The sequence below is a fragment of the Arachis stenosperma genome, chromosome 5, assembly GCF_014773155.1.
Source record: "Arachis stenosperma cultivar V10309 chromosome 5, arast.V10309.gnm1.PFL2, whole genome shotgun sequence".
Classification (NCBI taxonomy): Eukaryota; Viridiplantae; Streptophyta; class Magnoliopsida; order Fabales; family Fabaceae; genus Arachis; species Arachis stenosperma.
Genome location: NC_080381.1, coordinates 112,111,743 through 112,182,857, shown reverse-complemented (window position 1 = coordinate 112,182,857; position 71,115 = coordinate 112,111,743). Strand labels below are relative to the sequence as shown.

Genomic DNA, 71,115 nt, shown 5'->3' with positions numbered 1-71,115 from the left:
CTTGTTCTTGCTAGCTTTCCATATAAAGTAAAAGGGTATCTGTATCCATTAACAGATCGTCCTATAAACCCCTTGGTTGATCTATGGACAGATCGTTTCCTTGATCCACTTCGTGTTCTTGAGCAAATCCCAGTTGAGCTTGGAAAAAATGATCCATCATCACCCATGGCAATGATGATGACACCTGCAAAGGTAGATTGGAAGGAAACACCAGAAGGGCATGTTATAGCCCTTGATGTTCCAGGGTTGAACAGAGATGAGATCAAGATTGAAGTGGAGGAAGGGAACAGGGTTCTGAGGGTAAGTGGAGAGAGGAAGAAGGAGGAGGAGAAGGAAGGGGAACACTGGCACAGGGTTGAAAGATCCTATGGCAAATTCTGGAGGCAGTTCAAGGTGCCTGAGAATGTGGACTTGGAATCTGTGAAGGCTAAGCTAGAGAATGGTGTGCTTACTCTGACACTGGAAAAATTGTCACCTGATAAGATCAAAGGTCCAAGAATGGTGAGCATTGCAGGGGAGAGTGAGAAACCAGCACAAATCAAGGTCAATGAAACCAAACAGGAGCTATGAAATAACTGCTAATCATGAATGATGATCATGTTTTGGTTCCGAATATATGAGTAAATGAATATATAAAGAATGGTTTTCAGTTTGGTTTTGTGCTGTGAATGAAAGAGTTGTAGTATGAAGATTATGGTTGTTTTCATGTACCGAAGATACTGGTGTTGATATGAGTAAATAAATAATCCATTACTATAAAATCATTGTTTAACCTCTCTTGATTAGCAATGTTCATGGAAGAAAAATGACCTTACCAAGAGATGTGTAAAAATGAGAATGGATATACCAGTCTCTGTTCTTGAATAATAATAATATAATGCAGCTATTTAACAACAAAACCTTTTGCAGTATGGAAGTGAAAACATTCTGTTATGTTCGCATGAGAGACAAACTTATATCACAAAAAATAAGGTGAAATTTTAATTCCTCTCAACAAATTGTATGTGTTACAAGAGTCACAAAAGAATTAGTAACCCAATCATTCACCCACCAAAAGAATTAATTGAACATCTGAGAGACATGAGTACTAGATGAAATACTGTACACTAATGCTACATCAACACCTCTCTAGTGTTTTCCCTTATGCAGAGAGAACAAACCTAATGCAGAGTTCTTTTCTTCTTTTCTCTTGATAAATCTTGAAGATCCTAGACACAGGATAACTGCGCCAAACAATTTTGCATAACCATGTCTGTGTCGTATATACCAGGAATATTCAGTTCAGCATTGGCTTTTCTAAATTAAATGAATGGTATCTATTTTCTGTAGTATATTGCCTATATTCTCTCTCTCTCTCTCTCAAATCTAGCAAGGCAAATTTGAAAAGCTATGAGGTTAAGGATTGCAATTTGGACTTGACTTCATTTCTAACACCAATGAGACTTTCCAGGAAACTCTGTATCTCTTCTGCTCTTGGATTTGATAGATCAAGAGAATAGAACTGATAAACTTGATCATCAACCTCAATCCAGCTACAACCTGGAGTCTTATGAGATTTCTGTTCCTTCAATGTCCTCCTTATGTTTCGGACTTCATCCCATTTTCCTAACTCCCCATATATATTAGCCAACATTATACCATAGCTACCATTATATGGATCAATCTCAACTAATTTTTTAGCTGATAACTCTGCTAAATCCATGCGGCCATAAACCTTACATCCATTAAGTAAAGAACCCCAAACAACCTCATCTGGCTCCATGCTCATACCCCTGATAACCTCCATCGCCTCATCAAGTCGACCTGCCCGGCCAAGAAGGTCTATCAAGCAGCCGTAATGCTTAATCTGTGGCTCTATGCCAAATTCATGAACCATCAACTCAAAGTAGTAATAACCTTTCTCAACTAATCCTCCGTGAGTACAAGCATTTAGCAAACCAACGAAGGTGACATCATCGGGTCTCGCATCACCACCAATCTCAACCATTTGCTCAAAAATGGCAATGGCAGTGTCACTTTGGCCATGAAGTGCCAGAGAATTGATCATCGAATTCCATGAAGTTAAGCCTCTCTTAGAATTCATATCAAAAACCTTCCTTGCCAGCTTGAGGTTGCCACATTTCCCATACATATCCACCAGAGCATTCAACACAAAGGAGTCAATAGCAAAACCACTCTTGTAAACATAACCATGTATCCATTTCCCAAGCTGAAGCATGCCCGTGTTGCCACAAGCCGAGAGCGCGCAAACCACAGTGACCTGATTCGGCCTGTTACTTTCATATTTCTCCTCCATAGCAAGAACAACCATCTCCCTAAACAACCTAATCCCCTCAGAGTAAAAGCCATTTTGAGTGCAACCCGCAATTACCGCACTCCAAGACGGCACATCCCTCTCCTTCATTTCACCAAACAGTTTCAAAGCACTCTCAACATCCCCAACTCTCGCATACCCAGAAACCATAGCTGTAAACGATACTACATTCCTCTCAGACATTTCATCGAACGCCTTCCTCGCATTCCCCAAACCACCCAAACTCCGTGAGTAGGAGTCAACAAGAGCCGTTTCCACAACACACCACTCCTCAAAACCAAATTTCACAATCTGGGCATGCACGGAATCGGTGCCACGTGGCTCCATAACCTCAGGGCAAGATTTGAGAACATGCGGGTATATAAACTGATCGGGCTTTGGCGCGCCTTGAAGGAGCATTTTTCGAAAGAGCGAAATGGCGGAGGCATGGCCGTGAGAGTGGGAGGCGTAGGCGGTGATCATGGCGGTGTAGAGGTAGATGTTGGGGTTGTGTTGGCGATCGAAGATGATGCGAGCGTATGGGAGATTGGAGAGAGTGAGGGCAGAGAAACGGAGAAGCTTGAAGGCATAGAAGTGGGTTTGGGAGTGGCCAAGAACGGTGAGATAGGATTGAAGCTGCTTGAGATGGTTGAGGTTCTTGCACTTCCCCAGAATCCATAGCACATGTTCGTTTAGATTGTTATGCTGCTGCTTCAATTCCATGCCTTCACTTTTCAGTTACAATAACTCACTTAACAAGCACCATCTCAAGAAATCTGTAACACTCACCTTCCTTGAATTACAATTAAGAGTAGAGTGAGAATTAGGCTTTTAAAAATTTTAATTTTAGACTAATTAGTCTTTAAAAGATAAAACAAAAAATTAATTGTTGTGATATGTTCAAAAATGTGGATGACCATTATGGGGGATTGATTTTTCTTATGAAAAAATAAGCTCTCAAGACAAATTGAAATTAAATAAAGTTTGAAAATGTCCATACTTTACGTCTTTACCTCTATAAATAGTGAGGTATGAAAGAATTGACGTAGCAACATAGAAGTAATATAAAAATATTCTCTCTCTTTCTCTTACTATAAACAAATGCAATTTTTTCTCTTTTTACTTTTAATATTTCTTTCTATCTTTATATATATATACACATTACAACATATAATATTATTATATATATACAAATCATTATTGAGCTAATTATATTAATGTTAGAGTCTTTTATCAATACTTTATTTTATATTATATCTTTCTTATTTATTTAGTTGTTTTATAACACGTTATCAGCACAAGACTCTGATCAAATTTTAAGAAGACTCAGGTAACAATTTTTTCATTATGTCGAAACTCTCTCATCTTGAATTCAATGCTCTTGATATATCTGGAAACAATTATTTATCATGGATATTAGATGCTGAAATCCATCTTGATTCAATGGATCTTGGAGATACCATTAAGGCTGAAAATAATGCATCCCAGAAGAATAAAGTTAAAGCCATGATTTTTCTTCGTCGTCATCTTGACGAAGGATTGAAAAATGAGTATCTTACATTAAAAGATCCTGCAGATCATTGGAAAGACCTTGAAGAAAGGTATAATCATCAGAAAACGGTGATACTTCCTCAAGCCCGATATGAATGGACGCATTTGCGTTTACAAGATTTTAAATCTATAAATGAATATAATTCTGCAATGTTTCGAATCACCTCACAAATGAAATTATGTGGGGAAAAAATAACTGATCATGATATGTTGGAAAAAACTTTCTCAACCTTCCATGCCTCGAATGTGCTCCTGCAGCAGCAGTATCGAGAGAAAGGGTTTAAAAAATATTCTGAGTTAATTTTTTGCCTTCTTGTTGCTGAACGCAACAATGAGTTGTTATTGAAAAATCATGAAGCACGCCCAGCTGGCGCTGTCCCATTTCCTGAAGTAAATGTGGCAAATTACCCCAGAAGAGGTAAATGGCAAGATTTTAATAATAAGAAGAATTATGGAAGGAAAAAGAATTATGTTCAAAAGAGAGGATCTCACCAGAAGTGGGATAAAGAAAGGAATATCGGGCAGAATAAATCAACAGAGGATAAGTGTTTCCGTTGTGGTGGAAAGGGCCATTGGTCACGTACCTGTCGTACCCCAAGGCACCTAGTCGATCTTTACCATGCATCTTTGAAAAAGGACGACAAAGGAAAGGAAACAAATTTTGTTTCAAATGATGCTGAGAACTCCACCACTCATTATGATGTATTTGATTTCTTTGAGGATCCTGAAGGAAATATTGGTCATTTGATCAATGATGGAATAGTTTAATATGTGGGATTGTGAAGTATCTATGTAAATAAATAATGTAACGAACTTATTGTTAAGTTTTATTTTCTATGTATTTAAGCTTCAAATGTGATGTACATAAATAATGAAATATTAATGCTTATGAATTTTGAAATTATTAAATGTGTCAAATTTTAAAATAAAATTTTAATATATGACATTATTTTATGTACAGTGTTTCTTAGAAAAATAATTCTGATTAAGTATTCAATTTAACTATGTATACTACTCATTTTATTATTTTTTTTTTTGAAGAGAATGGCAAGGATATGTAATGAAGATGTATGCCTTGCGGATAGTGCAAGTTCGCACACTATTCTCAAAAGTGATATATATTTTACCCATCTTGTGCCAAAAGATGAATATGTTAATACTATTATTGGCTCAGGCAATGTGATAGAAGGCTCCGGAAGAGCTATAATTTTGTTTTCTGGAGGAACAAAATTTATAATAAATAATGCACTATTATCTACCAAGTCTCTAAGGAACTTGTTGAGTTTCAAAGATATTCGCCGAAATGGATATCATGTTGAGACAATGAATGAGGGAAATCATGAGTATTTATGTATCACAACTCATGATTCAAATAAGAAAGTTATATTAGAAAAATTACCATCACTTTCATTTGGGTTGTATTATACCAAGATTAGTGCAATCACATGCCATCGTAAACCAGAAGTTTACTAACTCAAATGAGTTCATAACTTGGCACGACCGATTGGGTCATCCGGGAACAACCATGACGAGGAAAATTATTGAAAACTCTCATGGACATTCACTAAAGAACCAGAAGATTCTTAAAACTAGTGAATTTTGTTGTGCTGCATGTTCTCAGGGAAAGTTAATTTTAAGGCCATCACCAATAAAGGTTGGATTTGAGTCCCCTGAATTCCTAGAAAGGATTCAAGGTGATATATGTGGACCTATTCATCCACTATGTGGATCTTTTAGATATTTTATGGTCCTAATAGACGCATCTTCGAGATGGTCACATGTGTGCTTATTATCTTCTCGCAATCTGGCGTTTGCGAGATTACTGGCTCAAATTATTCGATTAAAAGCACAATTTTCAGAAAATCCAATCAAAGCAATTCGTCTTGATAATGCTGGTGAATTTACTTCCCAAGCCTTTGATGCTTATTGTATGGCTAATGGAATAAGTGTTGAACATCCAGTAGCTCATGTTCACACACAAAATGGGTTAGCAAAATCACTTATTAAACGCCTCCAATTAATTGCTAGACCCCTTACTTATGAGAACAAATCTCCCAACCTCGGTTTGGGGGCATGCTGTTTTACATGCCGCAGCACTTATTCGTTTGAGGCCAACGAGTTACCATCAGTTCTCTCCTATGCAATTAGCTTTTGGCCAGCAGCCAAATATTTTTCATTTAAGAATATTTGGGTGTGCGATATATGTTCCCATTGCACCATCTAATCGCACCAAAATGGGACCCCAAAGAAAATTGGGAATATATGTTGGATATGATTCTCCCTCTATAGTGAGGTATCTTGAGATACAAACTGGAGATGTATTTAAAGCCCGGTTTGCGGATTGTCATTTTGATGAATCAAAATTTCCAACATTAGGGGGAGAGAATAAGCTTCCTGAAAAGGAACTTAAGTGGAATGCATCATCGTTGATGCATTTAGATCCTCGATCAGGACAATGTGAACTAGAAGTTCAAAAGATTATACATTTGCAAAGAATAGCAAATGAATTGTCTGATGCATTTTTTGATACAAAGAGGATAACCAAATCTTATATACCATCGGAAAATGCTCCATTTCGGATTGATGTCCCAGTAGGACAAGTAGCCACTGAAGCAAATTCACGCTAGAAGCGTGGCAGGCCTGTCGGTTCCAAAAATAAAAATCCTCGAAAGAGAAAAGAGGTAAATAATATTCCTGTTGAAAAAGACATAGTAGAGACACCTGCAGTTGTCCAAAATCATGATATAACGCCAGAAGATGTTCAGGTACCTGAAAATAGTGAAAATGACGAGATCTCGATAAATTATGTCTTTATAGGAGAGAAATGGGACCGAAATAAGACAATTGTCAATGAAATATTTGCATATAATGTGGCATTAAATATCATGCATGAAAGTAAGGATCTTGAGCCAAGATCAGTCGAAGAATGTCGACAAAGGAATGATTGGCCAAAATGGAAAGAAGCCATAAAGGCTGAATTAGACTCACTTGCAAAACGTGAAGTCTTCAGACCTGTACTCCGTACACCTGAAGATGTAAAACCTGTTGGATATAAGTGGGTATTTGTGAGAAAACAAAATGAGAAAAATGAAGTTGTGCGTTACAAATCCCGACTTGTGGCACAAGGTTTTTCACAAAGGCTCGGTATAGATTATGAAGAAACGTATTCCCCTGTAGTGGATGCGATAACATTGCGTTATTTGGTCAGTTTATCTGCATATCATAAACTGCATATGCATTTAATGGATGTGGTAACAGCCTATTTATACGGCTCATTAGATCGGAATATCTATATAAAAATCCTTGAAGGACTAAAGATATCTAAACCATCCAATGAATATTCGCAAGGGATATACTCAGTCAAATTGCAAAGATCTTTATATGGTCTAAAGCAATCTGGACGAATGTGGTATAATCGTCTTACTGAGTATCTGGCCAAAAACGGATTCAAGAATGATGATATCTGCCCGTGTGTTTTCATAAAAAAATCTGCATCTGGATTCATTATAATTGCTGTGTACGTTGATGATTTAAATATCATTGGAACTCTTGAAGAGATTCCAACAATTATAAAATCTCTAAAAGAAGAGTTTGAGATGAAAGATCTTGGAAAGACTAAATTTTGTCTCGGCCTGCAGATCGAGCATACAAAAGATGAGATCTTTATTCATCAAACAACATACACAGAAAAGATCTTGAAGAGATTTTATATGGATAAGTCACATCCATTAAGTACTCCAATGATCGTAAGATCTTTGGATGTGAAAAAGGATCAATTTCGTCCTAAAGAAGAGAACAAAGATATCCTTGGTCCTGAAGTACCATATCTTAGTGCCATTGGAGCGCTAATGTATCTTGCTAATAATACGTGACCTGACATATCATTCGCGGTGAATTTACTAGCAAGATATAGTTCCTCTCCAACCAGAAGACATTGGAGTGGAATCAAGTAAATCTTTCGATATCTTCATGGAACGGTTGATATGGGATTGTTTTATCCCTATAGATTCAAGTCACAATTAGTTGGCTAGTCTGATCCACATAAAGGGAGATCTCAAACAGGATACCTGTTCACATATGGTGGTATAGCTATATCATGGAGATCCACAAAACAGACGATAGCAGCAACCTCCTCTAATCATGCTGAAATACTAGCGATTCATGAAACTAGTCGTGAGTGTTTTTGGCTGAGGAGTTTGATTCAATATATTCTGTCGTCATGTGGACTGATTGATCATAAGATAGCTCCAACTATCCTGTTTGAAGATAATACAGCATGCATTGCTCAACTTAAAGGTGGATACATCAAAGGTGATAGAACAAAGTATATTTCTCCCAAATTCTTCTTCACTCATGATCTTCAAAATCAAGGGACAATTGATGTCCAACAGATCCGCTCATGTGACAACCTGGCAGATTTATTTACAAAGTCACTCCCAAAATCCTCCTTTGAAAGATTGGTACATGAGATTGGAATGCGCCGATTTCGAGACATTAAATGATGTCGGTAAGAGGGGGAGACTGTACTCTTTTTGCCTTGGTCAAGTTTTTTTCCATTGGGTTTTTCTTGACAAGGTTTTTAATGAGGCAGTCCCCATCACAAAGGATATTGTACTCTTTTTCCTTCACTAATTTTTTTTCCACTCGGTTTTCTTTAGTAAGGTTTTAATGAGGCATATTCCTAAATGGTCATCCAAAAGGGAGTGTTGTGATATGTTCAAAAATGTGGATGACCATTATGGGCGGCTGATTTTTCCTATGAAGAAATGAAGCCCCCAAGACAAATTGAAATTAAATAAAGTTTGAAAATGTCCATACTTTACCTCTATAAATAGTGAGGTATGAAAGAATTGACGTACAGCAACACAGAAGCAATATAAAAATATTCTCTCCCTTTCTCTTACTATAAACAAATGCAATTTTCTCTCTTTTTACTTTTAATACTTCTTTCTATCTTTATATATATATACACATTACAACATATAATAATAATATTATTATTATTATTATATATATATATATATATATATATATCATTATTGAGCTAATTATATTAATGTTAGAGTCTTCTATCAATACTTCTTTATTTTATATTATATCTTTCTTATTTATGTAGTTGTTTTACAACATTAATTAGATTTTTTATGACAATAACCTAAACTCTTTATGTTCTTTCCTTTATGGATAGCTTAAAATAAAACAAAGTTATTTATGTGTTTTGTACTTTTGTTATCTATAAGGACGACGATGTATGTCGTTATTCTTACAAGAGAATGAAAATGAGGGCAAAAAACCATATTAAGCCAAATGAGTCAAAAAATAACGTAAATACGCCAAAGCAAAAATCGTTTCAGCAATAAGCCAGAAGCTATTTTTATATAATTCGAACCAGCTTGGTTCGAACTACATTTCTACATAATTCGAACCAGCTTGGTTCGAATTATATACAAACACATACACACACATAATTCGAACCAGCTTGGTTCGAATTACACATAATTCGAACCAGCTTGGTTCGAATTACACACAAACACACGCACACACTAATTCGAACCAGCTTGGTTCGAATTACACACAGTAATTCATGGTATAATTCGAATTATGCTGTTAAAAAATTAATAATTTATTAAAAAAATTTATTAAAAAATTTATTAAAAAAATTAATAATTAAAAAATTAAAAAATATATATTTTTATTTCATACGTTAAAAAAAAGTTAACAAAATATTTAATTACGAGACTTCTTTAAAATATTAATGAGCTATCAATTTGAATTCCATACAATACTTTTCTGTCCATTTTTAATAGTTCATGAATATTTTTTAATAAATTTTTTTAAATTATACTACAAAAAATATTTTATCCTATGCAAAACAATTTAAAAAAAATGGCTTAAAAATGTTAGGAGTACTATAAAAATTTGTAATGTTATAATAACTTAGGTAAATACATGCATGTACTCAAATTTTAAATAAAATACTCTACATAGTCAATAATAATTTAAAAATGAAAGAAAATATTTTATTCCATACAAAATAATTAAAAAATATATTTTATTCTATACAAAATAATTTTAAAAAATGGCTTAAAAGATGTTATGAGTACTATAAAAGTTTGTAATATTCTAGTGATTTAGGTAAATACATGATAAAAATATTTTTTTTAATTTCTAAATTATTAGTGACTATGTGGAGTATTTCTTTAATGTCCTAAGTCATTAGGACATTACAAATTTTTATAGTACTTCTAACAGCTTTTAAGCCATTTTTTAAATTATTTTGCATAAAATAAAATTTTTTTTGTGGTATAATTTAAATAAATTTATTAAAAAATATTCATGATAATTTTTTAATAAAATTATTTAAATTATATGGTGAGATATTACATGATTCGAATTACGCATAGGGAAGTTCGAATTACTCTGATTCAAATTATATGGTGACCAATTCGAATTCTATACAATACTCTTCTGCCCATTCTTGATAGTTCATAAATATTTTTTAATAAATTTATTTAAATTATACCACAAAAAAATATTTTTATCATGTATTTACCTAAATCACTAGAATATTACAAACTTTTATAGTACTCATAACATCTTTTAAGCCATTTTTTAAAATTATTTTGTATAGAATAAAATATATTTTTTAATTATTTTGTATGGAATAAAATATTTTCTTTCATTTTTAAATTATTATTGACTATGTAGAGTATTTTATTTAAAATTTGAGTACATGCATGTATTTACCTAAGTTATTATAACATTACAAATTTTTATAGTACTCCTAACATTTTTAAGCCATTTTTTTAAATTGTTTTGCATAGGATAAAATATTTTTTGTAGTATAATTTAAAAAAATTTATTAAAAAATATTCATGAACTATTAAAAATGGACAGAAAAGTATTGTATGGAATTCAAATTGATAGCTCATTAATATTTTAAAGAAGTCTCGTAATTAAATATTTTGTTAACTTTTTTTTAACGTATGAAATAAAAATATATATTTTTTAATTTTTTAATTATTAATTTTTTTAATAAATTTTTTAATAAATTTTTTTAATAAATTATTAATTTTTTAAACAGCATAATTCGAATTATACCATGAATTAATGTGTGTAATTCGAACCAAGCTGGTTCGAATTAGTGTGTGCGTGTGTTTGTGTGTAATTCGAACCAAGCTGGTTCGAATTATGTGTGTGTATGTGTTTGTATATAATTCGAACCAAGCTGGTTCGAATTATGTAGAAATGGAGTTCGAACCAAGCTGGTTCGAATTATATAAAAATAGCTTCTGGCTTATTGCTGAAACGATTTTTGCTTTGGCGTATTTACGTTATTTTTTGACTCATTTGGCTTAATATGGTTTTTTACCCTGAAAATGATTTTATTTTGGAAAGTAAAGTATTTGTTATCTTCTAAGTATCTATATAACTGTCAGTTATCTATTTATAACGAATTTTAATAAAACATGTGAAGTTTGATTTCAAAAAATTGTTGTATTTGTAAAGATTTTTGATAAACAGATATATAACTATAGTTAATGGTACACATAAGTATTATCATTAAATTTTACATAATAAATTAATAAAAAAACATAAGATATTTATTGTTTGTTATCGTAGAAGATGTAATTAATATTTTTTTTTAGAGACTAATTAATTCAATATCAAAATTCTAAACAACCTAATTGTCAATTTACTTATAATTTTTTTTGAAAATTAAACTAAGCCTAACCTATAATCAAGTTGAATTAATATTCTTAGAGATTGCTAAAAGTTTTATGAATTATAAATTTATTTATTCAAGTTGATAAATATTGGTAAAGCATACAAATTTTAAGGAAAAAACAAGTAGTATCTGCTAGTAAGTTGATAGTTAAAGATAATTAAACATTATATGAAACTTATTAAGTATGACTCAATGTTTGAAGTCAAAATTTATAGCTAGAGTTTATCATAATTATGTAAGCATGCTTATCAAGGAGTAAGACAAGTTGACATATTCGTTGTTAAGTAGTAAAACAGGTTAGACTTTTACATGTTTCTTCACCTCCATTACAATTCACTCATAGTTGTTAAGAATTAATAGTTTATGAGAATTCATGCCTATATAAAAAGGTGGTATGTATATTATTCTTCTCTAAGTAAAGTTGATAAGTTAATATAAATTTAGATTGAAAATTTTTACTTTCTCTCTATTAGAAAAATTAATAAAGTAAAGATATGTCTTTATTATTGTAGTGTTACTCTTCTTTTTAGTATATTATTATGTTATTATGGAAATAATAAAATAAAGTTATATTGTGTTATTGTTGAAGTGTCTATATGAGTGAATGATCTTGGACAAATTAATCATAGAGTTTATACTTTCATTTTTTTTTTATTCATATATTTGTCCCTTGTGTATTAATATTTTTTTACTTTATCTTATTTTGTTTAGATAAAATAACAAAAATATCTTTTATAACAATATTAAAAAAATTGCAATCATTTTCATCTCTAAATTTTCTATGTATAAAAATTGAGTGTGTTTTCTGGATGAGTTCTCAATCTAAAGACTCAAACTACGCAAGGAAAATGCCCAATATTAGCCCAGACAAGCTATATTAATGTTACGCAAGTCATTTTTCTATTTAACTAAGTATATATTGCGTAAAATTAATAAATCTATGCAATGAGTGTAATATATTCTAGAATAAAAATAATATTAATCTGAATGATCCAATATTAAGAATATCTAGCCAGTTGGTAATGTACTGTAATTAATCACTAACGGGTCTAAAAACGATTACATGAGTACAGATATTGATGAACATGTCACCATCTGATTTACAAGACAAAAATTAAATAAATTCCTAGAAATTGAAGCCAAAGACTTATGCACAAAATATTGACCTCAGACGAACTTTGTAAGGACACCAGATTCATCACTGCAATAATTTGATTGCTATGACCTGGGGCTGAACCATTTAAATACTTTTAATGGAAAAATTAATACCAATGTTGTTGAGATGCCACCACAATTATTTGAAAAGTACATAGCTAGAAATAATTTGACAAAATTTACCAATATTCAACAGTAATTGTTGAATGGTTTGTTGCTTAAGCCAATCACAGTGCCAAATAATTCTTGATTTAATTTTGTCAAATCAATTGTGGCTATCAATTTGAGTTTCCATGCTACTAGCCCGTGCTGTTATCATGCTTCCACATAAATATTTATACCTATTTGTCTTCCTTCAAAGTTTCCATTTCTTCTGTATCTTCATAATTTCCGTCCCTTTCTTCCCCAACTTTGCTCAGATCAGTGATCATTTCCTCACAGTTATCTTCTTTCATGTTTTCACTTGCTGTTACCTCTATATTGTTCCCCTCATTGTCCACTTTCAAAATTTTCATTTCCGGAATATCTTCATCATTTCCCCTGGGTTTACTCGCTTCGGTGATCATTTTCTCGCGATTCTCTTCTTTCGCATTGTTGCTTGTGGCTTCTGTCATTATACAATCCTCATTATCCACCACATCTTCCTCCTTCACAGTTTGTATTACCTGGAGAAATTCTGATGGAATAGCAGCTGGGTCCAGCACCCTGCAACCCTTTGGGGCATTTGGAGCTTCTTGACCAGTTAGAAAATACGAAGGGACCTGATGTGAGAACTGATACATCTCTTCCCGCCGGATTATCCTGATTTCTTTTGGATCTGAGTGGTGACGAAATACCGCCCTGAACCCAGCCACTTTGAGCAGAGGAATAACAACTACACCGCACTCTTCATTAAAATCCTCGAGTACTTCAACCATGTCAAACTTGTGTATAACCTCGTCGGCTGTCAGCTCATTCCATTCAGGAGACCAACTCCTATAAAGGGCCCAAACATCCCCTTTCCTGGGGTATATACAGATGGCACCATGAATACCTTTTCTCCACCTAACCTTGTGAGAAAAGAAATTGATGTTGTTACAGATTTCATGTCTGCCTCTTCTGAAATCCCCACAAGTTTTTGAAAAGCCTGAAGCAACCCAATTCAGGGGTGGCAGTTCACCATTGGTGTTTGAGTTAAGCCAAGAGATTCGCAACGTGAATGGATTTAGCGAAACCACACTGTGGATCTTCGCATAATACCGCGGCATCCCATCATCATTGTCATACAAAGCCCATACTTGATTTTCACCAAAAGATCCTTCCGTTCGATCCTTGTCAAAATCAAGAAAATCAGGATCTGGGACATCTATTGGCATTGTTTCCAAAATTTTAGCAATGGTAGTACTAGTAGTAGTACCTGCAAATGACTCGAGGACTTGGGCTCCACTCTCTCTGTCTTCTGACTTCGCAATGTTGCTTTCAGTACACAAATCAGGGTTACTTAAAAATTTTTCACCTTGCTCATTTGCTTTCTTGAAGCCATCCTCACACCCTTTAGCTAAACTATCAAAAGTATTTGACCGAATTTCCCTGAGTTTATCGCTAATTTCTTTTCTAGCTTTATCCATAAGAATATCCTGCAGTTCTGCTGGGGAAAAATCTCTTGCATATGCTCCTACTGCTCCATTTCCCACTCCCATTCGATTTACAGGTTCCTTACCATTGACATCCTCCATGCCCCCCCTTTTTCTCTTACCAGAATTGAAGTAACCCTTTTTAGAACCATGCTGCTTCCTTCTTAAGGCCTCTTCCCTTTTGGTAGCTGCTTGTGCCTCCTCACGTTCTCGCTTCACCTTATCATAGGCCTGCTGAACAACACTTGCAGCTTGAGCAACATTAGAAACACCAGATGTTTTTGAGAATGGAGCCCACTGGAAATCAGCATTGCTATGGTTTTTCCCCGCCCCGACGTTTGGGGCTGCCATGTTCTTTCCAGCATGAGATTTGCTTTTATTAGGTCCTTGACGATTCTTCTGATGTGAAAAGTCCCATGAAGCTGCAGGTCTAATACCGCTTGAAGGTGGAGGAGCAGTTTCTACAGCCAAAAATGCCTCATGGCAATTGGGACACAAGAGTTTAAGGTTAAGATAGACTCGTAGATACTCATACTGCATTTTGCATCTGTGGCAAACAGTCCAAAATGTATTTCCTTTTGGCTTATGGGTAGAAGATGAGGAGTGTTCTTTCGCAGTATTCTTCTGAGTCCTTGCACTTGAAGGGGCAGTCTTAGCAAAATTGTAACTGCCATTAGCCCCTGTTGCTGCTGATGAACCTCCAAACTTCGATGAAACTTTCCCGGCTTTTGTTTTTCTCTTCTCATCATATGCTGCCCTTCTAGACTTATCTGATAGTAAACTCCACGCCTCTGAAATAAGTTTAAAGGCCCCATCTGCACCAACAGACTTGTTCTTATCAGGGTGAAGCATAAGAGCTAGCTTCCTGTACTGTTTCCTAACTGTATCATCATCGGCAAATGGGTCAACACCGAGTACACCATACCAATCTGCTTCTCCATTTATTTTACGCTCGGCAGAAATATACACATCAAGTGTTGCTAACATCTGAGGAATGCCCTCAAGATCTGGAAACAAATTTTGAGCTTTCAAAGCAAATTTCTTTGCACCCAAAGTATCCTTTGCATTAAACTTCCTCTCTGCAATTTCTTTAGCTCTGTTTGCCTCATCCTTATTGCACTCCATTTCTGTGGCCTGCCCTCTTCACTTTCTCGTCTACTTCCTTAGTGTTCTGTTGTAATACAACACCGACATTTCTCAATTCAAAAATATTTTGGCATCTTGAGCAATTCTACATAGTTTGAGCTCCTGCTCTGCTTCGAAACGCCATTGCAAGATGGATACAAACCCTACATGAAGAAATCATATTATAATTAAGAAATAATAACTTGTACAGCAAAGTAAATTAAGGAATTGACAAATCCAAAATACAATAGCGATAGTATTCGGGTAATTTCACGGTACGCTCGAGTGCATGAAATATCACATATTCATTGGCCAGAAGGTACTATACACGTGTGCTCAAAAACGGTTGAAGTGTGGGACCTCTACAAAGTATCCAAAAATGTTTGGACGCGCAATAATGCGCTCTAAGTATGGCTAAAAACAATAAATTTTGGTGGCGCTTGAGCATTTCTCATATTTTAATTGGCTATAACCCAGTTTTTTATGGAAATGATTGAAATAGAACGGATTGAAAATTTAAGAACTACTGCTTTTGCAGCATCGGCACGGTAGCGGAATGGCTTTACATTCATATCCACCATGTTCTTTGCATCTAGCACGTGTAATCCGAATCGACACATATCGGAATGTATGTATATAACAACAGTAATTGCAACTGAATGAAAACTAAACAGACAAAAATAATCAACTTATTTTTCTATAATCACAAAGCACACAACCTTATTCCTTGCCCATGAACACAATCATAATCACAATCACAATTCACAAAGCTTATAACTGAGGAAATAGAGAACAAAATTTCCTAAGCTAAACTAAGCAGTAAAACAGCAGAATGAGAAATTACCCAGTGCTCAGGAACTTGAAACTGGTGGATACCGAATCTTTCACCGCAATCTCAACCAGCGAAGAAGTTGAAACCCTAAATATTAACTACAACAAATTTGAGAAAAATAAGAAAAGGGTAGCCCTAGAATGAGCAAAAGTTTAAAAATTTGGATTGCAAACATTGAAATAAAGAGACGATGCAGCTCTAGGATTGAATGATGCTACAAGGGTTAAAGCGAAAAACAGAACAGCATTCATATAAAGAAAAAAACTGAGAAGATGGTTGGTGGTTACTTACGGTTACAGACTTACAGATAGAAACGCAGATCGTTTGGAAGAAACTTGAGAGAAATTAAATTGATCTCCAGAGAGTCTGAATTTGGGTTAGAGGGGTGTTCTTCTGCTATGTGTCACTTTTCGTTGTCGAAGGTTCATTTGGTTCTCTTTTTGAGTTTTTTTGTTTCTTTTCTCCACCTTGTGCTTTTGTTGTTTATGTTCTTTGCAAGTGGAACCTTTCATTTTAATTCATTAGTGGTTGTTTGGACTTTATTAAATTAATTTTTTAAAAAATTAAAAAAATATAATTTATATTTTTTTTAAAAATTGTTTTAAAAAAAGTTATTTTTATATAATAAATAATAAAAATATATTTTTATTTTATTTTATTTAAATATAATTAATAGATAAAAATATTTTTTTATATAAGATATCTAAATATAAAATTACTTTTATTTTTGTAAAAAATCTTTTAAAAAAATATTATTTCAAAAAAATTTTTTGAATGACGTCCAAACAAGCCCTTAGTGGTAACCAGGAGTGTATAGATCCGGTCCGATTTGAAGATTCGGTTTGAATTCGAGTATTTTAAGAGCTAATTTGGTATAATTTTATTAGATTTAGGGTTAGGTAAGTATCTCAAAAATAGATATGGTCATTATTTAAAATCGAATCCGTGTCAAGATGAATCCGACTTCACTTGACCATGTATACCCTAAGAAAATTAAAAAGGGTATATATATTTTAAATTAATTTTAATATTATATTATATTAATTATAAATTTATTATTTTATTTTTAATCACACTTGTTTAATTAGAAAATAGATAAAAAAATATAAAATTATTATTTATAAATAAATTTAAGTTCAGACATGGATATCAATTTTTCGATAACAAATATGTTTTTCCTTCTTTATAAATAAGTATATCATAATTTTTTGACATAAAGTTTATCAAGATTTGGACTTCACCGGTTTGGACCCAATTTTAGTGTGATTCAAAAGTAGTAAAATTTTACCAGGTCTAAGGCTGAGTAAGGATTTCAAAAATAGACCCGGTCATGATTTAGAATCGGGTCTAGATCAAAGCAAGCCCGACTTCACACAATCCATGTACACCCCTAATAGTAGCCTATCTTTGGATATCCAATTCGACCCAAGTATAAGAGGATTAATGTCAGATCTATAAGGACATCCTTCATCTGGCTTATGTTCTTCATGTAGTATTCAGAGCGAATGACTCTATGAAATTACATTGCTACTTACGCATAGTTCGAGTAACGTAGGAGACATCTCTATTTTTCTCCGGAGAATCCAATCCTTAGAATTACCACTGCTTAGTTTTTAATTTGCCTTTGACCATCAAATAAAATGTGAATAATCCGTCCTCCTTCTTTGAAACAAGGGGTGCCTCTGATTCTGTCGGTACTTGAAACAATTTTGTCTTTTCCATAAGGTTATCAATCCGATCTACTTTGAATAAAATTGAGTATAGAATGATTAATTTGCGACTTAGATAAAATACGGATTGAGATTCAATTCTGTTTGACTAATTCACATCCTATATATATATATATATTGCTAGGAGTGAGGATTAAATAAAAAGAAATTTATTTATATAAAAAGTCTTTGACCATTAATTTAATATTTTTAATTGAATATTTAACGCTTTATTTATATAGATACTAAATTATAATTTCAATATGTCATCAAATTATTAAATATTGCATTTTATTTATGACTCACATGTAAGATATATCCACGAGTTGAAAGCAGATGTGATTAGGGTTGGCATGTTATAAATTTGCGAGAAAAGGTGTAATTGAGTTTTTAGTTAAAAAATTAACTATCAAATAAAATTAAGGTTGAGTCTAAATCCTACTCTATCTTACTCATTGTCACCTCGACTTCTATTGAGTTATTGTTTAATTTTAATACACTGATAATGTAAAATATTTTATACAGTTGTATAATTATATCCATTTTTTATGATCATTCATGCTGTTAATATAAAAAGTAGTTATTTTTATTGATATAACGTTACATAGTTGAATGCACGTGTAAAATTACTTGATACTAACAATACATCAAAATTAAATTCTTTCATTTTAACCTTAACATTATTTTGGATTTTGCTAATGCTCAATAAAAATATTAAAATAAATTGGCCAAATTTTTTTTTATTTATGACTATATTCTTCCATTTAACTAGTCAAAGACTAATTTATTATTGTTCTAAATTCTATTTAAGGATTAATTTGTTGGTCAATAATTTATTACATACACAAAATAAAATTCAATTTGACACTTGTTTAAGTAAAACAATAAATTAACTAATCAATCAATCCAAATTAATTATAAGTCAGTCCAATTTATTTAGGTCCAAAAATAAAATTTTTTATATAAAATCAAAAGAATAAATTAAAAATATAAAACACGAAATCAATTTACGTCATAAAATTGTCTTATTCAGTATTTTTTTTAGAATTGGTTAATTCATTTAAAATTATAATATTAAAAAATTTTAAGAGTTAAATTAAAATTATAGTTATTCTTCTATTTTAGATTTTTACGAAATACTTTTGAATCAAGAATAATAAAAACAAATATATTTTATATTAATTTTAACTCATTTAATTTGATTTTTTTGGATTTAAATTAGCTCAATCAATTACTAATATGTAATAATTACATAAAAGTGAGACATGTAACAAATTCAACATTGATTACCAAAGGATTTAAATACAATAGTAAAACAAAGCAAAGTATAATGGAACGAACAGAACTTTGATTGTGGTAGCAATTTTAGTAGGGTACTTCTAATGATTCAAACCACCAATTTTAGTGAGATTTTATCAACATTTATGAAGCATGAATTTTGTTTTCACTTAGCAATAATTCATTATTGTTTTTAATTACATATTTTCTCCCTTCAATATGGTAAACATGAAAGAATTATCACTCTACCTCCATAATATATATATTTTCTCAATACCAAATTATTCCATCCTTAATATCTAATCTTCCTTTTACAACCATACATCCTCACCGCCCAAGTTCATGGTCGGAGAAATTCTCTTTTGGAGTTCTTTAGGTCCACCACCATTTTTTATTGAATAAATTATAAAAAATGTGTTAAAATTTGACAAAATTTATTAGAAAAACTGAAAACAACCAAACTATGAAAGATAATATTAATTGAATAATAGAAGACCATAGGAGATAATTCTTAGAATATATATATAGTAATTTCGACAATTTTTGCAATTATGTTTAGAAAAATTAAATATTTTATATCTTTAAAGTTAGAAATCTTATGCCAGATTAATTGATATTGACAATTTATTTCTGCACAAAATGACCAAAATTTTAGTAAAAATGAAAAAAAATATTATAGAGATTGAATTAAATAGTGCATTGATCATATGCATATATTTTTTAAATAATTATTTAAATATCTATAAAAAATACTTAAAATGCATAAATTATTTGTTACTTATAAAAATTAGATTTTATGTATTATTTAACAAACTAATAACATATATTTTGAAAATTTTTTATTGTTCTTATTTTTTAAAATTTTTAATTAAAATTTTAATCTTTCAAATATATTTTCAATAGTTTATTATTTATTTATTTATTTGGCCACTCACACATCCAAGGGATAAGGGGAATGGGACTACCCGAACTTATGCGGATATATGTGTTGAACTTGCACCCCCCTTTTAATGTAGCTTTTGTGAGGCAATTAATATTGTCATTGTGCTACACTTCTATCAATTATTATTAGTTTATTACATATATTATTACATATTACATATTACATGTTACATTATAAATCTAGATATTAATTAATATTTTCAGGTGGACCACCCTGAGTTTTTTTTTTTTTAAAATCAAAGTTAGAAATGAAACTCGAATCCACAACTTCTAAGTGAGTATAAAGTGATTATGTCATTTGAATTATAATTTGTTGGCATAGACCATAAGTTAAAGATAGCAAAAGAAACTAGTTTTATTAGATCAGTTCACTTAATCCGTCACAAAAAATATTAGCAGAATAAATTAACTAATTTAAATTAATTTATTGTAGTTAGTTCATTAATTTATTTAAGTAAGTATCGAAAGTTTAAATTTCATTTTGTGTATGTAATAATTTATTGGTCAATGATTAATGACAAATTTTTAAATAAAACTCAAATTTACGATAAATTAATTTTTAACTTATTAAGTTAAAAAAATAAAAAAAACTATAAAAATAGTCTCTTAAATCCATCTAGTTTATTTGGTGAGTCCTGTTAGGATAGGACAATTTGACCCGGTAAACCAAAGTTGTTGTATCATTTTTTGTGATTCTGAGTGTTATATTTTTAATTTGTTTATAAGTTTGTATATGTTTCTATTGAATACATGTTTATATTCCTAATTTGATATTTTGAACAATATTAGAAGTGTAAAAGTGATAAATTTTGGTATTTTTTTAATAGATTAATAATTAAATTAGTTTTGGAAAGATAAGATATTTTTTAAATTCGTCTCTAAAAAATCTTTTCAATCAAATTATTTATTTAAAGATTGTGAATTAATTATATTTGTCCTCTAGTCACTCCATTAATATTTTTTTTGTTTAAATATTGATGTTATAAAACATTAATTGATAAAATATATAATACCTTATATGTCTAATTGGATATTGATTAAATATTTTTATGAAAAAATTTATTAATTTAGTCATTTTTTCTAATTACAAAAATTCTATTCCTAATATGACTTAGTGACTAAATTGATAGATTTTCGTAAACATATTTAGTTAACGTCTAATTGAACATGTTATGTGTCTATAAGTTAATATTTTATATCGTCAATTATTGACAAAAATTATGAGTGGAGTAACTAAAGGACATATATGATTAATTCGTAATTTTTAAAAGACTAATTTGATTGAAAAAATCTTTTAAAGATAAATTTAAAAAATATTTTATCTTTTAAGAACTAATTTGACTATTAACCCTTTTTTAACGTATCTATTTAAAATACCGTGAAGATCAAATAGTGAATGAAAGTAATGAAATTGCATCATAATTATTGATCAAAAAAATACATTAATGACATTTTCTATCAAAAAGTAAAAATTTATGTACAATTAATTTTATATAAAATTAATAAAAATTATTAAATAAATATATAATTTTATTTTTTAAAATATATACTTTTTGTTATATGTAAATTCATAATATTTTATTATATTTAATAATAAAAAATAAATTAATATGAATATTGTTCATACCCTGACCCAATGATAAGTCTCAGGTCCCAACGAAAGGCCCAAACCAAAAGTCTGAGCCTCGCCCAACACCGACCTCCTCCCTACGAAGTCGGTTCTCACCACGATTTACCCCAAAGAAGTCGGAGACGAAGATTAGCTGGCAGATAAACACTCATTCAAATGAGTAACTGCCCCTAAAATCTCTCTACCCACTTCCAGGAGCCATATCTCAACTTCCCTAAGATAAAGGAACGGTTATCCACCTTAAATGGCGGAACTACTCCAACGGTGGTTATTGGTTCACCACTAAAAATACACCGACATCCTTCAGGTATCTTTAAGTCCCAATACTCTCTAGACTTGCTTACACCCTTGCTGATTTAGGCATCAGAGTGTCTTTGCAGGTACCACCCTCCTTCGCTCATACTCACAAGTCAGACGGAAGCCCAGAAGCGCGATCCTCTTCGAAGGCTTCTCTCCACAAATGATTGGGCCAACCTAACGAGTCCAGCCCATTACCTCTGGTTACCCAACATAACATTGGCACCGTTGCCGGGGAACCGAGAGATCAACCAGTAATGGCGGACAACTCACCAGAAGATGGACATACATCGTCTGACTCCGAACAAGAAAATCCAGATGTCGGAAACAATGACGCAGACCTGACCCTTCATCAAGGAACCAGCGACCAGCATAAAGAAGGCACCTCTGGGTTCAAAAACCCAAAGGTAAATTCATCGGAAGGATGAGAGTCCGGAAAGGAAGGGCCACCCCATGCAACCGAGCTAATAGGACTGGTCCACGGCCACCAAGGTCGTCTGGAGCAACTGGAACAGGAACTAGAATGACAACGAGAGGCGGAACGAAACCTCCGAGAAGAAATAGAACGACGAAAAGAGTTGGAAGAAAAACTCACAAAGTTGGAATCCTCCCTTAAAAGCCGGAACTCCCGCGGCGACCGAGAAGAGTCGCCCCTGGGAGGAGAGGACCCGTTCAGCGAGGACATAATGAGGGTGAAGGTTCCAAGAAACTTCAAAAGCCCTGATATGAACCTCTATGACGGAACCACAGACCCAAAGCATCATTTAAGCAATTTCAAAAGTCAGATGTATCTGGCTGATGCTTCTGATGCGACACGTTGCAAGGCTTTTCCGACCACCCTGTCAAAAGCGGCGATGAAATGGTTTGATAGCCTCCCTCCAAGGTCGGTTACCAGCTTTGAGGACCTCTCAAGGAAATTTATGATGCGATTCTCCATCCAGAAGGATAAAGTAAAACACGCACCGAGCCTCCTGGGAGTTAAACAGGAGGTCGGAGAACCTCTGCGTGATTACATGGAAAGGTTCAACAAAGCATGTTTGGAAATTCAAGATTTGCCCACAGAGGCAGTTATCATAGGATTAGTAAATGGACTTAGGGAAGGATCCTTCTCACAGTCCATATCAAAAAGGCACCCGACCTCTTTGAGTGATGTACAGGAGAGGGCGGAAAAGTACATTAACATGGAGAAAAATGCCAGACTGAGAGAGTCGAGTTGGCGACTTGGGCACCCCTCCTCGATAAAAGAGAGGGAGAGGGAGCCCAAAAAGAAAGAAGACCTCGGTCTCGACATACCCAGGAAATATCACTCTTATACTCCTCTAAAGGTTTCTATAGTGGACGTATACAGAGAAATTTGCAATACTGAAAGGCTGCTGCCTCCCAGGCCCATTAAAAATAAAAAAAGGGGGAGTCGCAGCGATTACTGCGAGTACCATAAAATATATGGTCACTCAACAAATGACTGTTACGACCTCAAAAATGTGATAGAAAAGCTGGCCAGAGAAGGCCGACTTGACAGATATCTCATGGAAAGGTCGGAACATCATGGGAAGAGAAAGCGAGATGATGCGGATAGAAGAGACCCACCACCGCAGACTCCAGAGAGACATTTACATATGATCTCAGGTGGATTCGCGGGAGGGGGACTCACCAAGTCCTCTCGCAAGAGACACCTCAAGCGAGTCTACCAGGTCGGGGGCGAATCACCCGACCTTCCCACCATCTCATTTACAAAGGAGGATGGGCAATGAGTAATCCTTGGGCACGACGATCCAGTAGTGATAACCATGATCCTAGCCAATGCCCATCTCCACAGAACTCTAGTAGATCAAGGAAGCTCGGCGGACATCCTTTTCAAACCCGCATTTGACAAGCTAGGGTTGGATGAGAGGGAGCTAAGAGCCTACCCCGACACCTTATACGGGCTAGGCGACACGCCAATAAAGCCACTGGGATTCTTACCCCTCCATACTACCTTTGGAAAGGGGGAAAAATCCAAAACTCTGAGTATAGATTTCATAGTCATCGATGTGGGGTCAGCATATAATGCCCTAATCGGAAGAGCTACCCTAAATCGGCTCGGAGTGGTGGTATCCACCCTCCATCTCTGCATGAAATTTCCGACAACAGCGGGGTAGCAACGGTGCAGGGAAACCAGAAATTGGCAAGAAAGTGCTACAATGAAAGCCTGAACCTGAGGAGAAAGGGTATAGAGGTTCACACCATAGAGCTCGGTTGCGCAAGCGCCAAAGAAGAATTGCGGCCACAGCCAAAAGGAAAAACTAAGGAAATACAGGTCGGTAAAGAGGAGGGGAAAAATACCAACATAGGAGCCAACCTAGGGAAAACCCTAAAGCAAGAGTTGACTAAGCTCCTAAGAGACAATTTTGACCTCTTTGCCTGGAAAGCCTCCGACATGCCTGGGATAGATCCCGAGCTTATGTCCCACAAGGTCTCGGTGTATCCAGGATCCCGACCTATACAACAGCGAAGGCGCAAACTCGGCCCAGAGCGAGCCCTAATGGTGGAGGAGCAAGTACAGGCACTCCTAGAAGCCGGCTTCATCAGAGAAGTTAAATATCCAACATGGCTAGCAAATGTAGTGCTAGTCAAGAAGCAAAACGGCCAATGGAGGATGTGCGTCGACTACACTGACTTAAATAAGGCGTGTCCCAAGGACCCTTATCCACTCCCAAGTATTGATACTCTAGTAGACTCTAGCTCGGGGTATCAATACTTGTCGTTCATGGATGCTTACTCGGGATACAACCAAATCCCGATGTACAAGCCCGATGAGGAAAAAACTTCATTAATCACACCTAGAGCAAATTACTGCTATGTGGTGATGCCATTTGGATTAAAAAATGCTGGGGCCATGTATCAAAGGTTGATGAATAAAGTGTTCGCCCCCCACCTTGTTAAGTTAATGAAGGTCTACGTAGATGATATGCTGGTAAAAACTAAGTAAGAAGCAGACCTCCTGACAGACCTCTCGCAAGTCTTAGACACTGTAAGGTTGCATGGGATGAGGCTAAATCTCACAAAATGCACCTTCGCGGTGGAGGCAGGAAAGTTCTTAGGGTTTATGTTTACACAAAGGGGAATCAAAGCAAACCCCGATAAATGCAGAGCCATATTGGAAATGAAAAGCCCGACTTGCCTGAAGGAGGTCCAACAACTAAATGGAAGGCTTGCCGCCGTTTCCAGGTTCCTAGCAGGATCGGCACTAAGATCCCTTCCACTATTTTTCCTATTAAGAAAAGGATGCCAGTTCGAATGGACTCCGGAGTGCGAAGAAGCTTTCCGGGAGTTCAAAAAGTTCTTGAGCCAGCCTCCAATTCTGACCCGACCTGTGATCGGGGAAGAACTCATACTATACTTGTCAGTAGCAGACAAAGCTACAGCATCAGCTCTAGTAAGGGAAGATGAAGCCGGGCAGCATCCTATATACTTCACCAGCAAAGTTCTACAGGGCCCAGAATTAAAGTATCAAAAACTTGAAAAGTTTGCATACTCCTTAGTAGTAGCCTCACGCCGACTACGGCCATATTTCCAAGCACACACGATAAAAGTCCGAACGAACCAGCCCATAAAGCAGGTCCTTCAGAAGACGAACATTGCAGGGAGAATGGTTCAGTGGGCAATCAAGCTCTCCAAGTTCGACTTGAAATACGAGGCCAGGACGGCAATAAAAGCTCAATGCCTCACCGACTTCCTCGCAGAATACGCGGGAGACCATGAAGAAAAATCCTCTATATGGAAGTTATATGTAGATGGATCCTCCAATAAAGCGGGAAGCGGGGCAGGCATAATATTGGTCCACGAAGAGGGAACGCAAATAGAAGTTTCCCTCAAGTTTGAGTTCCCAGCCTCCAACAATCAGGCTGAATATGAAGCCCTGATTGCAGGGTTAAAACTGGCAGAAGAAGTCGGTGCAACCAAAGTAATAATATTCAGCGACTCTCAGGTGGTGACCTCCCAAATAAACGGAGAGTATCAGGCCAAAGATCCCAACATGAAAAAATACTTGGACAAAACCTTGGAGCACCTTAGGTACTTCGAAGAGACCGAGGTAAAGCATATAACTCGGGATCTCAACAGCCGAGCAGACGCCCTCTCCAAGCTAGCAAGTACCAAACCAGGGGGAAACAACAGAAGCCTGATCTAAGAAACTCTCCCTGAATCCTCCGTGGACAAAACAGATGCCACTCAAAATGTCTTTGAAATCACCGGGTTAGACTTCGGATGGATGAAGCCCTTTGTAGAATATCTGAAGTTCGACATCCTCCCCAAAGAGGAAAAAAAGGCCAAGAAAATCCGGAGGGAAGCACAAAACTACACGCTGGTGAAAAATATCCTCTACAAAAGGGGGATATCAACACCATTACTAAAGTGCGTTCCGACCTCAAAGACAATCGAGGTGCTAGAAGAGGTACACAATGGGATCTACGAAAATCACCTTGGAGCAAGATCGCTAGCTAAGAAAGTGATCCGAGCTGGATTCTATTGGCCGACCTTACAAAAAGACTCCATGGAGTTTGTAAAAAAAGTGCCAACCGTGTCAAATGCACGCAAACTTCCATGTAGCCCCTCCCGAGGAACTCATTAGCATAACTTCCCCATGGCCCTTCGCAAAGTGGGGATTGGACTTGCTAGGACCATTCCCACAAGCGCCGGGGCAAGTAAAATATCTAATAGTGGGAGTAGATTACTTTACAAAATGGATAGAAGCAGAACCATTGGCCACCATCACCGCTCAGAGAAGTCGGAAATTCCTCTACAAGAACATTATCACCAGGTATGGAGTACCCCACTCCATCACCACAAATAATGGCACTCAATTCACCAACTCGACCTTCAAAGACCTGGTAGCCAGTATGAAAATCAAACATCAATTCACATCAGTGGAACATCCATAAGCAAATGGACAAGCCGAAGCTGCAAACAAGGTCATATTGGCAGGGTTGAAGAAAAGATTGCAGGATGCAAAAGGAGCATGGGCTGAGGAACTCCCACAACTGCTTTGGGCTTATCGGACCACACCTCAGTCTACCACGGGAGAAACACCCTTCCGACTTGCTTACGGCATAGAAGCCATGATACCGGTTGAAATCAACGAGCAAAGCCCAAGGGTGAACTTCTACGACGAGGTTGGAAACATAAAGGGGCACAAAGAGGAACTCGAGCTCCTCCCTGAAGTCCACGAACGAGCCCATATTAGAGAAACAGCATTGAAGCAAAGAATGGCGAATAGATACAACCAGAAAGTCATTCGAAGGAGCTTCGCCACAGACGACTTGGTCTTAATCAGAAATGACATAGGAGTCAACAAGTCTGGGGAGGGAAAACTCGCCGCTAATTGGAAGGGACCATACAAGATTAGGGAAGTCCTAGGAAAAGGTTATTATAAGGTGACCGACCTAAACGGCACCGAGTTACCAAGGTCGTGGCATGCTTGTAACATGAAAAGGTACTATAGTTAAAAGCGAACTCTACTCCCTGATTTACTCTTTTCCCAACTTCACGATTTTTTCCCAAAAATCAAAGGGTTTTTTCTGAAGAAGGGTTTTTAACGAGGCATCATAGTAGAGACTAAGGGGGAATAGATTACTAACAACCCTTAGTAGCAGTAAAAGTACCTTTCCAAATAAATAAAGATCTTTTATAATATCTCTTGCAAAATTCGTTCTTATTTGCTTTTTCTTTCTACGAAACGCGCCGACTTAAGCTCGACAAAACATGAAAATCCCATGAATCGACCTAGATGGCCGTCAGGATAAAACGACGAGGTACAAGTCGGTGTAAAGAGGTTATAAAAGTTGATCGTGAGAAACTCGGAGACACTCCGACTCATAAGTCGAGATGAAAAAACCGAGTAGGAGAAAAAATGCATCGCAAAAATAACCTAAGTCATAGGAACTCAATAAACCACAAAGTTGAGTATAAAGAATAGTGAAAAAGAGATCGAAAAACCTATTAAAAAGCCAAAAAGATTGTCCTAAGTCCTTAAAGCGAAAAAGCTCAGAAGGACAGACAAGCCAAAGAAAAAGGTTTTCAAGAAAAAGGTTGAAGAAATTCTCTAAAGTATCAAAAACAGAAAAGCATGCCCACAAAAGATAACTTAAACCCTTATCCAAAAAAGGGTATTTATAAATATTTTGTTTACGGCCTTAAAAGGCCAAGAGAAATGTCAATTACCACTACCAACATAAAAAAGTTTAAAAAAGAGGGACCCACAGGCCGGGCCCCCATATAGCCAACAAATTTTTTAAACATCACAACCAGGAGTAGCCGGATCACCACCAGAGTCGGGAAGAGTAGTCGGAGCGCCATCAGGACCAGGGAGAGAAACATCCATAGGAGTTGGAGGGGAAGTCTCAGGAGCCCTGGAAGAACCCGAAGCGTCATCTGGTCGAGGAGGAGACTCTATGATTCTCTGACCCCGAGTCTTCAACTCGGATTCAGACACAGGTCGGGGAGGAGACACAATGGCCCCATCCATGACGATCTTGTCAGGATCCAAAGGAGAGAGATCCAGGTCGGGAGCAAGGACTCCGACCTGCTCCTTAAAAATCCTCCAAGCCTCCTCGGCTCCCTCAGCAATTGAGTCCTCCAACTCGGCATAAGCAGTCCGAGAATTCAACAAGTCCCTCCTCATCGCCACGAGGTCCTCGAGCAAGCTCGAATAACTCTCCTGCGCCTTCTTCCTCAAGCCCTCCTCCATATTGCATTGGGCTTGTAACTTGCTCTCCTTCTCTCGAAGGTCATCCCTCTCCTCCTTCAACTTATCGACCTCCTCCTTCAACTCCTTCTCATGTTTCTGATACATGAGAAGCCTTTCCTCTAACTCCTCAACCCTCGAGGTTGAACCCAGAGAGCTAAGAGGAGTCTTCTAAAAAATATCAAAAAACTTAGTGCACACCGTCGCCGCCCTGATATTTTCTTGAGCCAGCATAGTGAGGTGGTTCCAGATAGAAACATCATCCATACCTATACGGGTAAGGAGATAGATGTGTTTTCGGATAAATGCAGGAGCATCCACCTTAGCCTCACCTTCAAAAGAAGAGATAGACTCTAAAGTCTTGCGCTTCTTCTTGTCTGGCTCAGGAAAAGATCGGGAGGAAGGGGGCGGCTGAGAAGAAGCCGAGGAGGAAATAACAATAAGACGAGAAGGGGTCCCCAAATTTTGGGAAGAAGGGGGAGGAAGAGGAAGAGGAGAGCTAGTTACCCTGGCGCCGCCAGTCCTGGCACCGGACCTCTCCCTGGCCTCCTGAACTCTCTGGTAAGATTCACTGGAATTCTTCTTCGCCATCTCTGTAAAAAACAATTAGTAACCAAAAAAGTCAGACAAGTCGAAAAAACAAGTCGCAAGTCGGAGACAAAGCAGAAAAATAAAAGCTACCTAGTTGTGTCTGGACAAAGGTTGGCGACCCCTGGAGAAATTTTTTGGTATCCAGATATGGGGCCCTCCCCCACACTTCTCGAAGGAACCCCACAATGGCTGCCTCCACCTCATCTAGATCATCCAAACTATATTTCTCACAGGGGGAGGCCTCCAACCAGTATAGAGGAAAGCGAGGAGAAGCATTCCCATCCAGGAAAAAGGGGTGGTGACCCTCTACGCCTTGAACTTTGAAAAAATAATTTTTGAAGTTATGGAAGGATTCATCAAAAAAGGTGAAAACTCTCTGACCTTGTATAGCTCGGAAAGACATCCATTGTTGCTTGTTATTTAGCCCACTGAAGGGCTTGGTCATGTGGAAGAGATAAAAGAAAATTCTCAAGGAAGTCGGAAAGTCTAAAGCATGGCTGATAAATTGATAGATTTTCAGAAAACTCCAAGAGTTGGGGTGAAGTTGGGTAGGAGCAACCCGGCAGTGACGTAAGACGGCAATTTCAAAATCAGAAAATGGAAAAAAACACCCAAACGGGTAATCATACTTTCATACATATAGAAAAAATGAGGGACCTTCTCAATGTCCCTCCCAAAACAAACCCGGTCTTCCGGACCCGGGACAACCAGTTCATATTTTGGCTCATCCTCATCAGATGTACAAAGCCTATGATGAGTGCGGAGGTTGGTGATGAAGTCCGTGTCAACAAGGGGTTCTTCCCCCAAAACCGTGACATCCACCCACTGAGCAAAAATTTCAATAGAAGATATTTTTTATTTCTAGAAAAAAAAACCTACAAAGAAAAGGAAAAAGGGATCAAGAACAGGGTCTCTAAGGGAGCACAGAATCAAACAGAGGCCTACAAATCAACCCCTCTCTCTAAAAAATAAAGCATGCAAACAGAAGCACTTAGTAAAAGAGAAGGGGAGAAAGAACCAACCTTTGCCTGAAAAAAAAAGGTAGAGGAAGATGAAAGCCTTCAAACAAAAATGCTCCACGAACAGGTGAGAAGAAAATTCGAAAAATCGCAGAAAAGAAGCGACGAAAGAGAAGGGAAAATATTTATAAACACGTTAGGGGCATAATGGTAAAAAGCGAAGCGGTCATTAATGGGCGCACCGTTACCAAGGCAATTAACCCCTACGCGAACCCCTAACGGACGCGACGTTTGATTATACGTAACTGTGAAAATCAAAAGTCACGAAAAGTCACGTCGGTTCCAAATAATCACGTCGGTTCCCTCACAGGTCGGCTGCGACCCCGAGTAGAATACTCGAACCCAAGTCTTAAAAGAAATTGGGCTCGAGTAGGGGTACTGTTCATACCCTGGCCCAATGATAAGGCCCAGGTCCCAACGAAAGGCCCAAACCAAAGGTCTGAGCCTCGCCCAACACCGACCTCCTCCCTACGAAGTCGGTTCTCACCACGATTTACCCCAAAGAAGTCGGGAACGAAGATTAGCTGGCAGATAAACACTCATTCAAATGAGTAACTGCCCCTAAAATTTCTCTACCCACTTCCAAGAGCCATATCTCAACTTTCCTAAGATAAAGGGACGGTTATCCACCTTAAATAGCGGAACTACTCCAACGGTGGTTATTGGTTCACCACTATAAATACACTGACATCCTTCAGGTATCTCTAAGTCCCAATACTCTCTAGACCTGCTTACACCCTTGCTGACTTTGGCATCGGAGTGTCTTTGCAGGTACCACCCCCCTTCGCTCAAACTCACAAGTCGGACGGAAGCCCAGAAGCGCGACCCTCTTCGAAGGCTTCTCTCCACAAACGATTGGGCCAATCTAACGAGTCCAGCCCATTACCTCCGATTACCCAACGTAACAAATATTAATTCTTATTAATACACTAATACTATATATTTCGTGGGAATATTTCCAAAAAGTTTCGATACTTAAGTTAATAAAAATATTAAACAAATTTGTCGTAAATTGAGTAAAAAATATTGAAAAAATTAATTATTTATTTAAATAAATAAAATTAAATTCACATAATCGTGTTGGACCTTTACTAGAAATAATAAATATCTCAAGTTATGAATCTATTCATTTCAAAAATTTAATTGATTTTGGGATTTATCAAAAATCGAACTCGTGATCTTTTGAATCTAAAACTTAAATATATGTTATAATATTACTCATTTTAAAAGTTTTAACCGATAAAAAAGAGTAACACCAATAATTATATCTCCAATACTTTTTAAATTTCTATTATACATATCCTATAAATATTATATTAACTCCCTTTACTTTCTCAAAAGCAAAAAAAGAAAGCGGTTATGGCTGTAAAATGGCAAGTTCCTCTAATCTATCTATGATAGTAAAAGAAATAAGCACAGAAAAGGAAGCAATGTGTGACTTACAAGGAACAAAAATAGGATATGGTCAAAGTTGTCAAAAATTAGCAAAAAAATAAAAATAAAAAGTAACATACCACACACAGATTCACAGATGAGAAGCAAGTAACCGGTTTCAGTTTTTTCCTTTTTCTTTTTAACTGCTTCAGAATTCAGATCACATAAAAAATAAGCATCACCCACTTACCCTCAACAACTGAGAAAAAGACAAGTGTATGTTATGTGTGTGTGCGTTATATCTATCGTTGTATCTATCTCTTTCTCTCTCTTTCTCTCTCTTTCATTTTTCACACACCGTTTCTTTCGCTTCACCGAGAAACACTCCTCAACTCTATCTTATTGCTCAATCCTCTCCCTTCATTCTCTCTCTCTCTCTTCAACAACTCAAATTCATACCCACTATATAATTCAGATGCATAGATCCAAAGCTGCAATCTTTTCTCAATTGGGTCCTTGAAACAAATGCAATTCCATCGAAAACATTACTCTACGAACTTCAATTCTGTGATTGTTTTGTTAGTATAATCCCAAAGTTACTATTTTTATTTTTTTTTAAATTTTTTTGGTGTTTCAATCAATCAAAATTCAACATCCATGTCACGAATCTTCTCGAGATGGAAGAAGGTGAAGGAAGTGGCGTCACTCTCCGACACCCATTTGGTCGATTCTCCGGTTAATATGACCCGAATTCGGTACCGAACCGGTTTGAATTACCGGTTCAACCGTGTGCGCCCAATCTCGACCCATCTGAATCACCATATCCACATCACTGGCGGGGTCGGACATCATCGCCGGCGGGAGGCACTCGTCGGGGTTCAGGAGCGGTACAAATGGGACCGGGGTGGATCCGATGACAACCCGATCCGGAAGATTCGGGCAGAGGCAAACTGCCCGCGTTGCAGCAAGGACATGAACCTCGTATTCTCCAATCGCCATTTTCCGACCACATCAGCTTCTGATTCTGATTCAGGTTCTGGTTCGAGTTTGGCGCTACATGTTCCTGTGAATGGTGGTGGAGAAGGTGGTAGTGCTGGTTACCAAGCGGTGAATCTGTGTCCAACTTGCAAAACCGCTTATTACTTTAAACCTTTCAGCACTTCACCATTGCAAGGTACCTTTGTGGAGATTGGGAGGGTAACTAATAGTGGCAGCAATGGCAATGGCAATGGCTGTGGCAAATCTCAATCTTCTAGGAGGATCACACATGGGAAGAATGGTGGTGGTGGTAAAGAGGGTGGTGGAAATAGTAGTGGTCATGGTGGTGGTGATGGTGAAGATTATGGTTCTAAGAATGGCGGTGGTGGTAGCTGGCTTGAGGCTTCATTGTGGGACACTTTAAGGTCCTACAATGGTGGTGGTGGTGGTGGTAATAGTGGGGAGCCACCTGAGGTATGGCCTCCACCACCAGGTGGTAACAATGTGAATGGTTTGGCTGTTCATAATCCTCCAGGGCCGCCTTTCATGCATGGGATGAATATCCGTGCTCCGGGGTCCCGGGAAGGTGGCTCTGGCGGTAGAGGTGGAGGTGGCGGAAATGAAGAAAAGACTTCTTGGGGAGGGTCTAATTTGGGTAAGGATTTGCCATCCCCAAAGGAGATTTGTAAGGGACTTGACAAGTTTGTAATTGGACAAGAGAGAGCTAAGAAGGTATCCTCAATTAACATTAGTTTCTGATTTTAATCCAGTTTTGTTTTTAGAGATATATTTGATTTTTGGCATAGTAATTAGCAATGGTGTGTATTTGCTCCCTTTTTGAATCATTGGCTAAGCAGAATGAATAGAAAGAAAACTTTTTTGCATATAAATATGTCAGTAATGTCTTCATCATTTTCTTAGTTTTGATCCCATGAAAAGAAGGGCCTAGTGTGTTAGTTGATGTAAATGTACTATTTTAACTTTTGGCTTTTGACTGTGGCCTCATTAGTGGTTTATGTTTCTGATGAAGGTGCTTTCTGTAGCTGTTTATAACCACTATAAAAGAATATACCACTCCACTTTGCAGAAAGGGTTAGTTCTTGCAATGTCCTTTTTCATTTTCATATTTTGAATTTGGAAAGGAAAGAATCATAAACATATTTGGAATTTCCAAACCGAAAATCTCATAGTATAGTCTTTTTCATTATCTCTTTGCCATGGTTGAATGAATTGGTGAATTTCAACACTAGGTCAGGGGCAGATCCTGGAGTTTCAGAGGGGTTAGATGATGACGATAATGTTGAGCTAGAAAAGAGTAATGTTCTTCTCATGGGTCCAACAGGATCAGGTAAACCACTTCCCCCCTCCCCCATTTAATTGTAAAATGATAATTATTGTCATCTACATTGCTGCCTTTTTTTTCATTTTGATATATGAAATTAGAACATATCTACCATGCTATGCTAACGAACTTTCATCAATTAGGGAAGACGCTACTCGCGAAAACACTAGCTAGATTTGTGAATGTTCCGTTTGTCATTGCTGATGCAACAACCTTAACACAGGCAAGTATGCACTCATTGATTAGGTCATGTTAGAATTTGGCAAACTAAGCATTCAAATGTGCCTTTCACTTGTGGGAATGATATAGACGTATTTGGTATGCTGGGCTTGATGCAATCAATTTTCACTAAGACAGAACCTCATTGTTTTTGACCTAACAATAGGAAAAATTCTAATTGCAGGCTGGTTATGTTGGAGAAGATGTCGAATCAATACTGTACAAACTACTTGCGGTATGTGCATTGTTCTGCAGAAAAGTTTCTTGTCCACATAAAAGATGTTCATTGATTTGAAGTTTGAAATGAGGATTCAATATGTGTATATATAGATTCTCTACTCTGGATCATACATATCGATCCTCTTAGGGGTTTGCATTCTTTCTGGCAGTATATCACTAAAGAGATTTTAATTTTCCTTGACATATAAGATGTGGGGTTCCAATCATAGTAATTGTTTCATACATTTCACACCCCTACAATAGTGGAAGCTCGTTGTATTGTGCCATCTTCTTTCTTTGTTTTAGATATTTTCAGACATAATGTTTCTAGTTGTACACGTCTCCTCATCGTTGAAGTGGTTACATTTTCCATGTAGGCAGCAGACTTCAATGTTGCAGCAGCTCAACAAGGGATAATTTACATTGATGAAGTTGACAAGATAACTAAGAAGGTTATTGGCAAATTAGTTTCCCGTGTTTGTTATTTCTGATCCTATAGATGTTAAATGTTCTGATATATGTTACAGGCTGAGAGCTTAAATATCAGCCGGGATGTTTCTGGCGAGGGTGTTCAGCAGGCATTATTAAAAATGCTTGAAGGAACTGTAAGTAAATGAGTTTTTTTCGGCTTTCTACTGAGTTTCGCTAAATGTACTCGTTGTTCACTATGCACGGTCCTGCTGTTATTAGCAAGCCTTATATCTTGACCTTAATCCTAAACTTGGAATGATTTCTTATTGTCTAGATAGTAAATGTTCCTGAGAAAGGGGCTAGGAAGCATCCGCGGGGTGATAACATACAGGTATGTTGTTTTGGAAATAATAACACCTTATCATTCCTTCCCATTTAAATTAACTTTCATTCATTCTTTGGTGAATATGCAGATGGACACAAAGAATATTCTTTTCATTTGTGGCGGAGCATTTATTGATCTTGAAAAGACAATTTCAGAGAGGTAAAATCCTTTGTACCATTGTATTACAAAAATATCTGCTCACAGATCGGAGATGCTTTGCATACATATTGATTTCTTCCAGATTATTAATTAACTTCATTATTTAACGAATAAACCAGACGGCAAGATTCTTCTATTGGTTTCGGAGCCCCAGTTCGTGCCAACATGAGAGCTGGTGGAATAATTGATGCTGTACTAACATCATCTTTACTTGAGTCGGTGAGAATCGAGTCTTATTACTGAATGTAAACTACACACATTATTTTCCAGAAGAGCATGTCAATAGATAAGACACTTGAGCAATCAATAATGAAATTTTCATAGCCAACAACTTTCAAAATTATTCTATAAGTTGATTTTAATAATTTTCAGGTGGAGAGTTCCGATCTTATTGCATATGGTCTCATACCAGAGTTTATTGGACGATTTCCCATCTTAGTGAGCTTGACAGCTTTAACTGAAGAGCAACTTATGCTGGTATTCATTCATTGTTTATGTTGTCTTTGATCATAGTCTTTTCTGATTTCACTCACTTTAGTGCTCCAAGTTAGAACCCTTTTGGCATTTTCAGCCTCCTGAAGCCAATAATAAGCCTTCATTTCGAGAGTACTATCATGAAATTTATTCTTTATAACAAAATTCTATATGCTGTTTAAAGCATGATGCATAAGCTTAATTAGTTGAGTTTAGACTTCCTGTCATGTGGAATGCTTAATTGTAACTGAAAATTCGCAAGCCTGCTTGAGGAAAGAATTATACCTTTACTTATATATATAAGTTATTTTGCATTTACAGGTCCTATCAGAACCAAAGAATGCTCTTGGAAAGCAGTACAAGAAATTATTCAGCATGAATGATGTAAGCATCTCTCTAACAAATGGACCTGTTTTGTCTGTGTCTATTCTCTATTCATGCATTCAATTATGAATGGAAGTGAGTAGTTAAGATATGCACACTAAGAGAGGTCGGTTTGTTTCTAACTTCACTCCTACACTTCAGGTAAAGCTACACTTCACAGATAAAGCTCTCAGACTGATTGCACAGAAAGCAATGGCCAAAAATACCGGTGCCAGAGGTTTAAGAGCTCTACTCGAAAGTATTTTAACCGACACAATGTTTGAGGTACGAATCAGTCTGTTTGTGTTTGGATATCTAAGTATCTTCAAGTATATAAACCTATCACCACCTCTATGGTTTTTCGACTAATTCATTCAATACTTGCATGGAACAGGTTCCAGAACTTAAGACCGGAGATGAACGAATCGATGCAGTAGTTGTTGATGAAGAGTCAGTAGGATCAATAAACACCCCTGGATGTGGAGGAAAAATTCTTCGTGGAGACAATGCTTTGGAGAAATACCTCGCTAAGACGAAGGATTCACAGGTATGAACTTTTCTTAAGAAGCAAAGATACTTCAAAATCACCATTCTATTTTCTCAGATGCATATAATGTTGAATATTCTACAGTTATTTTCGGACACAATTATATTATAGTAGGAAGCTTTAATCCAATTTGTCTGATATTTTTCAGGAAAATGTTAACTTAGCTGAATCAGACTCACAAGATGGAGATTCAGAGCTTTCATCAAGGGCCATGAGCTTGTAATATTATAGTTAACCATAAATATATAGTGTATAATTTACCATTGCTATTTTGTAAAGATCACATTTGAAAATTTGCTGTAATTATCCCCTTGTATAACAGCATAGCTACTGGTTTAAGTTCACTTGATAGGAAGGAAAAAAAAAAGGGAAAAGAAAGGTGTAGTGTAGCATTGCTAATTTAGGCAGCACATTATACAAAGTCTCAATTGGTTTATGAGGGAGTGTGAATGTTGTGATTGAAGACATTTTCTCTCTTGCTGGTGTCAACAGAGATCAAAGGATGACTGAAAGGCTCTATTGATTCTGGTTCTTTATGTCATATCATTTTTCCTTTTTTTCCCTTTTGTTGTTGAAGCCATTCCCTTCTTTTTTATGTATATGGGAACAAGTTTCAAAAATAATTCAGCTAATGTTTTATTCTCATGCTAACTTGATGTCTTGTGACAAGTCTATTTGAATGGATTTTGATGATAACCAAAAATGGGATGCAAGATGTTTGTATAGTCCATGAGTTATCCAATTGTACTATAAATTGTACCAAAATACAATCTGTTAACTTTTACATGATACTCATCTTATCCAATTGACATCATTTATTGCATCAAACAAGCATGGTCTCTACTTTACATATTCTTATATTTTTCATTTTGATGGAATTTGATATAGACACCCTTGAAGGCATGATATTAAGTAGTTTTTATAGAAGATGTGATTTACCTATAATTCCAAGAAACCAACTAAAAATATGTAAAACCTAACATAAAAATTAGAGATAAGTAATAAGTTCCTTGTCAAAAGGTAAAATCTAACAGAACTGCAGTCTCAGGTGAACATTATTACTGCATCAAAGTTCATACTAATTACTAATTAGGTCATAAAACTGAAGCAGGATTACATGAAGTTAAGAGCATTAATTTTTCAAGCAGTAGTGCTTCTTAACAGCTTCAATCACTTCCCAAGTAATGTTCATTCCTTTTGGGAAGACAACTAAATCACCACCTCCAATTTCAAAAGAACCACCAGAACCTTCAATAATAACCTTCACTTTTCCCTTCAGCAGGTACATGGTCTCTTCAGTTTCAAATGACCATGGAATTTTCATTGGACCACCTTCCCATCTGTTGAATATTTGGATTGAAAAAACAAATGGAACAAATATTTATCATAAATCAAGAGCAAGGGAAGTTTCATCTTGACATGGATTTCTGCAAAATTTTTAGCAGTATTAGGCAATTTTAAATGACATATTCCTAAACTTCAATCTCAACTTCTGCCTGCTGATGGTATCAATCATACCACTGATGAAATAAAAGGCTCAACCTCAAACACTCCTTACTTAGTAACGAGTCCTATACATATTGTTAATTAAACAAATCTTAACTCTTCATTTATTATACTAATTAGAATTTATAATTTAGAATTTAGCTTATGAGTTATGATTTAGGATTTAGGGTGTTTTACACTTTTAATAGCAAGTTAATTTTCAGGGAGAGCTCCCTTGAGTACTTTCTCCGAAGTGCATTAGCATTCGCCAAAACAAAATAGGGGTAAAATGCATACACTTCCTCTGAAATCAAATGATATGATACTCATCATTTTGTAAAAGTATACTGTAAGCTCCCCTAAGGTTTAACTTAGATGCACACAATACTCTTATTTTATAGAATCTGTGTAATATCACCTAACAAGAAAGGAAGTCATAACAATTTACCCAATAAAGGTGTTTCTTCTGTTCCTAAGAAACACAGGAAAACCACAATGATTGCTTTCAACACATGCTGAAAATCAGAAAATGTTACTACCACTTCAAAACAACTTCTGAAACAGGATACTGTAGCACAAAATTTGATCAAGACCCAAAATTTGTAATACAAAAAGCTTCAAACTTTTCAGCAGAAACATGCCCATAAGCAAAAATAAGGCAAAATTATGTTATTACTACTCCGCAGCTACTTTTATAGAACAGTAGAGTGAAACAGAAAAATGATCAAGACCCAAAATGTGTTACATAACAAAGCTTGAAACTTTAAAAAAAAAAAAAAATTAAGAAGATGATCATAATTTGTAAAGAGAGGGTAGAAAGATAGTTACGTCTTCCAAGTTGTGACTCCAAGCTCAGTGAGTTTGGACTGAGGTGGATTCTTCTCGATCTTAACCCCAAATATCTCATAGGATTTCATGGCAGTTTCCTTTGGCATAAGCTTCAGAAACAAGAGAGATAAAAGCAGAGGAACAATAATTGAAGGAACAACAACTTTTAAAGACCAACTTCCCTTTGAGGTAGTCATAGCTATATTCTTAAATTGCTGTCTTTTTTTCTTTCTGCTTCTGGGTTTCTTCGAAAAGTCTAAAACAGACACATTGAATGCGTCCACGCAAGGATTTTGAGAGGAATAATATTTTGCTTTTTATATTAATTGATTTGTTGCTGAGGTTAGATAAAAAGGACAAAGAATCTTACGTAGTCAATAAGCACTTTATGAATTTGTAAATAAGTAGAAGGACCCACAGCATCATAAATGCACCAAAATTCCAGGGTTATAAGTAGAACTTAGAATTGCTTTAATTTATTTTAAATTTAAACATATTAATACTAGACTATACAGAACTCGTTATTGTATGAAAATTAAATTCTTAATATTAATATAATTATTAAAGTGTAAAGTCATTCTCGATCGGATTGGTCAGGTTGATGAAAACCGATCAACTGATCCAAATTCATACGCAAAAACCAAACAACTACAATCATGTTTTTTGTTATACATTTTTTTTACACACATTATCTAAACGAAATGAAATTATTCTTTTGAATATTAAATTAATGAATTTGATTTAAACATATATTCCCTTGATCTTAATGTAAATAAAAATATAAAATCAATAATTTAATTATAATTATGAGTTTTTTGTTTATATGTAGTTTGTTCACATCGTACCTTAAATAGATTCTGAAGGATGAAACTTATCTACTGACTACTGTGATTCCAGAAATAAATAGATTACTACAAAGAATACAATCAAAAGCTCCAATCCCCAAAATTTAGTTTATTCTTATTTAACCTACTTTATATATTATATATTATATATACATACTAAAATTGGATGCACAGAGGCAGCTAGCTTCTACTGAATGGATCAAGCATTTTCTGATTTCTGATGAATCATGATTATGCATGTATAAGAGCCCTGCATTTACTCAAATCTAATCATACAATCAGGTTTGCTTCCTCATTGTCTGGGATTACAATGTCAAGTCTCATCATGGGCTTGTACTCGTCCGGGGAGTGAGCTCCGGCTTGCATGCAAACTTCGACCACGGCCGGAGCCTTGCCATAAAATCTCTTCAGTTGATTCCTCATGGGAGGTCCACCAGGGTCTCTGGCATGCCACACATAATTGGGAGGAAAGACTTCATCCACAGTTGCATCCTGCCAACCATGCTTTCCATCCCTCCATTGGTGCTTAAATGATCCACAAAGCTTGGCATTGTGACCCCACGGTCCGACATGAACCTCTGAACAATAACCACACGCTTTCACAGTGTATTTCCTCATCAACTTCCTGACACCCTTTCTAACTGTTTGATATGCATCCATTGTTTCTTGTGAAATTTCAGGTATGTCTGACAACGGGGGGCATGGAAATCGCTCAGAAGCTCTGTAAGTATCAAATTCAAGTAGAGAAGAGGACTCTGCAGAGCTCCATGGTCTAGGTTCCTCTAAATATCCACCTCTGTCGAGTATTTTCTTCCCTAACATCCGTACAGGGTTGGTCCGTCGCCGTGAAGGATACTCTGGGATATCAACACCAGCTTGAATGCATAACTCAACAACAGCAGGGATCCGGTCGTAATCAAACCGTGTGTGATGCTTAATGCGCCTACCAAAGGGGTCAAATAGATGATAGGACTCAATTGGGACAAGTATATCATTGACAGATCCCTTGACCCAAGCATGGGAGCCGCGCCGCTTTGAACTCGTAGGACCTTGACAATCCTGAATGAGGTGACCAGTCTGACCTACATGAACTTCTGAGCATTCGCTGCATGAATCGAAAAGCATATTACAACAAACAAAAACGAAAAGAAATCAATGAGGACATTCCATAAAAAAAAAAGGAGAACAATATAATCTACCTACAGCCATGTACAGGAATGACATGCAATAGCTGTGCAAGGCCTTTGATCAAAAGCTTCCAAGCATCAAATACTTCGTAGGCAACAGGAACTAGATCTGGAACAAGCAATCCATTCTTTGGAGGCTCAAGAGGCTTCTCAATTCCCATCAATGCAAGTTTTTTGTCCTCCTTAGCAGCTTGCCTGATCTCCTTAAAGGGAATAGGGAATGGTTTTTTCTTTTTCTTAGGAAGTCTTGGTGGGAAATCCACATTCTGGGGTGTTGTTTTTCGTCGCCACACACGTTCTTCGCCTCTGGGCTTTCTACGGGAACAACATAGTGTCCTACACATTGTTGATCCACCCGTGTGAAATTGTTGATACTTAAACTGCAATAAAGAAGAAGCTAAAGTGTAAGTTCTAACGAGGCTGTTACAGAAGATAAACTAAAGGAACATATCATATTTAAGGGGAAAAGCCTAACAAATTCTTCCAGCAATTTCTGTGGTTAATTTGTGGGCAAACGGCCACAGTAAACTCTATCCAGGACCAAAACCATAAAATTGAGATATATCAGTCTTTCTCTAAGTGTGTTTAACATGACTTGTTTCCAGGTTTCATAAGTGAACAATTAATACTACTATAAGGCACTGTCACGGCCCCAATTAATTCACCAAAAATGTACTAGGTGCTATCTCTGTATAAGCAACTGAAGTGAAGATGCAATCATGATATTGTGATGAGGCTACTACGAAAGACTTCTTTGAGGTCCTCTCTCAGTCACACATATCAGAAAATTAAGTCATGTCAAAATTGATAGCCACTATTATAGTTGTCTATAGGTCAACAACCTTACATGGCAATTTAATTTTGTTAGCCATTACATTCCCTTAGCACATGCACCAAATTTCAATTAAACCAGGCAGTGCAATGAAATCTAGATGTCATAAATATCTCAGTTAAAAACTATAAGTAACACCTTGAGACCAAGAGAATACGAATTTGAAGCTGATAGCTCAGTCCTGATAAACTCCCTGCTAGTGAAAACACCTGCAAGTAACAAACTACATCAGAACAAGCAACATGGACATGGACCAAATGATTAGAAAGTAATGAACACAGAGCAAGACTCTTCATCCTGAGGTTATGCTTAATATTGTTAGCTTAGAGTTTAAGAATTCCATAATTATTTGACTAATCTCTGACTTTAAGGAGGAGTCAGGAGTGCATAGGAAAATATTGCAACTTTTTCGGTCATGTGCACATTTTATCGAACACGTGGTGGGCAGCAAGAAATTTACATCATATTGGGGAGAGGAAATCCACCCATTTTCCAAAATCAAAACTTCTGCAATTGCTTCAAAGTCTGAGGACAGGAAAGAGTGGTTTTCACAGGAAAAAACATTCGGAAAAAATGGAAATTATTCTTGGGTAGGCGTTGTATTGGTTAGATAAATAGATGGTATTCAAGGAAGTTGAGTAAGAAAAATGAAAACTAAAAAGGTAAATTAACTCACCGTTAGAAGAGGAGTGGCATAGTGCAGAAGAAACTAATGGAATCCCCATGTTTATGTAAATAGGAGGCACCCGCAACTCACCACCTCACAGAGCATGAAAATGGTAACAGAATAGAGAATAGTGGATTGAGATAGAAAGAAAGCATTACATTACAGGGGTTGATGATACTTGGTAGAGTTGCATTCAAGTGGTGACAAGATATTTTATGGCCTCAGCTTGGGTTTATGACAACCGTTTCTGTTGTGGAAGTTGAGATTCCATGGCAACTCTTAAGTTCTTAGTAGTTAGTAGTGATTTTATAACAATTTTTTATGAGCAAAATATTTTTTTTGGGTTTCTATGTTAGACTAAAGACTAATTGGATGTGAACTAAACTTTGTCATTTATTGCATATAAAAAATGCGAATATCAAATTAGAGTATTTTTAATAGAATATTTTTAGAGTTTATCTATAATTAAAATTTGTATTAAAATTGAATCAATATTATTTTAAAAATATAGCATTATCTTTTTTTTTAAATTAAGAATGATATTCGAATCCAAAATTTTTAAATAAGGATAAAAAATTTATGTCATTTGAATTATAGCTCATTAATAAAATATAATATCATCTTAATAAAAAAATTAATAAAATTTTATCACTTGTATAATTATATTGATAAAATAATTAAAAATAATATAAAATTCTATATAAATTAACACTAGACATTAAAAAGACAAATTTTATTTTTAATTTTAAATTACTATTTAAACATATAATTTCACAAATATTTATATATTAGTTTAAAAAGATAAATTTTATAGTGTCTTTTATTGTAGTATCTAAGTTGTCTAATTTGTTTTTAAAATTAAACAATAAAACATTTAAAGTAAAAATAAAATATTTAAAATTTATTAAATATTATTTATTTGTTTTTTTGGTGAGTTAGACACAATTTAATAGACACCGTACCATTTACCTTCTAAAAAAGGTTTATAATCTGGAAATTAGTTCTTTTGTGTTGTAGTCTCCCACTCTCTAAACCAGCATAGAGATTAACAATAACATTGATAACGGTTAGTTTCTAAACTGAGAAAGATTAGACTTGAGTTCATTAGATGTCCCAACAAAATAACTCTTTCCACCAAAAGCTTCAATCAAAGCATAGTAGCCTGCTTTTATAACAAAGAAAGTTGGAGTAGGATCATGTTTGTGAGGTCTATTCATTTCTTTGGGAGATTTTTTGGCCACTTTTATATACACCTCTATTGTTGAAAACAATCACTGTACATGTAACTAGTCTGGATTGAAAGACAATACATATAAGACAACAGTCCAAAATTTTTTTTGCACATTCCTGACTTAACACCAGTGACGGATCCAAAAAATTTTGGTAGTGGGGGCAAAATTTATATAACATCATAATTATTTTTATAATAAAAATAATATATGTATATAAAAAATTAAATATTAAATTATTTATTAATTATTATATATATGTGTATAAATATATGTATTGTTTAACTTATTTTTAATGTGTATTTTATATTTTAATATATATTTTATACAAATAATTATTTTTTATGTACATATAACATAATTATTGTTATGATTATATTTTATTATTGTAAAATATGATTAGCTTTCAAAATATCTAATATATAAATTACAATACTAAAATAGTAATTTAAATAATAATATATAATTTAAATTTCTATTATTTTAGGTTTTATATTTTAAAAAATTAAATAATTTTTTTGTTAACTACCATCAAAATTTCTCTCTTTATATATTAATAAATAATTATTTAAAAATTCACTTCCTAACACAGTTAGAAGTTGACTCTTATTTATATTTGGCCAATTCTATGGTGCCTATGAGTTTTTGCCTAAATGTTGCCTAACTTACTTTTTGTAGTAAGTTTTGAGTTTTTAAAAATTATTTATTTTTATATCTTTTAAATAAAATAATAATTTTTAACCTTTTTTAGTAAATAGGCACTATATTATAGGCACCATAGCATTCACCTTTATATTTATAGTTAAAAAAATTCTTTCAATTAATACAGTTGCTATGCAAAAATTAAAGCTAATTTGAAAAGAAGATAAATAATATTCTTTTGAGTTGATTTTTAAAAAAGAACACTAATTTCGTTTAAATTTGAGAATTGATCATTCTAAGTTTTAACGAATTTCTAATATAAAATTTTTAAATTGACGATTAAGTACCAAAAGTTGAGTAAAAATTTATTGTGGGGTCAAATTTAATAATCTAATGGGGCAAATAAATATTATTATCATATACTACTCAAAAAAATCTCAAATTGTAGTAGGGGCGCTTGCCCCCGTAACAATGTATGTAGAACCGTCCCTGCTTAACACTATGCCTCATGATATGTTATGCTATTTTATAACAAACTTTTAATAAAAGAAAATTTTTTTACATATCAAGTTTATAATTGATGAAAAAAATTCACAGAAATGTCTTGGAAGTACAATGATAATCTGACAAGTAAACTAACTTACATTCTTTTCTGCTTTTGATTGTCCATTTTCGATTTTGTTTTTCTTTCTTTCTTGAATTCTTCAACTCACTGAATTCAATTTAAGAGAAATTGAAGAGTTTCCTCCAAAGCTGTGGAGGCAACAAAGACTTCAATAATGACGTCTGTGTTATGGAGTTGCCACTAACAACGCAGAGCAATGCAGCACATACCAAGGACGATAAATGCTCACACCATCAAGGACGACGGGCGCTCACGCCACTAAGGACGACGACGACACCAACGAACAGAGGAGAAACGCCACTGACTTCAGAGAACAAGCGCTGGCTAGGGCTCTACAAAATGTCAAGGATAGTTTTGGAATTTTGAAAAATTAGAGGTAGGTTCAGTTTGATATTTTAACCAAATTATGAAAATATTCGATTTTTTAAGAAAATATTCTGTTATCTCAAACGATTTTGTCACTGTAGGAAAAAAATTGAAAAAAAAAATTAACGTCTAGGGACCCAATTGAAAAGAAAAAAATATAGGAACCTAATTGAAAATTTGGTAAAATTATAATACTTGCAGAATAATTAAACCTTTAAAAAACTCAAAATAATATTAAAATTACAACTAACATTAAAATACTCTTATAAAAATAGGGGTGGCAACATGTACCCTATCCGCAGGTACTCAACCCAACCCCACCCGATCGGGTAGAGTTATCAACCCGATCTGCAGTGGTAGGGTAGAGTGCGGGTTGGGTTCTCGTGTGGGTCGGGTAGGATGTGGGTTGAGCCTCAATCCTACCTGACCAACTCGCACCCTATATATGTATATATTATATATTTGTATAAAAATATATTTTAAGTAGATGTTGAATCAAAGACCTCTCACTAAATGTAAAAGATCCTTAGCCACTAAAAAAAATTATTAATTGATAATTTAATATTTTTTTTACATAAAAGTTAGTTCTATTTTAAATTATCATGAAGTTATATAATAATTTTGCATCTTTTTTGTAACCCACGGATTAAAGGTGGCAAAACGGGTTGAACCCGTCCGGCCGACCCGCCAAACCCGCTAAAAAGGCAGGTCGGACTAGGATTTGAATCCCGCTAAACTAAAAAAATCCGCCAAATCCGCACTGCCAAATTAGCGGATTTTGGCGGGACGGGGCAGGGTGATCTGCCGGGCCGAAATTTTTTATTTTTCTTTTTTTATTAAATAAAAAAATAATTACTATTATAAAATTAATAATTATAGAATTTTTAAACACTTTTTTTTGATTTTGCTTTTATTCTTCTTTTAGTTATTAATTATTTATTTTATTTTACAATTTCGTATATTTGTTCAAATTATATGACTTATTTTTTAAAATAAAGATGGTTCTATTGACAAATATTATTTTGAACAATTTTATTGAAGTTAAAAATAAATAAAAAAAGATAGTGAAAAAATTATATTATAATTTGACTATTTTTTATTTGTATTTAATTTTTTAATTATTATTTTTAGTTAATTTTAATGAATTTTATTTTAAAAAAGAATAAAAAAGAGTAAAGCGGGCTAACCCGCCGACCCGCCAATCCGTCATAAAATGGGACGGGCTAGCATTTTGAACCTATCTTAATTGATGGGGCGGGCTAAGGCAAGGCAGGCCGGGTTGGGATGGGCCGGCCCGCTTTGCCACCCCTACTGCGGATAGGGTCGGGTACCTGCGAGTTGAGAATGAGTAGAGTTAGGGTTGGGATATTCTCAATCCGCGGGTAAGGTAGGGTTAAGTTTATATAAAAATCTCAACCTGCGAGTAAGATTATGGTTAGTTTCAAACCTTATTATACCCTACCCATTGCTATCCCTATATAAAAATTATTTAATATTTTAACAACGGATCCTAAAAAATTGCAAAATTATTACTCTCTCGATTCAACATAAGTGTCGGTATCAACTTCTTTTAGATTATTAAAAAATTAATGTAAGAAGTAAGAACAAATACTTAGCAAATAGTCAATGTTTAATATCAAAATAAAAAGAAAAAGTCAAAGTATGCATACTAGATACCAGACAAAGAAACTATAGAATTTAGTTTTAGAGTGATGATATGCATTCAAAATTTTTTTATAATTAAAGTTAAATTAAATAATAATTTAGAGTAATATTATTTATAATTAATTTTTGTTGATATTATACTAATTTAATTAAATTTAATTAACAAAAACATTTAAATGTGTAGTATTATTTTTAATTTTAATAGATGAAAATATAAAATATTTTAGATGACTATTTGTATTATTAATAATATTTTTATTGATATAATCTTATGTAATTAAATATATATATACAACTGTTAATTAATTTTTATTTTTAATTTATATTTTATATATAAAATGATTTAGTACTAGGTTTTTACAACATTGTTGAGAAATACTCCAACATATTTAAATAGAGATGATGGCTGCTAAATTATTTATATTATTCATGATGATATTATTATTATTATTTATTTTCAGAGAACTAGAGAGAGTTGACTGACAAATTAGAATTTGGTAGAGAGAGAGAGAGAGAGAGAGAGAGAGAGACTTGTAAAACACTAGCACTCTCCATTCTCCATTCTCACTTTCCACACACAAGAATTGTAACTGCAAAATCACGATCATGAACAACGGAGACGAAGATAACAAGGGCTTAATCTGGAAGCTTCCAGAGCTCAAATCCAACGATTTCGGTAAGATTGGTCCCGCCTTCGGCCTCGGCGCCGGCTGCGGCCTCGGTTTCGGTCTTGGCCTTCTCGGAGGTACCTCTCTCTCTCTCTCTCTCTCTCTCTCTGTGTGTTAATCTATAAGGTATCGAATTCTGACATTTAGGTCTTACAAAGTTCTCTTTTTTAATTTTTCTGCCCTTCGATTTATTCTGATATTCTTAATTTCATATTCCTTGATTCTCACTATGCATGTTCATGTTATATATTCTAAGTTAGGATCCTTGTATTTGTATTCCGTGATAACCAAGTTTGTTATGATGGATATATGGAGTATTTTATAGTGGAAGAACCTTGAAGGTTGATGATTGATGAATTGAACTTAATAACTCTAATGTAATGTGCTCTCCACAGGAAAAGAGAATTATTGGTGGTTCAAGCTTGCATCTTTGTTGATATTTTGTTGTTGTTTAGTCAAAATACTGATGAACTGAGAGAACAAACAAAGGAAGAAATAACATACGGAAATCATAGTTTTTGTTTGTTTTTTAGGGATCCTATCAACACCTGAAATGGGACCTTGCACTTATATCTCAGTTGCTCAACTTGATTTTGTGGTGGCTACTCACTTGAATGAAGATGTGAAGATGATAGCTAAGATGTAAACATGTTAAGCAGTTTAGTGAAACATGTCAAATTATTTAATGTTTCTTAGCTATCATTCTCACATGAAGATTTCTTTACGTGAGTAAGTCACTTTATTTTGTAGTCCCATTTGCTTTTCATTCATCCAATTTTGGTCCTCTTGGGCTAAAGACGGTGCAACTCATCCCCCTACTTCAGTTTTTTTGTGAGATTTCCTGAGAGTTTTGGGTTTAAACAAATTTTGGAGTTGTTTTGGGGAATTAGGGGTTGTAATGATTACATTTAGGATTTAAATCATATCTTTTTACAAACATGACAATGAATTTCATGACTTATATTTAGTCAGATGAGAATTTGAGATTCTTACTCTGCTTTAGATTTTCCTACTAATATTTTGTTAACTTTTCCAACTCAAGGTTTTTTCATATGTGCACTGGTTTGAAACACATCTTAAGTCTAAAATAGCTTTGAAATGAGATGTGTTTTCATACTCCATAGATTCTTGTTTCTACCGTGCCATTTGATTTCTCTTTCTCATGCCTTTTGGCTTTCGGCACATGACCTTTTTTAGTAACACTGCTGGTAATGAGATCATCCTTTGATTTATAGTAGCAGAGAGATGTAGTCAATGTTTCTAAATTAGAACGCATTTTCTACGCTGTTCGGAGTTCATAAAATCTTATGCATTGTACTCTAATGATTCCAGGTGTGGGTTTCGGCCCTGGAATTCCAGGATTCCAAGTAGGTTTTGGATTCGGTGCTGGATGTGGGGTTGGTATAGGATTCGGCTATGGTGTAGGGAAGGGCATTGCCCAAGATGAGAAGAAGAGGTATTCTAATGTTGGAAATCCTTTCCGTGGTTCTGGAAATATTATTTCTGAGTAAGTACATTGCTTAATTATGCTTAATTTTTTAGTATACCTTTATCTTTTTATTTGTTCAAAATTCATCTTTGTATGAACGTAATATGTGACATTTTTTGTGTGCTATTGTTAACAGGGATGAGATTACTGCCCTTGTGGATGACCTTGTGATTAATACTAAGAAGCTTATCAGGGCAACAACCAAAGAAATTGACAAGTGGAGAAGATGATGGAAGAGTCTTACGAATTCTTTTATGTATATTTGTATAAACCAAGATCTGTCTTATTCACTAAAATCATGGCAAACTCAATCAGCATGTTATAGACTTGTTGCCGTACACGACATGCTGAAATTTCGTATTAATATCCATTTAGATTATTATTTAAACTTGGTTAAAAATTGAGTTCCACCATTGTCTGAATTCTTGAATTTTCTTAAGTAACCAGTGAGCTTTATAAAGTAACCTCAATGTTTGCAAATAAAAAGAGAAATGCTTGTTTGACCCCTTTTTTTTTGGGTATTCAACATGTAATTATGTGGATTTCATTTTAAGGGGTCCACCAATTTGAATTGATGAAATAATTTACTTCACAATAATGTGAAATTCTGTACATGAAATTGTGGCCCAAAACAACTTAAAACTGCAAAAATAAAAACTAAAATTATGTGGTAGCTATTTCTTCTGATGAGTCTGCAGAAAAATACAAAATCAGATTCCTGAAATGAATCCATGTTGCATAGAAGGTGAAGGGCATGTATGGTAGAAAAGCAAGTATGGGGTTGGATAAAACATGTTATCCAAAGTGAAGCAATCCACAAGCTTAGAATCCACCCACATCAGCACCATCATCCAGCACAAATCACATATCGCCCAATCAAAACCCTGCATTGGATTACCATTTCCCAATATGGACCAATCAAATCACATGATCATGAATCTGACTTGGCAAGTCCACATCCACCAGAACCATGCATATAGTATCTCCTCATTCCACACCCTTACTACTTCCATTCTTCAAAACTTGTACACAAACATAACCTTCATTCCTTCACCTGAGTCTGTTAGAAGCTTCCACAAACATGGCTTCAATTGGGGTGTCTGAGATGCTTGGAAACCCTATCAAGTTGAGTGGTGCAGCCAGGTCAGCACCATCAGCTTCTAGCCCTGCCACCTTCAAGACTGTGGCTCTCTTTGGTAAGAAGAAGGCAGCACCACCTCCTCCTTCAAAGAAAGCTGCTGCTGCTGTCACTCCTGCCAATGATGAACTCGCCAAGTGGTATGGTAAGTGGTTGCTCCTATCTTCATATCCTTTCTTTCTTTTGTTCTTTACCATATCTAATCTAGTTACTAGAAAAACTTCTACATGAACTACTTTTTATTAAATTACAAGTATTCTTTTAGCGGAAATTCGGTATAGAATTTGCTAATAAACTGAGAGAACCAAAGTAGTTAACAAGTCCATAGAGTATAGACATGGTTGTGTTCTTTTGACAATGTAATTTGTTGAAATATGGTAACAGAGAAAGGAAGAGAAGGAACTAACAAAGTTTGACTTAGCAGTAAGAGGAGGGTAACTTATTGCTATAGCCTATAATCTCCTAATTAGTCCTAATTAAGTTCTTGTAATGAACTAACAGTTTTTTTTTATATACTCTAGTTGTACAATTCAAGGTAGGAAACTAGTTTCTGACCATTGCTTCCATTTGGTCACAGGTCCTGACAGAAGGATCTTCTTGCCAGAGGGTCTCTTGGACCGATCCGAGATCCCACCATACTTGACTGGAGAAGTGCCCGGAGAGTATGAGGATACTTCTCTAGCTAGTCCCCTTTGAATCACAAACATTGTGTAACTTTGACTTGTTTTGCTTAATTTTTCTTTGATATTTGTTGATGCAGCTATGGTTATGATCCTTTTGGTCTCAGCAAGAAGCCAGAGGACTTTGCCAAGTATGTCTTAACACTTTGTTTCAAACTTGATATATATTTATGTGTGAGCTATGCTTTAAGGTAATTTTAATGGATTGGTAATGTTGAGGGTGGATTCGTTGTTCGATGCAGATATCAGGCATACGAGTTGATTCACGCAAGATGGGCAATGCTTGGTGCTGCTGGATTTATCATTCCTGAGGCCTTCAACAAATTCGGAGCTAACTGCGGTCCTGAGGCTGTTTGGTTCAAGGTTTGTAACCTTTGTAAGACCTTTCACTTTGTTTAAGTTCATTGATATATCATATAGCAGCTTCATGACTCAATTCAACAAATGAAATTCTACAGAACTAATCACATGTACTAAGCAATGATTTACCTTTTGATCTGCTATGAGAAAAGTGAATTTAGTCTTCTAGAATAGTCGAATTATAGCTACACTTTTTTTTTTTTTAACAAAGTGCAAAATTATTTGTTGTAAATAGGCTCTTCTAGTGACTTGAGAGTTGAGATCACTATAAACTTTGATATAAACATAAAGCCAATTCAATTTTTTATATGTAATTGATGCAGACCGGAGCTCTTCTTCTCGATGGTGGAACGCTTAACTACTTTGGGAAGCCGATCCCCATCAACCTCATTGTTGCTGTCGTCGCTGAGATTGTACTTTTGGGTGGTGCAGAGTACTACAGAATTATCAATGGCCTGGTATGTGAAAGTTCTCAATTTGAATAATTGATTTTCAACCTTTATTAATACAATTATGTCAAAAACCTTTCTTATATTTGTAAGTAGCAGAGTAATGAATCCTCTTATTTATGTCTCAATACCAAGTTCTTATTTGGTAAACAAAAATATGGAATTTGCAACTAAACAATGACTGGTTTAGATACTAATTTGTGAGGTATGTATTGATGGTAGGATTTGGAAGATAAGCTTCATCCAGGTGGTCCATTCGACCCGTTGGGACTCGCAAAGGATCCGGACCAAGCTGCATTGTTGAAGGTGAAGGAGATCAAGAATGGAAGGCTTGCCATGTTTGCCATGCTTGGTTTCTACTTCCAAGCTTATGTCACCGGAGAAGGCCCCGTCGAGAACCTTGCGAAGCATCTCAGTGACCCCTTTGGCAACAACTTGCTCACTGTCATTGCTGGTTCTGCCGAGAGAGTTCCAACTCTTTGAATCAACCAATTCCATGTTCTTATCATCAAATGTTAATTAAGAAAACATGTACAATATGAAGGCATTATTATGAAGGCATTTTGCTTTTCTTCCTTTGGAAGCAAACTCACTTTTGATTTATAGAGCCTTATTAGTAGTGTGGCCTCTTAATTCTTCAACTTCCCTTCCAATCCATGCCTCATCAAAAGTTTATTATAGGAAATGGTTTTTCTAACTTTGAAATTTATTAAAGATATAATCATTCATATTGCCTTCTCCTATCAGTTTAAACTTTTGGGATGAATAGTTTCTTGACATGGTATCAAAACTTGTCCGAAAAGTCTAGAGTTCGATCCTTAGTATGAGTTGGTTTAATTTGCAATGCAATACAAAGTAAATTACTGAAATATATTCCTCAAGTTAACTAAAATTGTGAATTGATGCATGAGAGTTGACTATTATAAATTCTAAGTATAACAGAGTTATATGAAACTACTTTAAAATTTGAATTAATTAATTATGTTAGTAATATGGAATTTTATTTTAATTGTGCTAGAAAGCAATAGAGAAACTTCAGCCTTGGCCTGAAAATAATCAAATATTATGGGTCATGAAGAAGCTAAAAAGGCCCAATGATGACCAATAATAGGACTAAATTTTATGTCAGACCAAAGACAAAATCTTGACCCCTGAGCCAAAAGAACAAAACTGTTGAGCCTAAACTAAGTCTCATCGCAGCTGAGGCCTAGCTAGCAGCTACGCATATGCTTCTTAATATGCACTTCGGTGCGAACTTTGATGAATACGTCAAGTATTGAATATGCTCTTTCACTTTTTTCCGATAAATGAGAGAAGAGAAAAAAAAAGAATTATTTGTATATTATTAAAAAGAAAATAAATAAATAAATAAATAAAATTATATTAGTATAAAATTATACTAATGTTCTTATAATAAAATAAAGTATAAATATTTTTATTTATTTATATTTTATTGTATTTTATAAATATTATAAAATATTATAATTTTATATATTTGATTTAAATTATTCATTTAATATATATATAAAATATTTAAATATAAATTTTTATTATAATAATATATTAAAACTATTAAAATTTAATTTATATTAATAATTATTAATAATAATAATATAATTATGGATAACATTGTAAATACACAAAAAAAAAATTTTGCTTTTTTATTTGTAATAGATGAAAAAAAATTTTGGTCGGACCTACACAAAAATTTTTATCCCTACCTAGTTTTTGGGCATCCAAACAAAAAAAAAAGTCATTCATTTTTTTTTTATTTTTCTTTAAAACAAACATAAGGTTAGTGTCGTAAAAGTAAAACTTAAAATTGAGATTGTTCAATTCATCTCACAAAAAAAAAATTTATCTATATCCATAATTTATTAATTAACATAAATTTTTAAACGAAGTTTTGATCTACGATAAATTAATTTTGGACTAGAAAATACTATGACAAAAAAAAAAAGCTAAACTAAGTCTGACCTATCAGTTTTGGCAGCTGAGTTTCCAACAAGCACATTTGGATTTGCATGGTTTATCTTAAGGGCATTGTTACATTGTTTAAAGGTAGAGAAAATTAAAATAACTCCTCAATTATCCAAAAGTGTCATATCATCCTCCAACCAATATATATGACATTCCATGAAAACAATATAAGACATTAGATAATTTATGTGTGTTTGGATTATAGTTTATAAATAGGAATTTGAATAAAATTAATTTTATAAATTTGATTTTGATAAAAAGTAAATTTGTGTTAAGTGATTTATATTTGGTAATCTTTATATCAAAATGGATTATAGTAAAATAAATGTTGTTTGGATTATATTACTCAAGATCACTTTTAGATACAAAATTATTAAAATAGACATCAACTTAAATAATTTTTGTATATTATCTTATCATTTTAATTTAGATATTTGAATAGATCTTATTAATTAATTCTATAATAAAATTAATATTTATACACTAAAATAAAAATAATATATAAAAATTGACAAAATATATTTTTGATTAAAACTAACAAAATATAAATTTTAGAGAGTACTAAGAATAATAAAAAAATTAAATATTTACCTTGATAGTAATTGAAATAAATCAAAAAAAAATTATGATATTTTTTATATAGTATATTTTTAATACTCTTAGTACTCTTTTTTAGTATGCTATAATCTTTTATTATTATTATTTATAATTAATTTTTTGTTTAATTTACTTTCTTAATAAGATCAATAAATTATATTATAAAAAATAATAAAAATAATACAAAAAAAATTACGATTATAAAAGTGTATAATATCACATAAATAATTAAAAATAGTAAATAATAGAAAAAGATAGTTTATACAAACAATCATAATATAAATAATACAATAGTATGCATAAAAGATAAAGTTGATAAAATATAAATTAAGATTGAGTATTGATGGCTAAAAATCCGTTGGTGAAACGAAGAAGCTTAAAATTATTACTTCTTGAAAACATAGTTTTGAATGCAAAATCACTTCTACATTCATAAATAAAAAATTTACCAAACCAAAAATTGAAGCTTTCAAAATGTTTAAACGTAATTGTTTTTGAACGCGTTTGCCAAACACACCCTTAATTATTAGAATCGATCAACAAACCGTGATAACTATGTGGCTCATGTAACTTGGTGATGAACTGTTAGTTAATATGATCACCTTAAAAATAGTTCAATTTTTAAATATAATTCGGTCTTTTTGAGAAACAAAACAATGTCCTTTTGCTTCTCTTACATGGACCTAATTATCCCTAGAAAATGAACCATTTTCACATGGTCATATTAATTGTTAGTTTCCGTTAATCGACTTCAAAAACTAAATTATCTAAAGATAATGCTAGAGAAATAATATGATTATATAACATAATAATTATAATTTTATATATATAATATTTGTAATTACATATTTATTATATTTAAAATTATATAATTATTTTAATAATAATTAATAAAAATTAAATAAAAGATTAATTTTTTATTATTTCTCAAATATTATTAATTATCTCATGTCTTTGTTGGTTGGAGTCCAATATAAAATTTTTGGATTGTTGAGGGGTGTTTAAGCATTTAGAAGAAAGGTAAGGAATGGAATGATCATTTACTCAATTTTTTTATAAAAGGCATCATATTACAAATATCATTCCAATAAACATAGTCAAATCTAAAGTTACCTAGCTGGTTTGTGGATATATAAATGTGCCTTTAGTATAGTGTGCCCACGCGAGGTGTATGTAAACAATTATGTTAGATTTATATTAAAATTAATTATTAGTAATAAATATATTAAAAATAAATTAAATTATATATATAACATGAATATATAATAACTAATTTTAGTGTGTGTTTGAATTTTAGTTTGTAAACGAGAATTTGTATAGAATTGATTTTGCAAACTTGATTTTGATGAAAAGTAAGTTTGTATTGAAGTGATTTATGTTTGGCCATCTTTATATCAAAATTGATTATAGTAAAATAAATATGGTTTGAAATACACTACTCAAAATCACTTTTAGATGAAAAATTACTAAAATAGACATCAATTTAAATAATTTTTTATATTATCCTATCATTTTAATTTAGATATTTGAATAATCTTATTAATTAATTTTATAATAAAATTAATATATATTATTTTAAATAAAAATAATATATAAAAATTAGCAAAATAAAATTATATATATAAGAATATTTTTTTGGTGACTATGTATAAGAGTATTTAATCAAATATGTTACATTTTTTAAAAATTTCAAATATTAACATAAAAATGTTAATTTAGTATTTTTTTATATTGTATTTTTGGTTTAATACTCTTAATAATTTTATTCTTAATATTATTTTATAATCTAACGTGTATGATTTTATTAATATCTATAATTAATTTTTATTTAATTTTTTTTAAATAGGATCATAATCTATATTATAAAAAATTACAATAAAAAATTATATATACCAGAATTATAATTATAAAAAAGAATATTAAAAATAATAAAATTAAATATTTATTTTGACAGTGATGAAAATAAATCTAAAAATTCTTGATAATGTATTTTATATAGTATATTTTTAGTTCTTTTAGTACTCTTTTTCAGTACTTTATAATTTTTTACTATTATTATTATTATTTATGGTTAATTTTTTGTTTAATTTACTTTACCTAATGGAATTAATAAATCATATTATAAAAAGATAATAATAAATATAATATACAAAAATCATAATTATAAGAATGTATAATGTCAAATAAAAATTTAACAAAAAAATAAAAATAATAAATAATAGAAAAAAAGAACTCATATAAAGAGAAATAGTAAGAAAAGAAGGCCAATTCACTTAATAAGAATTCTATAAATAATACAATAACATGTCTATAGGATAAAATTATTAAAGAAAAAAATAGATGTTGAGGGTAAATGGCTAAAAGCTCGTTGGTGAAACGCAAAAGATAGAAATTGTTGCTTTTGGTAAACGTGGTTTTAAATACAAAATCATTTCTGCGTTTGTCAAACTAAAAATTAACCAAACAAAAATGTGAAACTTTTAAGAAGTTTAAACGTGTTTTTTCTTCTTAAACGGGTTTGGCAAACACACCCTTAATAGTTAAGTTGAATATATACATAACATTTTTGGTATGTAAATATATTAAAAATGAATGAAATAGTCACTTTTTTAATGGTTAAATTTAGAGTAAATACAGTGGGAGTACGTACTCCTCATCTAGCGCCCGATGCTCTGCTAGGGTTTCACTGCGCCGCCTCCATGGTTACACATTTCTTTGTCTTTTCTTCGTCAAATTTTTTTCCATCTTCTTCTGTTTTTTATTTTTTTTCTTAATTTCTTTTCCACTTAGCTCCCTAATTTTCGTTTTCTCTCCCAATTCATTGCTCTTTTAATTCATTCCATTTTCTAATTCACTCATTCCATATATCTTATGTCTCTTTGGAACCATTGAATACCAATTCTGATTTTCTCTACACCATGAGCAACAAATCAGAGACTCAGAACCCTCATATAATTGCTATGACGGTGGAGGGTGCCAGCCTTCAAGTAGCACCCAAAGAAATATGAAACTGCTCTCGTGGAATTGTCGGGGTTTGGGGAGACCCCTGACAATCCACAATCTTAAAGGGATTTGCAAATCATACTCTCCCGAAGTTGGTTTTATGTGTGAAACAAAAAATCAATCTCGACAAGTTGAAGGAAAACTAAGATCTTGTGGTTTCAAGGAATGGTTTATTGTAGATCCGGATGGATTATCAGGGGGTTTGGCAATGGCATGGAGGGATGGTTGTACTGTTTAGATTTTACAGCATGGTAGATTTTTCATTGCGGCATCAGTTCTGACAGCTGGTTCTAATGATTCCTATGGTGTTCTAGGTGTTTATCTCAGTTCAAATGATCAACATAGAATGGCTCAATTTGCTGAATTAACTTCAGTCACCCAACAGTTCGATGGTAAGGTTGTGTTAATGGGGGATTTTAATGCCATTTCTAATCAATTGGAGAAAGAAGGTGGGGGTGCTAAATCTCCTTCTTCTATTGAAACCTTTAATAGTTTTATTGATGATAATTCCCTGATTGATATTGGTATGGTCGGAAGACCATTCACTTGGTCAAATAGACGGAGGGGTGATGAGTTGATACAGGAAAGACTGGACCGATTCCTGGTAGGAGTTGATTGGCAGCAACTCTATCCCAATGCAACGGTTCTTAGATTGTCAGAATCAGGCTCGGATCATGCCCCTCTTCTCCTAGACTCTAATCCGAGAACTGAGAGATCTAAACGCAGATTCAAATTCCAAGAAAGATGATGTTCCAATGATGAAATACGGCAGATTGTTAGAGAGGTTTGGCATGAACAGATTGATGGTTTAGCCATGTATATCCTAGCTCAAAAAATAAAGCGTTGTCGGCATAAGATTGTCAAATGGCAGCAAGAACACAAATCTAATTCGAAGGTGGAGATTGATTTACTACAGTCGGAATTAGAGGAACTTCGTTTAGCAGGAATTCATGGAGGCGACATCATTTCAGAAATAGAGGACAAACTTGAAAAAGCATTGCAAAATGAGGAATCTTATTGGAAAGATAAGTCTAGAGTCAAATGGCTCAAATCTGGTGATCAGAATACAGCTTTCTTCCATCAGAAATTTAGAAATCGAACCCAAAGGAATAGAATTTGGCAACTAACTGGTAATGATGGTGAAGTGGCTATTTCAAATGCTGGTATTGCTTCTGTGGCTGAATCTTATTTCAAGGACATCTTTTCCTCCACTTGTCATGAGAACCCTGAACCTCTATTGACTCATTTTGAACCTAAGGTTACAGCTCACATGAATCGTAGGCTTCAAAGACCAGTGACTATGGACGAAGTGAAACGCGCAACATTTAGCATTCATCCTCAAAGTGCTCCAGGAGATGATGGTATGACAGCAAAATTTTTTCAAAGCTTCTGGAACATACTTAGTGGTGATGTGTTTCGAGCAGTTAAGAGCTTCTTTTCTAGGGGCAGAATCTTGAAGGGTTTTAACCACACTCAGATTTGTCTTATTCCCAAGATTTCTGATGCTAAAGATATGACTCAGGTAAGACCAATAAGCCTATCTTCAGTCTTTTACAAGATTATCTCCAAAGTATTTGTACATAGGCTTCAGAGTATGATGAGTAGACTAATTAGCCCTACGCAGAGTGCTTTTATTAAAGGCAGATTAATCTCTGATAATATCCTAATTGCTCACGAGTGTATGCATTACTTGAAGAACAAAAAAAGGGGTCTCGAAAATGAAATGGCGCTAAAATTAGATATGAGTAAGGCATATGATAGGGTGGAATGGCACTTTCTTTGGTTTATATTGGAGAAGTTTGGTTTTGACTCTCGATGGATCATGTGGATTCGAGAATTAGTGACAACTGTTTCTTATTCTGTTATTGTGAAAGGACAACCTTATGGTTTCTTCAAACCAAATAGAGGTATTCGACAAGGAGATCCTCTATCCCCCTATCTTTTTCTTTTTTGTGCAGAAAGTCTCTCCTTCTTACTACACAAGGCAGAATAAAACAGACTAATTCAGGGTCTTCAGATACATAGGCGATGTCCCAAGGTCAACCACCTCCTGTTTGCTGATGATTTCATTTTATTCTGTAAGGCTAATCCTGAAGCATGTTTAAATATCCTGCATTTATTGAATTCTTATGAAAGCATCAGTGGCCAGAGGGTAAATCTTAATAAATCTGCTGTATTCTTTAGCCACAACACTCCATCCACTACTCGTACACTACTGGCCAACTCTATGAATATTAATCATATTGGGGCTCAGGATAAATACCTTGGTTTGCCTTCTACAGTCTCTAAATCAAAAAAGGCTTCTTTTAGTATGATCAAAGAAAAGGTTCGGAAAAGAATCCAAGGGTGGAAGCGCAATCTTCTTTCGTCAGGTGGTAGACACGTATTGCTTAAGGCAGTGGGAGAAGCTATTCCTATTTATACATTGTCTTGCTTCAAGTTGCCTGATGGTTTAATTTCGGAAATTCACTCTCTACTTTCTCAGTTCTGGTGGGGACAAAAAGGTTCTGAAAGGAGGATGGCTTGGATTAGCTGGGACACTATGACTCGCCCACGAAAAGAAGGAGGCCTTGGATTTAAAGATCTCAGAATCCAAAATCTGGCGCTTTTAGGCAAACAGTTTTGGCGACTTGTAACACAGCCTACTTCCTTATTATCCAAAATCTTAAGAGGTAAATACTTTAGCAATGGTAATGCTATAATGGCAGAAATTGGAGTCTTACCTTCTTGGTGATGGAGGAGCATACTGGAAGGCCGAAAGATTGTTGAAAAAGGTCTTAATTGGGCTGTGGGTACTGGTGAGGATATCCGAACATTTGAGGATCCTTGGCTGCCTCCTCCGTATCCTTTAATGATTTCTAACATGCCAAATAGACAGGCTATTTTTGAGTTGTTTCCAAGAGTTAAAGATCTAATTACTGAAGATAGAAATTGGAATCAGAATCTCATTCAAGAACTATTTCCCCAAGACGTTGCAAACAGAATTTTGTTAGTTAAAATTCAGCAGAGTAGGGACAAATTGCAATGGGATTTGAACAAATCCAAGCAATATGATACAGCTTCAGGTTACAGAATTGGCTATTTATTTTACCATCCGCCTCTGGAGCTTTGTCCTAATTATATGCAACAGAAAAAGTCGTGGATTGATCTATGGAAGTTGAACTTGCCTCACAAAATTAAGCTATTTATCTGGAAAGCTCTCCATGGCCGACTTCCGGTGCTTGATCAGATTCATCACCGCATCCCATCTATATCACCAATATGCCCTTGCTGTCATGAAGCAACGGAAACAGTCACTCATTGTTTGATCGATTGCTCTAGAATTAAAGACGTATGGTCTCAGAGTTATCTTCGTGACTGTCTTCCCCCTCAGAGTTCTAACGACTTTTGGACATGGTGGACTGCATCAACAGAGATACTTAACCCGTTGAAGAATGCTGACCGTAATCCTCAATTGCTTGCCATCATTTGCTGGAACTACTGGAAAGCTCGCAACCAGTTGATTTTTGAAGGTTCTACTTCTATGCCGTCTGCCATTCTAGCAAGCTCTGTCAAGTTGCTCCGTGAAATCCAAAGAACTCCTAGTTTAGGTCGTCATCTCCATGAGACAAGCTCTTAGGTGCATTCAATTTGATTTATCATTATTTCTTCTTTAAGATTTTTCTTCGTTTTTCGACCACACACCGTTGGATGAATACCTTCAGTGTAGTGTTTTTGGGAAATTCCCACCTTTTATTATGATGTCCTGCTTTTGGACATCTTTGTATTTCATTTTTTAATAATTAATGAAATATAACCTATTATCTTTGGAAAAAAAATTTAGAGTAAATACTAAATTGGATGACTCTTAAATGGTAACAAAATAAATGATAATTTTTTTTTAATAAAGCATATGTCAATTCGGTTAAATTTAGGAGTGATAATGGGGTGGGTAGGGTGAGTTTTTGCTCTATCTAACCCTGTCCTATCCTACAGTAATTTACATAGAATTTGTGGGTAGTAAAAAATTAGGAGATTATTTCGATAAAGATACTAAAAATTATTGGACATTTTTATTAAATCGGTTAATAATTTATTTTTTAATAAATTAGAACAAAATCGATTTATTATAGTAATAATAATAAATTCAATTGTCCGCATTATAATTATTAGACCCGATTTGATCCGATCGATTTACACAATTTAAATTGAATCATGTTTAAATTTTTTGATAAAAAGACAAATATATTCATGATTTTTGTTTTAAAAAAATGATCCGGTTAATTATATAAATTGGTCAGTTCGACCGAATCTGATAACAATTAGGTTTATTGTTATTGTTATAAAAAAATCAGTTTTATTCTAGTTTGTTAAGAAATTTAAAAATAACCGATTCATTAATATGTCAAATAATAATGTGACACATGAGTGTCTTTACAAAAAGACATTTTACGCGTCTTTACAGGAGCATTCTCCAAAAAGTTAAACTCTAACCCGTCCCCACGGATACCTACCTGTCCCTACCCGCTCCTATAATTATTAGAATTTAATAAATAAAATTAAATTTCAAAATTTATATAACCATCATCGTATACATAACATAAATTAAAGTAAAAATTTAAATATAATATAATATAATATTATTAATCATTTTACTAATTATTTTACATATATTATACATATTATATATTAAAATTATACATATTATATATATACCAAAAGGTCCAAGAACCCGCCCGTTAAAAATCAAGGTTGCGAGAACCGGACCAATCAATAAAGCGGTAAGACAACTGGTTTACTGATTTAATGGTTCGACCAAAGTTCAACTGAGGTTCAACCGGTTTAATTAAATATTAAATAAAATTATTAAAAAATAATATATGTAATGCATGATCACATCTAGTTGTTCTATCTTCAAAAATAAAATTTTTTTATTAGTAACAACTACAATTTACAAACACAAATTTACACAAATTAAATACGACCAATAACTAAATATTGATTGTTGAACAGATCTATAGAACATTTCTAATCCATCAAGAAGCCAACAATGCATGCAGCAACAAAAGTTCAAAACAGAAAAGTACCAATTACATTAGGCATCAAAAGTTCAGAAAATAAACTCAGAAATCAGAATCCATACAATTAGCCAATTAAATCAACAATCAACAAAATTAATAAGTACCACAAAAAATTAACAAAATTACTTTTGAAGAATTAACTCAAATGAAAAAGAACAGTATGCCTGAACAGAATCACTAAATGAAGTCAATTAAAATACAAAGGTCTTCAATAATTAACTAGAAAGGACTAATTTCATAATTGCTAGGCTTGAAGATGCCCACAGCCTCATCAAGAAACTTAGCAGAAAAAGAGAGAACCTGAAGAAATAAGGGAAGAAGCTCGACTGCTCGAGCGTTCCACAGAGGTGAAAGAAAGGTCCCAGTGAGAGGAGGTGACGTTTGCGGTGAGAGTAAGACGAGACGCGACGGCGGGGAGAAGAGTTCCGCAACGGCCGAGCAGTGGAACAGAGGTGACGATGGAGAGACGTTTGCGGTGAGAGTGAGACGAGACGCGACGGCAAGGAGAAGAGCTCTACGACGGCGAGGAGAAGAGCTTTAATGGCGTTAACGCTGCCGCTGGTTGTTGCTGCTTAAGTGCTGAAGATTGAACTTGGGGCTTGGCTTCATTGCTTCTGATTTAGGGTTAAATGGGTTTAAGGTTATTTATTATTGGGTTGAGATTGAGAGAGAGGGAATCTGTTTCTTTTATATATAAATAAAGAAAACTAAATGGGTAAAACGACGTCATTTGGGGAGTAGTCAGATAAGAAAAATCGCAAAAAAATCGACCGGTCTAAACGATTCACCGGTTAATCACTAGTTTAACCAGTTTTTTGACCGATTTTTTGTCAGCCAATTTTTGAACCTAACCGGATCGGTCTAATGACCGGTTTCTAGTTAATTCGATTGAACCGGTCGGTCCGGTTCGATTTTCAGAACAATGTTAAAAGCCCACCTCAATACAGGACGAATAATTACCTGTTACGAACGAATAAAGACAGAATAAGTACTTACAGATTCAGATGGTGTTGCCATCACTTGCTAAATCTTAAATGTAATGTGATCAATCTAGCACTATTCTTTTTCCCCCACATTAATTGGATACTTTGGGCCACCCTTATCATTTACAGCTTTATGCTCGGAATCTTGGTTGTTTCTTTTTTTTTCCCTTTTGTATATGTGATTTTTAATCCTTTCTTTTTCATACTCTTCTTTGGGAGTATTACATGCATGAATGGCTGTCTAAACTTTCTGCATATTCTTTATCAAAATGAGATGTTGACCCAAGCAAATGAGAATATGTTCAAGCAATTCACTTTGCTTAATTATATGTAGGTTAATTCATAATTTTATTATTAAATGTAGTGTGGCCCTTATTTAAAGTGAAATTACATCCAATTAATAACTATATTTCAGTAGTGGCATAACTACTCTAAATCGATTTGAAATTAAATATCATACGAACTGAATACATCTATTAATAATATAATAAACAAATATTACTCTATAAAAAATAATATTGATGTGTTTTGTGATCGCACCGACGAAACTGTATTTTATAAAATAAAAAAAACCTCTTAAAGAAATTTATAAAGTGATAAAATAATATATTTTAATCACCTTTAAATTTATAATTATTATTATTTATGAATCTATTATCTTAATTTAAAAATAATTAAAATATTATTTTATTCTTTTATTAATCTGATCTTCTTACTAGCTAGAAGAATTTGATTCGTATTATATATAGATCAATCAAAATTTTTTCATAGTAATAAAAAAAAGTAAATAAGAGAAGTGAGAAAAAATAAAATTATTTTAATGGTTAAGAAATTATATGTTTAAATCAATCGTTGGTCTAAAAGAACCACCACTTAATTCTTCTTTTGAACAAAAAAAAAAAAAAAAAAATAGCATGCACAATATCCATACCATGCAAATTAAAAACCCTTCATACAGAAAAGAAAACTTCCAAGAAGCTGTCTCCAATAATGAAGACAAATTCTAGGTAATACAATTTGTCATGCTTCATGAAAAGAGTAGAACGTACCCACGAGAAATTTGAATTTGAATCATATAAGTCTAAGATTTTCCTTTGAATATAATGGTAAATCACATGCAAAGATATACAAATGAAAATTGTATGTTGTCATCACCATATGGTACTATTACTATTATTATTACAATATTGGACTATGGTACAATCAAATAGTAATTCATTGACTTGTTCATATTCCTTTCCTTCTATGGAGGTAGTTGCTCCAATCCTACCCAACAGAAATCAGAAAATGATGGCTAATAATTTTATGCCACATCATCACCTCCAATTCAGATCTATGTTTATTATGACTAATCTCCATCATCATGTACCCACCTAAATTCGTTCGAAATAAAAAAATAATTATATTATATATACTGAAAATTGATTATTAGTATAAAATATATTAAAAATAAATTAAATAATATATATTTATAACATATATATATTGATTGATTTAATAATTAATATTTATTATATACATAAAATTTTTATAATAATAATAATAATAATAATAATAATAATAATAATAATAATATAATCTAAATCCATTTTTTCTTTCACTACCAAACCATATATATTATTAATGAAAAATTGAGAATGGTCTTTTTGTTCCTACCAAAATAATAGTTTTTTTTTAAGAGAAAATGATAAATATATTTTTAATTTTTTATCTTAAAAATAAATAAATTTTCGATTAATTGAAAATAAAAAAATATTTCTCACATTTTAAAACGCGAGACATTAAATTCTTCTAAAGGATTTGTTTGTCTTCTATATATATTTTAGACAAAAAACTTAAATATCTCAATTTTTAAAAATGAATAACATTTTTATATTTTTAATTAATAAAAAATTTATATATCTTAAAATTATAAAATTATGGATCTATTTATTTTTTTTTCTTTTCTAAATTATATGGAGAGAAAAGAGAAGGGTTAGAACCCTAGCTAACTTTTTCCTTCTCTTAAAAAGACATAATAATGGGTTAACACCTCTACTTTCTTGCCATGGAAAGTGAGTGATAAAAGTGAAGCTAGCGTAGCATTTTGTTGGCATAAAGAGATGCCTCATGTCTCTGCAGAGCATCTAAAGAAGTGCCCAAGAGGAGCTTAGAGAATAATAAAATATTCTAAAACCCTAAAATGCAAAATTAAAAATGGAAATCATGAGCTTAATTTTTAAAAATATTTAAAGTAGAAATTAGAAAAGGCCATTTATTTACTTATAGAACAACAATACACACATGTGAAAAATTATATATCGCATCTCATAAATGTCTGAGCATATATATATATATATATATATATATATATATAATAAATCCACAAGCAAATGAAAAGAAATAGCACAGCCACATTACAGTATGAAATTATTATATATTAGAGTATTTAAATATATCAATCATTTATTATAATAAGTTGATTTAAGAGATTATTCAATTTAAATACTATATTGTTTTTGTATAAATTTTTATATTATTTGCCAATGTTTATTTGGTCGGCCAGCCAAATGATTCTACAGTTATTTTTTTTAAACAAAATCTTTTAAATTGAATTTTGTAAATAAATAGAAACAATATTGTGAGTATTTTATATCTATCCTAAAGAATTTTTAGACAAAATATAAACATACATATTTTCTCAAATTAGACTTCTTAAATTGCTAAAATTTTTATATATAGATAATTCCAGTGTGAAACACGAAAATATTTAATCATTTTAATGTTTTATACCATTATGATGGTAAGACGTTTTGTAAAAAAAAAAAAATTATTATTAAAAGACAAAATATTATTGATGTTTCATAAAAGTCCATAATAATGCATAACACATAGTTTAGGTCTTCTTCAAAAAATTCATCACTTATAATTCAATATATATATAAAAAAAAGTTATTCATAATGTATGCCTTTTTCTCTTTATTTTCATTCTTGCCTTTGGCAAATTAAACAAACACCACCCTCTCTGCTGTGTCTCCTACTATTACTAATGGTGTGGTGTTGATAGGGCATGTATATAGGACCCCAAAGCTATAACAAGGTCCAATGCCTTAAAAGCATCACTTTGCAATATTATATGTCAAAACTCAAAACCTTCTTTTGGGGTAGGGTAGTCTGGTAGATTACTAATTTACTATTGTATTAAGTGTTTAACACCCTTGGACAGTTGGACTCAATTAATTGGCTTTTTTTGTATAAATTAAAGTAAAAATAGTGATATATTCTAATATTGTAACTTTTAGTATTTTTTAAATTATAAAAAGTACACAAATTTAATAATTCAATTTTTGTATCTTAAATTTTTTTATTTATTTTTAACAAAAATTGAATAATTCAATTTTTATACCTCTCATAAATCGAATAATTTAATTTTCGTATCTCTAACAAATCAAACAATCTAATTTCTATTTCTCTAATAAAATAATTTTATATTTAAAAATAATATTTTAAGAATCTACATTTCAAAAAAATACTATTACTACTTCAATATCAAAAACAAAAAGTGCAATTAATTATCTATGGCCAAATATTGCATTATATCATATTTATGTACAAGTGTAATAAGGAAGTAGTGTTTTTTGTATTTGTACATCAAATTGATGCCGCCTTATTGTTAAATATTTTTTTTATTAAATAAAGAGTATTGTACTTTTATTAATTAAACAAATATTAAGTCTCTATTTTGTTATATTTTATACGAATAGATAAGATTTAAAAGAGTAATAATCCACTAACTAGGTCAATTATATGCTTTTTTTAGAAAAATTTAAAATGAATTTCTTACAAAAAATTAAAACTCATAAGTCATAACCGATTACTTTATTTATTATTTCTAATAATATATTTTTTTAATATTAGATCATATTTTATCTGAAATGAATTAATATTTGGATTCATGAATAGAAGGTAAAATAACTCCGTTAAAAAGTAAATGAATTCACATTTTATGTAATAATTAAACAATATGTGTCGGTTTAGCATATAATACATAAGATATTCTTGTGATTAGTCTTTGAGTTAACCTAAGTCATGGAACCATTATACATGACAATGGTGTTCAACTAACTAGACATTCACATTCACATTCACATTGTGCTCCAATCTCCAAAAAATAAACCAATCTAATTATCTAAATTATCTTGGTAGGGGGAATCTATTCTCCTCCTGAACAAAGACAAAGTAGAAAATGGCAGGACCATTTGGTATTACCCATGCAATCTATTACTAATTTATTATCTGCCTTCTTACTTCTTTTTTATTAGTGAAATCTTCCAATATTCTTCTAAGTCTTAACCAAATGTTAGAACATTATGGTCCTTTTCTTTTCTCTTTTGTCTTACCAACTGGATTATTGTGATTCCTTCACAATATTAGAAATATAAAAAGTTATGTTCATTAATTAACCCTTGTCCGATGAAAAGAATAAAAGGTTATGGCAATGTTTTTAATATTATTATTATAGTATTAATTTTTTTAATTGTTAATTACTTGTTTACTAATACTTTTATGTATATGCTATGGTGGTCCAATATTCTGTGGGAATTTTATTTTTTATCTGCTATCCGTCAAATTTATTATTTCAACGGATTGAAAATAACTTTATGCAAAAAACCAAATATTTCACGTTTTTGTCCTATTTTATTTGGTTTTGCATGTATCAAATTATTCAAATTTTTAAAAAAATTACTATACCGGTTCTGTTCAACTATTTTGAGATCGTGCATGTGATTTGCCAAAGAAAAAAGAATTAAATAAGAGTTTATAGATATAATATAAGTTAATTTATATATAGTGTACTAGCTTTTGGAAGGTGTGGAAACAGCATAAATGATTTAAATCAAAGAATCTTCCAAATAATCCAATATTTTGGAGCACATGATGGTGCTGACAAACCCGAAATTATAAGTTAATTAAGAAATAAGCACGACTAATTATGGTTTATAGTGGTATTACCATATTTTGTAATAAAACAAATGAATGGAAGACCCTATTGTTCAGGGCCCAAAAGATAAAAAATAAAAAAACTTTTTGCAGAAACATGCTTTTTCAGGTTATCATGACCATTATTAAAGTGTTACAACTTAAATCAACTTGGATTAGTCAGATAATTAGTTTATTCGTCTGTTTATTGGAATTTAAATTTTACTTTGTATATCGAGTAATTTATTGATAGTGATAAACTTTTAAATAGAATTCAGATTCAACCAATTAATCTTTAATCTATTAGGTTAAAAGATACGGTGACAACTAAAATTTTTTTTACAATTTACAAGTCATAAATTTTCTTTTATATGTCCCTTAGATAAACATTTTGGTATGTTTTAACAATATATGTTTAATATATGTATTTTAATGTGAATATTTAATTCTAAATTTTAAAAGTATGGAGACCTAAATAAAAACCTAATCAAACCTTAGAAATATCATTCAATCAAGTTCATAATATAATAACAATCCTGTTATTTTAAAGCTTATATTTATATTTAAGATGTTATATAATCTTGGTAAGGTGTAAGACATAGTTGTGCTTACGGTGCAGCTGGGAGCAGAGGATAGAAACCCAGTTTGAATTTGAAAAGTGCGACTAAATGCGACGGAATCTGTGCCCACATGCATGGAGCTCTATCACGCTCTCTTCTCGGCGCGTGTCCTCCATTCTCTTAACGGCCCACGTGGCAGACGTAGCTTGCTAGTCAGAAGTGGGACCTACAGAACCCGACATATTTATTTCCTACATTTATTTCCTCGTTTATTATTAAATTTTTTAAACCTCTTTTTTTTAGTTAGCCATAAATTAAGTTACCGAGACTAAAAATAAAAAATATAAATTTTAAGGTAATTAAAATTTTATTTTATTAATTTTTTACAACATTTTATTTTTTCTAAAATGATTATTAACATTATACAAAAAATTTTAACGTTAATTTTTAGATCAATTGGTCCCTTATGACATTATCATTTTTACTTTGTTTCTTGTAAGAGACACCAAATTATAATGAGATGGGAATGTTGCTCAAATTATAATACCTTGGTTCAGGTAATAACATTTTACTCAACAAATAATGACAACTCTGTCTAATTATAACATTGACATAATTATTTGCCATTATATTAGATAGTGATAGTACTATTGCCTGATAATAAATATTAGGCGAATGGTACGGTGTTTAGTATATTGCACCTAAGTTATTAAAAAAATAAATAAATAATATTTAATAAAATTTATATAATTTATTTTTTATTTTAAATATTTTGTTTTTTATTTTAAAAAAGAATTAAACAATTTAGATACTATAACAAAAATACTATAAAATTCACCTAAATAGGGTTATTCACATCCCCTGCATTCTACTCTTCAACTACAATAATATGTAGAGCTCATAACATCTATTTTGCATTACTGAAAAGGAAAACAACTGATTGAGACGCAAATAAGATTAAAAAAAAGTTAATAATAACATTAATATTTATTCTACATATTTAAAACCAACATATATATATATATATATATATATATATATATATATATATATATGTTAACATCTATGTCTAAAAGGGGATTCTCAATTTACAAAAATTATTTTTAATATAAAAATAAAGATGGTGTTACGGTGGGTAACCGGAGATTGATGGGCTGGATGACGTTGGTTGGCCCAAACGTATGAAGGAGGAGGCTTTCAAGTGGGTCTGCAACTCGGGGGCCTCCGTTCGACTTGTGCTCGTGAAGGAATGGGGGGTAGTACCTGCAAAGACACTCCGATGCCTAAGTTAGCAAAGGATTAAGCAGGTTTAGAATGTATTGGAACTTAGAGATACCTGAGGGGTGTCAGCGTATTTATAGTGGTGAACCAATAACCACCGTTGGAGTAGTGCCACCTTTTTAGGGTGTTAACCGTCCTTTTATCTTAGGGAGGTTAAGATATGGCTCTGTGAAGTGGTTAGAGAGATTCTTGGGGCAGTTACTCATTTGAATGAGTGTTTATCTGTCAGTTAACCCTCGTACCCGACTTCTTTAGAGCAAGTCGTGGTGAGTACCGACTTCGTAAGACGAAGGTTGGTACTGGGTGAGGTCCAATCCAAAAGGATTGGACCTTTTGCTTGATCCTAGGCCTTTATTATTGGGTCAGGGTATTAACAGATAGTATTTTAGTTGAATATTGATATTTAAAGTGTATTACTTATAAAAGTATAAAAAAAGTCTAACACACATTTTGTATGTTACTAAGATAATGATACGTGTTTAACATGCATTCTGTGTGTTGTCGGAATGATTACACGTGTCCAACACACATTTTACATATAACACACATCTTATATGTTGACTTTTTTTTATAAAATTTAC

The 71,115-nt window shown here is 33.4% G+C and overlaps 9 protein-coding genes across 10 annotated transcripts in view; 5 read left to right on the top strand and 4 right to left on the bottom strand.

Annotated features, from left to right (window-relative positions):
• The window catches only part of LOC130979825 (22.0 kDa class IV heat shock protein-like), a 1,105-nt gene extending 394 nt beyond the window's left edge, over window positions 1-711 (top strand). Inside the window, exon 1 of the mRNA XM_057903372.1 lies at window positions 1-711. This exon is cut by the window's left edge and continues 394 nt beyond it. Coding sequence (XP_057759355.1) covers window positions 1-570 — 570 coding nt within the window. The 3' untranslated portion in view covers window positions 571-711.
• A 5-nt stretch (window positions 712-716) lies between these two features.
• Window positions 717-3,102, bottom strand: LOC130979824 (pentatricopeptide repeat-containing protein At1g33350). The gene has a single exon (XM_057903371.1). The coding sequence runs from the start codon at window positions 3,014-3,016 to the stop codon at window positions 1,388-1,390; it is 1,629 nt and encodes a 542-aa protein (XP_057759354.1). The 5' UTR covers window positions 3,017-3,102; the 3' UTR covers window positions 717-1,387.
• Window positions 3,103-12,530: 9,428 nt separating this feature from the next.
• On the bottom strand, window positions 12,531-16,769 carry LOC130981759 (uncharacterized). Of its 2 annotated transcripts, none has more exons than XM_057905437.1 (3): window positions 16,590-16,769; window positions 16,311-16,396; window positions 12,531-15,630 (listed from the first exon to the last, which is right to left on the bottom strand). In XM_057905437.1, exon 3 carries the CDS (start codon window positions 15,464-15,466, stop codon window positions 13,070-13,072), a length of 2,397 nt encoding a protein of 798 aa, XP_057761420.1. In that variant the 5' UTR covers window positions 15,467-15,630; window positions 16,311-16,396; window positions 16,590-16,769; the 3' UTR covers window positions 12,531-13,069. The 2 variants fall into 2 exon arrangements, with proteins under 2 accessions (XP_057761420.1, XP_057761421.1); XM_057905438.1 differs by having other exon boundaries at window positions 16,604-16,769.
• Window positions 16,770-32,201: 15,432 nt separating this feature from the next.
• On the top strand, window positions 32,202-37,927 carry LOC130980267 (CLP protease regulatory subunit CLPX1, mitochondrial-like). The gene is made up of 15 exons (XM_057903946.1): window positions 32,202-33,569; window positions 33,868-33,929; window positions 34,088-34,185; window positions 34,323-34,402; window positions 34,583-34,633; window positions 34,995-35,069; window positions 35,145-35,222; window positions 35,363-35,419; window positions 35,502-35,572; window positions 35,692-35,791; window positions 35,945-36,049; window positions 36,368-36,430; window positions 36,572-36,694; window positions 36,804-36,956; window positions 37,105-37,927. Exons 1-15 carry the CDS (start codon window positions 32,517-32,519, stop codon window positions 37,177-37,179), a joined length of 2,244 nt encoding a protein of 747 aa, XP_057759929.1. The 5' UTR covers window positions 32,202-32,516; the 3' UTR covers window positions 37,180-37,927.
• A 20-nt stretch (window positions 37,928-37,947) lies between these two features.
• On the bottom strand, window positions 37,948-39,565 carry LOC130980268 (uncharacterized). The gene is made up of 2 exons (XM_057903947.1): window positions 39,270-39,565; window positions 37,948-38,296 (listed from the first exon to the last, which is right to left on the bottom strand). The coding sequence occupies exons 1-2, from the start codon at window positions 39,464-39,466 to the stop codon at window positions 38,089-38,091; spliced, it is 405 nt and encodes a 134-aa protein (XP_057759930.1). The 5' UTR covers window positions 39,467-39,565; the 3' UTR covers window positions 37,948-38,088.
• Window positions 39,566-40,160: 595 nt separating this feature from the next.
• LOC130979927 (APO protein 1, chloroplastic-like) lies at window positions 40,161-43,108 on the bottom strand. The gene is made up of 4 exons (XM_057903484.1): window positions 42,810-43,108; window positions 42,272-42,342; window positions 41,314-41,681; window positions 40,161-41,219 (listed from the first exon to the last, which is right to left on the bottom strand). The coding sequence occupies exons 1-4, from the start codon at window positions 42,856-42,858 to the stop codon at window positions 40,385-40,387; spliced, it is 1,323 nt and encodes a 440-aa protein (XP_057759467.1). The 5' UTR covers window positions 42,859-43,108; the 3' UTR covers window positions 40,161-40,384.
• Window positions 43,109-47,777: 4,669 nt separating this feature from the next.
• On the top strand, window positions 47,778-49,906 carry LOC130980151 (uncharacterized). The gene is made up of 3 exons (XM_057903796.1): window positions 47,778-48,072; window positions 49,328-49,502; window positions 49,621-49,906. The coding sequence occupies exons 1-3, from the start codon at window positions 47,934-47,936 to the stop codon at window positions 49,712-49,714; spliced, it is 408 nt and encodes a 135-aa protein (XP_057759779.1). The 5' UTR covers window positions 47,778-47,933; the 3' UTR covers window positions 49,715-49,906.
• Window positions 49,907-50,475: 569 nt separating this feature from the next.
• LOC130980150 (chlorophyll a-b binding protein CP26, chloroplastic) lies at window positions 50,476-52,752 on the top strand. The gene is made up of 6 exons (XM_057903795.1): window positions 50,476-50,767; window positions 51,200-51,284; window positions 51,383-51,433; window positions 51,545-51,665; window positions 51,986-52,120; window positions 52,334-52,752. Exons 1-6 carry the CDS (start codon window positions 50,566-50,568, stop codon window positions 52,592-52,594), a joined length of 855 nt encoding a protein of 284 aa, XP_057759778.1. The 5' UTR covers window positions 50,476-50,565; the 3' UTR covers window positions 52,595-52,752.
• Window positions 52,753-57,692: 4,940 nt separating this feature from the next.
• LOC130981071 (uncharacterized) lies at window positions 57,693-61,310 on the top strand. Its single transcript, XM_057904707.1, has 5 exons — window positions 57,693-57,915; window positions 58,006-58,295; window positions 58,464-59,598; window positions 59,974-60,363; window positions 60,445-61,310. The coding sequence occupies exons 1-5, from the start codon at window positions 57,693-57,695 to the stop codon at window positions 61,308-61,310; spliced, it is 2,904 nt and encodes a 967-aa protein (XP_057760690.1).
• Window positions 61,311-71,115: the final 9,805 nt, after the last annotated feature.

Excerpts from the sequence above, each read along its gene's own strand:
- LOC130980150 (XM_057903795.1), top strand. The coding sequence starts at position 50,566 with ATGGCTTCAATTGGGGTGTCTGAGATGCTTGGAAACCCTATCAAGTTG. Across the intron at positions 51,285-51,382 it reads ACTGGAGAAGTGCCCGGAGA|CTATGGTTATGATCCTTTTG; the intron begins GTATGAGGATAC and ends TTGTTGATGCAG. Across the intron at positions 51,434-51,544 it reads AAGCCAGAGGACTTTGCCAA|ATATCAGGCATACGAGTTGA; the intron begins GTATGTCTTAAC and ends TGTTCGATGCAG.
- LOC130979927 (XM_057903484.1), bottom strand. The coding sequence starts at position 42,858 with ATGGGGATTCCATTAGTTTCTTCTGCACTATGCCACTCCTCTTCTAAC. Across the intron at positions 42,343-42,809 it reads ATGCCACTCCTCTTCTAACG|GTGTTTTCACTAGCAGGGAG; the intron begins GTGAGTTAATTT and ends TGTTACTTGCAG. Across the intron at positions 41,220-41,313 it reads ATTCCTGTACATGGCTGTAG|CGAATGCTCAGAAGTTCATG; the intron begins GTAGATTATATT and ends CGATTCATGCAG.
- LOC130981759 (XM_057905437.1), bottom strand. The coding sequence starts at position 15,466 with ATGGAGTGCAATAAGGATGAGGCAAACAGAGCTAAAGAAATTGCAGAG.
- LOC130981071 (XM_057904707.1), top strand. The coding sequence starts at position 57,693 with ATGAAACTGCTCTCGTGGAATTGTCGGGGTTTGGGGAGACCCCTGACA. Across the intron at positions 57,916-58,005 it reads GGCAATGGCATGGAGGGATG|GTGTTTATCTCAGTTCAAAT; the intron begins GTTGTACTGTTT and ends ATGGTGTTCTAG. Across the intron at positions 59,599-59,973 it reads TTTCTTCAAACCAAATAGAG|TCTCTAAATCAAAAAAGGCT; the intron begins GTATTCGACAAG and ends TGCCTTCTACAG.
- LOC130980267 (XM_057903946.1), top strand. The coding sequence starts at position 32,517 with ATGTCACGAATCTTCTCGAGATGGAAGAAGGTGAAGGAAGTGGCGTCA. Across the intron at positions 33,930-34,087 it reads CACTCCACTTTGCAGAAAGG|GTCAGGGGCAGATCCTGGAG; the intron begins GTTAGTTCTTGC and ends TTTCAACACTAG. Across the intron at positions 35,420-35,501 it reads CGCGGGGTGATAACATACAG|ATGGACACAAAGAATATTCT; the intron begins GTATGTTGTTTT and ends GTGAATATGCAG.
- LOC130979824 (XM_057903371.1), bottom strand. The coding sequence starts at position 3,016 with ATGGAATTGAAGCAGCAGCATAACAATCTAAACGAACATGTGCTATGG.
- LOC130980268 (XM_057903947.1), bottom strand. The coding sequence starts at position 39,466 with ATGACTACCTCAAAGGGAAGTTGGTCTTTAAAAGTTGTTGTTCCTTCA. Across the intron at positions 38,297-39,269 it reads GGAGTCACAACTTGGAAGAC|ATGGGAAGGTGGTCCAATGA; the intron begins GTAACTATCTTT and ends AATATTCAACAG.
- LOC130980151 (XM_057903796.1), top strand. The coding sequence starts at position 47,934 with ATGAACAACGGAGACGAAGATAACAAGGGCTTAATCTGGAAGCTTCCA. Across the intron at positions 48,073-49,327 it reads CGGTCTTGGCCTTCTCGGAG|GTGTGGGTTTCGGCCCTGGA; the intron begins GTACCTCTCTCT and ends TAATGATTCCAG. Across the intron at positions 49,503-49,620 it reads TCTGGAAATATTATTTCTGA|GGATGAGATTACTGCCCTTG; the intron begins GTAAGTACATTG and ends TATTGTTAACAG.